The following is a 63,765-nucleotide window of genomic DNA, read 5'->3' as shown; positions in this document are numbered from 1 at the left end:
TTCAAGAACAAGTTAGGCAGACACTTGACTGGGATGGTTTGGTCAGGGATGGCCCTGCCGTGAGCAGGAGGCTGGATTAGATGACCTCGTAAGGTCCCTTCCAGTCCTGCTTTACTAGGATCCTGTGTGGCATTGATGCAATGTTTCGAGAAAAGCAGGCAGAGCTCTTCCTAGATGTGAATGTTACTGAGTCCACAGAAGTATTCAATTAAATGAGCCATGTTTTGTAGATGGGGAAACTGAGACGCAGCCAGCTGTCAAGTTAATGCAGTGTATTATTAAAGGCGGCATGGTAATAAAATCCACAGATGCAATCTTTGTCCCACTGAAGACAATGGGCAAACTAAGTGGCCTTGTAACCCACTCCAGTTCTAGGCCTTTTCATACTTTCCCCTGCCAGACTTCCTGTGGCTCAGAACAAATAAGTAACTCAGTCATTTGGGCAAAACATCAAGCAGCGCCAGTCAAATGTTTAATCTAAACTCGGCTGGAAACAACCTATGTGAGATGCTTGAATATTTCTTGGCAGGTTGGGGAGGCTGCGTGAGGTTGTTCCTGCTGCGCTGTTTTGTAGCTGCATGCTCAGATCCTCTCAACAGCTAGAATTATTTGCACATAAAGGTGGCTGCTGCATAAGGGGAGGTGACATGGGCCCAGTTAAGTCAGTCACATTGCAGAAGAAAAATCTCAGCGTTCACTCCTGCCTCTCCCCCTGGCAAGCTGTTAATCACTTCCATGCACTTAGGTCCTGCTTTAGGGGAAGAAGGAATTAGCTCCAAGACTAGTGTGTGCGGGGCACCAGCATGGTCCCAAGCTAAACTGAGCCAAACAGGGTTCAGATGGACATGACTGGAGATCTGCTAAGCATGGGTTTGGCCTGCTGTGGCATGAAAGGCAGGTGTTCCTTGAGGCATGATGGACTTTGCAGTCAGAGCTACACTCAGGGGCCTTTGCAGCCTAGCTTGGGAACAAGGCTGAGTGAGGAAGGCGAGTCTCAGGGGGTGAAGGAGAGAAAACTGCCTTGGGATTCTGTATGGCAGGGGCTGGGGAGAAGGCCAGGAGTCCACGCGGATTACTCCAGTTAGGGTTGACGTGGAAGGGGACACAAGCATTGAATAGCCCAGTTGCCCCATCCCAGGAAGCTGAGTCCAGCAGCATGAGAGGACATAAAGCTAAGCTGCTGCTGAGGGGGGAGACAACTGAAGGTGGCCTGCTTCCCCCTCCCTACCCCCTGATACCAGATGGGGGGAAACTCCAGCCCTCAAGAGACCCGTACCCATCTCAAGAAACTCAGAGAAACACTGCTGCTTACCTCAGCATACCTCCACCCATCCCCTGGGCATTCACCATGGGCTAAGTGCCTTGTACTGGTGCTGTGCAGAGGCCCATCCTCACTGAGATACTGGGAAAGGGGGAGCATTAGCAATTCAAGGGTACAGGTGGTCCTCGGACTTCCAACTAGGGCTGTACGGCGCTCTGGGTGGTGATTTGATTTGGAGGAGATTTGGCCCGATTCGCTGGCCAAATCTCTGAATCTGAATCGAATCAGGGGACCAATTAAAAGGTCCGAATTGATTCAAAGCTCTCCGAAGCTTCGGAAAAGCTTTGGAGCTCTTCGATGACTCAGGCAGTCAGTCCCCGGTGGCTGCAGCAGGAATTACTGGCCTTGGAGCTGATAAGTAGGGGTGGGAGAGAGGGGGCTGGCGGGGGAGGGGACCATGGAGGGACCCTTGCCAGCCCCCACCCCTGCCTGCTCCCCCATCCCTCCCATACTTGCCCTAGCTCCCCGTGCTTTAAAAAAAGCCCCAAGTCACTGGGTACTGCCAGGCAGGGGAGCAATACCTGCTGCTCCCCACTGTCCCACGCTGCATAGGTGAGCCCCCCCTTGCTACCCAACACCGCCCCCCACGCCTGCCCCACACACCCCAGCTTCAGCCCTTTAAGAAACCCCTCCCCGCCCAGGACTTTCTGCTCCTGCAGCAGCCTTGGGGCTTTGGGAAGCTTGTGCAGAGCCCCCCCATGTGGCAGGGGGCAGTGGGGATCGCCCCCTGCTGGCAGGATTGGTGAGTACGGGTTTTTTCTTCAGGGTTTTTTTCCTCAAAGGGCTCGAGCTGGGCCGGGTAGGGCAGCCATGGGGGGAGGGGGCTGGGACAGCAGTGGGGAGTTGGGGGGGGCTCATGCAGAGCCCCCCATGCAGTGGGGGGGTGGTAGGGATTGCCCCCCACCAGGCAGCACCCGCTGAGTTAGGGCTTTTTTTTTTTTTCCAAGTGCTGGGAGCTGGGGCGGGCAGGGCAGCCATTGCCAGGCTGGGAGAACGGGCGGGGGATGGGCCTGGGCGATTTGGAGATTCAGCCGAATCGATTTGGGGCAGTGACGTGAATCACCGAACTGAATCATTGTCCCCCGAATTGGCTGAGTCTGCATCTGAAGCAAATACTAGCTGCTTTGCACAGGCCTACTTATGACACAATTGGTTCCTGAAAAACCACATCTTGAGTTGAAATGTTGTAACTCGGAACTGATTTTCCCATAGGAAACAATGTTATAATGAGCGATTTGTTCTTGAACCAAGGCCCGATACCCTATTTTCACGAAAAATGCCCCAGAAGTTTGTACTTGATCAATTATAGATGAGTAATATAGCTACATTAATCTATTTATATTGTAATTAGTAATCATTGATTTGGAAGGACTTATTTGAGGTGACTTTGCTGGACCTTTTTGAGTCTTCTCAGGAGTCTTGGCTGCTTTCTTAAAGGAAGTGTCCAAGGAAGTTTGGACAGCCGTTCTCCATGGAGATGGGCGATGCAGTGAACTCGTTCACTAGCGTGGTGTGACATTGGATCAAGCGTTGTACAGTCAAAACTGATGTCAGAAAGTTGAAACAAGGTGCCAATTTTATAAACATTATAAGTGCAAAACATTGTAACTCAAAACATTGTAAGCTGAGGACCGCCCGGGTTTGCGGGGTGGGGTGGAGGGATGCTGGGTTTTGCCTGAGGAAAAGAATTGGATGGATTTTGAGTGATAGAGTTGAAGGATGGCCTACTAGAAAGTTAGTGGCTGGACTTGGGGGTGGGGGGGCAAGGAGGAGGAATGTCAGAGCTATGGCTGATGGAAGGGGTATGTTGTTAAAAGTTTCTGGCTGTATCGCTTGCAGATGGTGGTTACACAAGCATCATCAAACCCCACAGGTATTAGTCACATTTCCAGGGCTGTTTTGTTCCTATTAGAAATGCAGCCCACAGATCATGAGGATCAGAGCTGAAATCCACTTAGCTCTTTACAGGGCAGACTGCATGGTTCACAGCCTGTCCCTCTGTATTGGCCTCAGGGTAGGACCTAAGATATGTTTCTTCCTTCTCACCTTTATCAGGGATCCACAAAGGGTGGGGGGGGAAACAACTTTGTTCTCTGTTATCTGCTTTCTAATGGCCAGTAGCCTGAAAGGGTCATAGTATATATTTTTATATGTTTTACTATTAGGCATTCTTCTCTACGGTGGAAAACTCTCTCTCTCTTTTTACAGGAAGAGGACTTTTAAACATATTTTCCAGTGATGGGACCTTCCAGCCAGCTACCTGTACCAGGGTTAGCAGCACTGAGAGTACTAAACTAGACCAGGCTTTTGTCCTCATCAGTGTCAGAGAACTAGTAAAATCATGACAGGCTGAATGGCGGTCCAGCCACTGACAGCGGATGCGTGTTACCTTAGAGAGTTTAATATTTTGTTTCTTTTGTATAACTTTACTGTATAACTCCACTGGTTGGTGATGAATGCTAGAGGGAAGGGAATCTGTATTAAGCATTCAGCATCTCATCTCCAACCTGCTCTCCCCGCCGCCTCAATTAAGGTGCAAGCGCTCATACCAGATGTCTTCAAGCCCCTTCCAGCAAAACTGGAAACCAGGAGGCTCAATGTTTCTGTCCCTTAGAAGGTACAAACTCACTTTCTCAGTGATTATTCCAGGCTTTTTAACACGGACAAGCTATTGCAAGAACGTGAGCATTAGTTCTGGCTGCTCGAGGACAGCCTGTCCGGCTGTTAGCAAAGCACCTGCTGTGCAAAGACAGATAATGAGAGAGGCAATTTGACCAGCCTGCAAAATGGCCTTTTTTAATACTTATCGCCACAGGAAACCAGAGTCCCTCCCAGCAGTGAGGTTGCTCAAGAGCTGGTTGGAAAGATGAGAATGACGATACAGAAAAATACAGCTTTAAGGCGTTGGGGAGAAACTAACATCTGGATTAAAATAAAACCCAGCAAAGCATCTGACAGCACCACCTCAGTCAGCATGGGGTAGTCTCAGCATACTTGTTTCCTCTGCATGGCTGGTTCCTCCTTGCTTTCAGCAATAAAGCCCAAGTATCTCATGCCTTACTTAATCGCTCTTCCCTCTTTGATTCTGCTCTTATTGCTAACAGTCTGCCTTTGTAATTGTCAGACACATTGTCCCTCCCAGTTAGGGAACAAACAGTGTACCCTAACTTTCACAGCTGAGAAGACCAATGCACAGTGGCCCAATTGAATGTGGCTCACTTTTTTTCAGGAGCACTGAGCACCTGCAGCTCTTAGAGAACTGGGGCTACTCAGCACCACTGAAAAATCAGAATAGTACAAATTGCCTCAGAGCAAAGCAGTGCCTGAGCTGGGATTAGAGCTGAGACATTCTCAGCTGCTCACCTTGAGCCAGATCAACCAGGTTCCCTCTCCTCAAGCCTGCTCCAGGTGGGGCTGGCTGAATCTGAGCTTGCATTTTTTTTCCCTGTGTGATAACATCCTGAGCTTCTCCTTCTGGGATGCAGAACAGCCAGTCTGGAAGGGCAGTAGAGCAGCTGGTTGCATATTGTGGGTAAAGTTTGACCCAGGGTGCACATCACTCAGTGGTGGTTTGAAGAGAGGAGGAGCTCCAGTGCAGCTGGATGCTACTGGGACAAATTCTGGCTGGAGCCATGTCTACAATGCTCAGAACTCAAGTGACAACAGACACCTGGGTGAGCCTGTACAGCCCTCTCAAATTTGCTGTTTTCTCATTGTGTGTGCATGCACAGAAAGAGAACATATCCCATGAGTCTTGGTGCTGACATGCTCTAGGATTTTTTTCCCCAGTTGGTTGGTTGGCTGGCTTTCAGAGGGAACTGCAGGAAACAAAAACCATCAGGAAGCAGGTGGTTTGCCCTGTGGCCTCAGTGCAAAGTTCAACCAACACAGATTACAGTGGAACCTGTGCTCTAACCTATGTCTCTGTGAAGGTATGCTAGTTCAGATTTAAGGCACCAGGATAGAGGTTTTGCAGCATGTATGGTAAGGGGATAAAGCTAAAACCCAGGTAAGAGACCAAGGTAAGCATGCGATACAACACTCATTGCCCAGAATTGCTTCTAAGAATCCCTTTGAGAAAAGATGCCTGTATTTCCTGCTTTGTCCACACAGCTTCTGTCCTGGCCCAGGACTTGGAAGCCATCAGGGGCCAGGTGGGACATGGCCAGAACATCTTAATTCAGAAGGTGAGCACCATTGTTTACAAGTCCCTCACTCAGGCTCATCCCACTGGCATGTTAACAGGTAAACCATCTTCTTTAAAAATGATTAACTCATGCCAATGAGGTCCCCTAATTATGCTATCTTTAAAACTCCACCGAAGTGGTCCACGCTAGTCTCTGGCAGGGCTGGTGAGGTACTTCAAAGGCCTGGCTTGTAAAGTCACAGTTTCCGATTCCCATATGTAGTGGGTCGCTTAACCACCAGTTTGCTAAATGTCATTTTGGGCTAAGTGGGTACCATTCACTTCTAAACGTCAGGTCACAACAGCATTGCTGGCTCAGCGCTCAGGAAAGCAGGACAAAATTATATCTCCTGCCATGCCACCACCTCCCAACAGGTCCTCCCAGAATGGTTCAGGAAGGGAGGGCGGATGTTGTGTGACAACCTTATACCCTTTCCTGATGCATTTCACTGTGGTTGTTGAGAGACATGAGAGAATGGACTAGCTTGGCATGGCAGTGTCTCTGCATTCCTCTTTCCAGTTCTCCACACTGCAATCTCCCCAGGTGCCCAGTCTGAATTCCCACTATGGTTTATAGCACTGGGCAACTCAACTGTATAACAAGTGGCACAACAAGTGGCAGAGAAGGATGTTGTCCTGGATTGCACTGGGGGTCCTTCCCCATGTGGAAAGAAACTGGAAAAACGAAGGAACATAACAAGAAATAAAACTTTAATGAACTATACAAAACCCCCCAACATAACCAGTCCTCGCCCAAGGCTGGATCTCCTCTCCATGCTGCCATGTTGGCTCCTGGCACTGGCAGCATTAACAAAAGAAGTGCAACACTTTGCGGAAGAAGTTCCTGAACTCAGCATTGAAGATAGTGTAGATGATGGGGTTCAGAGCACTGTTGACGTAGCCCAGCCACGTGACAATGCTGGTGACTTTAGTGGGGATGGTGCAGGTTGTACATATTGCTCCTGTGATGTGGACCACAAAGAAGGGTGTCCAGCAGAAGAGGAAAACACCTGTGAAAGAGAAAGGGCAGAATTGGCAAATGCACCAGGTACAAGTGGCAACTCAGGGAGGAAGTGAGACTGAGGTGTTGAGCCTGCATGCGCAACTGTGAAGGCAGCACAGGTAACATCCTTTAGAGGCAATGAGCTAAGGCAGATGGTACGCTTCTCTTCCCAGGTCTGTCACTGATCTACTGTAACTTCTCCCTGCTCCTCCTTTCTTCACCTGTTGCTCAGTTCACTTGTCTCTTTAGCCCAGCACTGTGTCTATATTAAAAGCATCATCAGACAAAAATCCACCCTCTGTTGGGACTAGAACCCAGTCTCTACATCCTGTACAGCAATGCTCTCACCACAGGGCTAAACGGCCCAAATCAAGCTGCACGTAGCTTGCATTCCAAGCTACCTCAGGCTTGTCTCAAACTTGAATATCACACAGCCTACACATCTGCTCAAACCACTGTGCTACAGAAGCTATAGTCTCTCCCTGTTACTTAATGCATATTTATACAAAGCTGAACAATTAAGACAAAAGAATCTTCTGTATTTTCATGCATATAAGGAAGACCAGCTGCTGAAAAACATGGTATGCATTTTAAGCATGAAAATACAGTAACAGCAGCTTCTACAGCTTGAGCCTGTGTGGGGAGGAGGGTGAAGGAGACAAAGTAATACTGCATGTCCTGCACAGGGGTGGGAACATAAGTGAACCTACCAGTTGCAGCCACTTCCCCTTTCCCCCAGCAGAGACTCCTGCTGCAGGAGCTGTGTTTTTAGAGCAAAATAGAGCCCTGGGTGCTGGGGCAGCGGTTCCTACTGAATTAGCTGGTAAGCTGATTTCACAGATACCGCTGGCTAGGTTAGGGCCCTCAGCTGACCTGGCAAGTGCTGCTGGCTACCCACCCAACTCAGCTAGAGAAGAGAAGAGAGGCTAAGCAGTTTGGTTCAGCCAGCTGACCAGGAGCAAATGTGCTCCCAGTCAACTGGGCAGCAGGGGGTGGGAGACTGCTGCCTACAGCTGGGGCAGGCTCTGCCATGGGAGCTCAGGCCAGGACAATGCCCCCCTGCCCAGGCAGCAGGGAGCTCCCAGCCCACACTGAGCAATAGCAGGGCCAGGGCTGGAAGCTCCTAGCTGCCAGGGCAGGGGGACATTTTCCCTGCCCAGGCTCTGATGTCAGAGCCCGCCTCAGCAGCAAGAGCCTAGAGCTCCTCCTGGCTGCTGCAGGGGCCAGTTGCAGGGCCACAGGGAGTGGGAGCAATCTGCTGTTGAAGCAGAAAATCTTCTCCTGTGTCCCTGCACATGTAGAGCCATGCTTTGGAGACTTTAGTCGCAGAGTAATTTACTCGCGAGTAAACTGCTCCCGGATTACTTGCATGTGTACACCCACTCAAATCTAGGATTGCTGCACCCCATGCAGATGAACTGCACCCTAAAGGAAGGGCAGGTAGCACCACTCAGTTCCCCTCTGGTCTGTGCAAGAAAGCAATGACATAGCTCAGGACACTGAGCTCCAGGAAAGAGTTCATGGCTATGAATCCTAACTCCCCATGCAAGATAGAAAATAATGAAAGGTGGGGCCTGAGCCTATTGGCTACATGAGGCAGCTGCCTGCTCAGTGGTCTGGCTTTCATGGAGCCCTTTCTGAGGCATGTGTGAAAGGCAGGTGTTGCAATGCAGCACTTAAGGCCCCGTCATAGATATGGCTCTGTCTCCATCTGTGCCTCCACACCTCTGCTGTAAAATGGAGACAGAGCTACCATACCTTCCGGTGAGCTGTGTCTCCATTACTGTCTAGGATGCTCGCATACAGCTACGACAGGATCCCCACATGTATATTTCTAATTGAAGATCTCACTTGGAGCCAGTCCCAAGGCCTCCTCTAAAAAAAATGGAATCCTGCAATATGGATAACCCGTACTGGACTGGTCTGGACTTTCAGAGCTCTGACCTTCCACGTACAGTCTAAAGGCAGTGATTTTCAACCACAGTGCCACAGCATCCTGGGGTGCTGAGAGTGTCTTTTAAAGGGATCCGTGGTGTGCTGCGCACACTTATTAGCACTGCTAGGTGTGCTCACACCTACATATGATTCACAAGGTAAACACAGAGATTTCAACCAGGAATCTGCAGCGTCAAAAATGTTCTGATTTGCTGTGGTCTTGCTGCACTCTTTGCAATAGAAGATTTGCTGTTATTTTCCACGGTCGAAAAAATGAGTGAATGCTAAGAGTTGGCATATTCCAAGTGGGGTCTTGGGTCTAAAGGTCCAAGGGCAAAACGGACTACCAACTTCTTCAGTCTGACCTACTACACTGTAGAAAGTTGTCCTACTGGATTAGAGGTCTTAGCAGCTCCCTGCTGTTAGCTAGAGGGCATATCAGCAGGACAGTACCTTTGCTCCTCAGTGCTGGGCTCCAGGGGTAGCATTTGGTCCCTTTTCAGTAATGCCCCCAAAACCTGTGCATTTGGCCTCACAAATTAGTAAGCAGCCCTCCAATGAGTCCCACTACAAGCTATGTGAGGCCATTAGCTCTATTAGGATTCACAGATTCCAGGGACCAGAAGGCTGCAGGCTGCACCCGTGTCAAACCCACCAGCTCAGGGTTTTGCTATGGCTAGGCTTTTCCATGGCCAGGCAGCCACAATTTAAGCACCTGCCCTGATGAAAGACTGTCGCACCTTCCTCCTTAAGCTGTTCCAAGGATTAGTTATCTTTGCTGGTAAAGGTTGTATTTAGTTCCCATTTGAATTAGACTAACTCCCAGTCACTGTGTCTCATTACACCTTTAGCTACTAAACTAAAGGCTTTGAAGAGTCTCACAGCTAGCTATAGCAGGACAATGGAACTGACTGAGGCATGAACCAAACATAGGACTGAGACGCGAGTAATTCTGGACAGGAAAGCTCCTCACTAGAAGGCCATGTGGCCAGAGCAGTTTGGCTCAGTCATGGCTTCTCACTGGCAATGAGCCATAGCAGTTCAACCAGGGCAGCTAGTGACCCTATTTCTCTTTTTAGGTGCAAGAAACATTGAATTGCCCACCCCCATGGCCAAATCTCCAACCCTGCAAGGGAAAGTCCCAACTTTTGGCGAGAGCCCAGAGCTGCTGCTGACATGGGCAACACTGCGAGTTTGGCCAGGCACAGCAGATTTAGCTGCTCTGCTTCCGCAGCTTAGAGGTAGCAGGTCTGGGGAGACCCACTTCCCCACTCTCTGGCAGCTGTTTGGTGCCATGTTATAGCTAGTGCAGAAACTGCAGAGAGGACAGGACTCTGTCATAATCAGTTGCCTGGGATGGATGTTTATCTACCACATACTGAGGTCAATGTGAACTCTGTCTGATAAAATAAGTGTCTTAAATATTTCCACCCTCACTGCTTTGGCAAGCCTGGCTGTCTGGAGACAAAAGCAGAGAACTGGTGCCATATGGGTTCCTCCCTCCATCCTCAGTAGATCTGCTGTCCTGGGAATGCTATGCTTTGGATGTACAGGAAGCCTCTATCCCCTCCTTGGGTGCAAGGCTAGCAAGAAAACAGTTGCCAAGCTGGAATGGAAGAGTCTGGCAAGGTCCCAATTTGTATGAATCACATCAGACCATTCCCAGAATGGTGGTATCGGAAGCAGATACAAGAGACCTACATTTTACCTGTTCCTAAATCAAGTTGTCTTTGATGCAGTCCAATATTAATCCTGGCTAAGGGACTGGGTGGGAAGAAGCATTGTAACTAGGAGGAAGAGAGCAGCGAGTCCTGCTGGGCCCAGATTTCCAAACTGCATGCCAGCTCCTATTACAAGTGCCTAAACATGCCTACACTCAAGTCCAGATTTGCAAGATCACCTAGATCCTGCTTAAGCACCAAAAATTAGAGACACCTTTCTACCTACACCCAGAACCCAGCAGGAACCCAGCAATACCCACATCCCAAGCCCTTCTGGAAAATCTGGCCCCCAGTGTGACACCACCACCACCCTCCCCCTCCAGCACCTATATAAACAGGACCACCCACTCACCAACTACAACTGGTAGCACCTTCATAGCCTTTCTCTCACGGCCATTGATCTTGGCCTGTTTCTGTTTGTGTCCTGGGTGGGTGTATTTGAGGTGAGGGTAAGAGACAGTTTGAATGCCATTGTTCATCATGTACCCCTTGGGCAAAGAGCACTCAGAGTGGTTGTACAGGTTGCGCTCCTCCAGCCTGATGTCCATGTGATTCCTCTCAAAGAGGGGTGATGGGCAGTACAACGTCCTGTTGCCTGCACACATGCTGCTCCGCAGCTTGGCCTTCCTAGCCTCCTCCCAGCGCTTGAGTCCCTGGAACATGGCACAGTAGAGAACCAGCATGACTGGGCAGGGGATGAAGAAGGAGCAGATAGAGGAGTAAATGATGTAATTGTTGTCCTCCAGGCGACATGAGGTGGGGTCTCGGTTGGGGACATTGTTGAGGCCAAAGATGACCGGCGAAGCCACGGCAAAAGCAAAGATCCACGTGGTGGAGATGAGAATGATCTGGCGCAGGTCGATTTGCCGCCGGTTATAGTTCAATGGGACGGAGACAGCAATGAACCTGTGACAGGTAAAACAGGGATCAGATCCAGTGGCCTGCCCCTGTACCCACAGGGGAGCTGGTTGAACAGTTTTGTAGGGCCAGACCCCCTTTCACCCAGGCTGTGGGCAGCGTTACACTATCCATCCCCCAAGTATTTTAGAGACCATTACACCCAGCTTCCATGAGAGATATTCACTGCTGTCACCCTAACATGCCTCTGCCCAGTGGAACAGTCTCAAGTTGGCCATACCAGCATTAGCCCTGCAGGGTACCTACGTGGTGTGCCTGTGTTAGGAGTCTGCACCATGGTCACTGCATCAACACTGTTACCGGTCATGAATCATCTTAATTTGTAGGAGACAAATCCAGGTCCTCTCCTCTGCCCATGACTGGGAGTAAACCCTTTGGAGTAAGATCTGTTAATCGATTGTCTTGTTGGGTGTTGGGGATAGGGAAGGGAAACTGTCAGATACTTATCTGGGTGATGGTCACTCCACTTTCTAAAGCAACTAACCCTTCAGGTTTTCCCTGACTCACTCTCTGCCCCAGTCTCCTTCTAGAAATGCATCATCTCTTCCAAGGCTACCCTTCCCTCAAACTGGCTGGCTATTTTAGATATATCTGTGCCAACAAAATGCCCTAAGAATAGATCACATACTGCCCCAATGTACTGGTTCCAGATTTGCCTCCCTGCTGAAAAACCTAACAAGGGAAGAGAGATGTTGCCCTTCCTTCACCCTAAAAATTGTGTAGGACCCCAACAAATTGCCTTTAATTTGCCTAGAGTACTATATTTACTCACATACTGCATGCCCCCAGATAAGACATGGACCTTGTTTTGGGAAGGCAGAATGAAGACAAAAAGATTTTTCCCTTTTAACCAAATTGTTCAGAATTCTCTTTCTTGTTTAAGACGTGCACCCCAATTTTTAATCACTAATTTTACTGAAAAAGGCCAGAGTGGTACATGAATAAATAAGGTAAGAGATCTTCCATTTTACTCCCAATCTGAGTTCCCACCACAGTAGTGCAATGCGCTCCCATGGTCGACTTTGTACAAACACATGGCCCATGTGTTTCTTCCCTTCTTGGAATTGTGGTGTTCCTGGAGCTGCAGACTGGAGCATGAGGTGCTTCCTAATGAGGGACACTGCACACATGCGAGATGGATGCAGATTAGTCTTTATCATAAACCAGTCTCATATGAGCCCATTAAGCTCCTTTTTTCCTTGCTTAATGTTCCAGAAAACTGCTGGCTCCTAACCCAGTTGATTCCCTGAGGCAGATGATGTATGTTACATTTAAGGGATTACTGAAGACCTTGGCCATGGAATAGTTCCCAGTGTAGCTAATAAATGCATGGACAGACATATTAATCCTCAAGTCTGTAGCCCTCTTACACTCTGGACATGCCATGGCTGGCTGACTGACTGAAATGCAAATCAAATGAGTGCTTGGGGCTTTAATTACATTCTTTAGTGAGAGACTCATGTACTCCTGTTCCAAGGCAGTGGTGGAGCTCGCATCCTGGAACACTTGGAACTGCAAAGCAAAAAAGCCAATAGAGGTCTACAGAGCATCCTCTACTGATCTAGTGACAGCTACCCACCTGCTTCCTGTGCCTGGGTAATGAATTCCTCCTCCAAAATCTAACTCAGCCTCCTGGAAAGGGAAATGGGCCTTGAGAACAAGTAGCTTTTATGGGGCAGAAACAATGCTGCGTTCCTAATCACCACCTCAGCCTGCAAGAGTGGGTTCTGCTCAGCTTATTTGAAAGCAACAGGAGCCACAGAGGAAAACAGCAAGGAAAACTCTGAAACTGAAACACTAGGCGGGAGTAGGCTAGGAAAGCAGCTATGCTCACAGACCCTACACACAAATCATGCATCTGGCAGCTGCTTGATGGTCTAGGTAAAAATGTGGTTGATGGTCTCTGTCCATTTCATACTGGGCAGGTGTACAGAGCACACCTGTAAGCAATCCTAGCACAGAGATCAAGACTGAGTGGGCTCAGACAGAGGCTTAATGCTCCTCTTGCCCTTCTTCCTCTGAGCCAGGAATTAGAAGCCACAATTCTGGAGCTTAAGTGACCAAAGGGGTAATTCTAGACATTTCATTTACTGAGATCCACCGAGGCCCAGATCTCATCAACCAAAGGGCTGGCTCCGCCTTCAGTGTCATAACATATGGCTATTACTCCTGTCCATTTCAATAAAAATGGTAGCTCAGAGAGAAGTGCGGCACACTGAGTTTTAGGGCTTCAGGGGCAGGAAGGGCTCAGTTCCCACAGAAATGGAGGTCGGAGCAAGGGGAAAACCAGAGCTAATGGAGGAGGGATTTCCCTCAGGGGGGAATGGGTGCATAGCAGTGAGGAACATAACTGCCCTGAGGTGGAGCTCATGGATGCAGACCTGGGAATGTCCCATCATCCGGGTGCTGAATTCCCATAGGAGGGTGGAGGCCGTGAACCTGGGCATCAAGCCTAGAGGACGGGGGGGGGCAGGCAGAGGAGCAGTGGGGTGTGCTTACCGATCCACACTGATTGCACAGAGGTTGAAGATGGAGGCTGTGCACAGCATCACATCCATGGTCATGAGGGCGTCACACAGCACAGTGCTCAAGGACCACACTCCTCCCTGGAACTGAAGGCAGAAAAAGTCAATACATGCTACTATCTCACCCTGTACAGGCCCTGGAAGGGGCGCACATGTTATCTGGAGGGGATGGCGGGGGGTATCCCAGAACTTTAAGTGTAACTTCTTTGCATTTCAATAACTGACTCCCAGAGACATTCACAAAATCTAGGATTGTCCTAGAATAAAAAAAGCCCTGAAGTAGAGTAATCCCGCTCAGTCATCATTATAATCCCCTATGGAGATGACGTCCACACAGGTGGATTATTCACACCTTGTAGCTCATAGCTTTGTTATCCCTTAAGTTTCAAGCCCAACCGAAGGGTGAGGCCAGGGTAAGGTTGTATGACCCAGGGAACATATAACTCCATGGTTCTCAAACTTTTTAGATGCCAGCTCTTCCTTTTCACTCAGTTTTTGACTACAGAAAGATAATAGAGCAAATCTTATGTTGCAAAGAAGATGGAAAACCCACAACAGGTTGGCATGTTTTTAATACTGTGGATTCCTATGTGAAATCTCTGGGTTTAATCTTGCGAATCATGTTTGCATACCTAACATGGTGTAATACCCCACAACATCCTCAAAAGGATCTCAAGCCATCCCAGGGTACTATGGCACCATGGCCATGAATCGCTGAAAGCTCAGCACATATAAACCCCAGCAGAAGTGAGATATAGCACAACACATCCAGTGCTGATAAGGCGGAAGCAGTAGGAGAATCATTTTTTCCATCTGCAACCTTAAACACTTAGAACTCATGCATGAGTGCAGCCAACCAGAAACCCTGCAGAGGTATTGGTTTAATTGATGGAACTGATTAAATCAGAGAAGTGTTCCTGGGTAACTTGCAGGTCCTGATCTCTTGCACATGTTTTCACTTGCTTCCAGTAAAAACATCCCATTTGTAAGTAATTGCGTAGGTAATTTCTTATTCATTATTAAGCAACTATTTCACTGTCATAGAGCATGAAAAGCAAAACTCTGGGGAGTATATCAAAATAATTCTAGTTTAGGGAATATTATACCTCTTGGTGTAAATCACAGCCACCAGACCTGGCACAAGCAAAGCAAAGAGGCCATTAGCAATTTTTTTATTCCAGACTGTCCCCACATTTGGTTATAACTGATTAGATGGAGCTCCTTTTGCAGTGTCTATAACCCCACATAACGTAGCCACAACGGTTGGACTGTGAATAGCAGAAAATGTTTATAGGAAATGGGTATCTTTCAAAGGCTACCATGTTACAAAGTGTAGGTAGGAATATTGTGTTTTCACGGTCTTGAACAAGGTGGCATAAGATCACACTTAGGTGCTCAAATCCATTTGGGTGCATAGCAGGTGGAATAGGATTTGTCCCTGAGTGTGATCCTGTTTCACCCACATCCACAAAACAACTGAGGTACCTACATTTATTTGCCTCCATTCGGGCCTGACAAGATCCCTCACTGACCAGAGCTGGGCTACTGTATATGCTCAGAAGCAAGCTGGACTTAGTAACCTAAATGGACAGCTCCCACCTCAGCTCTCTTATGAGCCATTTCCACCTGGGAAGCACATACAAAGCTGAAAGGAAATGCAGAAGAAACTGAGAGCAAGCATGTTACAGCCAAGTCCTGTCTCCACCATAACTAGGAATCAAGCCATTTGAGCTCAATCCTTTCTAATGCACTGGCATAGCCATATGGGCTGCAGCAGCTGAGAACGTAGCCACGATCCCAGGGTCTTGTCTGCACAGACAAGTCACCACTGTCTCTACACCAGTCTGATATGGCGTTTATGCACATACACAGGAATTTGGGGGTGGGAGGGGAGGCTCTAATTAGTGTGGCCCCAAGAGCTGCTCTAATTGAAGCACTCAGAGCATCTCATATCCGTGTCCCTGAGCTTAAAAATGGTAGTGGGGTTACTTTAACTAAAGCTCATTCGACAAGCTTTAAAGTCCCCCCACTGCTATTTTTAAGTGCTGTGATGCTGATAAATGAGACGCTAGAGTCTGCTGGAGTGCAGTAATTACCACGCTCTAGCAGGCTCAACTTGGGGCTGGGCCGGATGATCTTGCGAGGTCCCTTCCAGCCCTAATGTCTATGCAATCTAAGACAGCCTACTCCCACACGCTATCATTACAGCCTTGCTGCTCACGTATGGGGCCCCAGAGGTGCTGCAGTTCACACCTCCCATTGCTGCAGTCTCTGAAGCACAGGATGGTGATGAGGCTTTTGGGCTCCCCTGAGCATGCTCCATAAGAGCAGAAAAAAGTTCCTCTGTGCAGGACAACCTAGCGTTTGGCACCAGAGGAAGGGTGAGCAGGCTGCAGAGTCCCCTCCCCATAGGTGTCACAGTGAAGAACGCATGTTTGAGGAAGAATTCCTCTTTGGACACAGAGGGGTGAAGGGGAAGCACAGGCCAAGCTGCTCCAGCTAAAAGGTCCAGGTGCAAAGATTCAAAGGGATGCCCACACTGCAAAACTAGCAAGGAGCTGTCTGCCCGCTTCTGCAGAAAGCAACTCTCAATGGCTTCCCAGAGCTACCAGCTGCCCTAATATCCCTCTCTCAGCCAAACACTTGGAAAAAGAGACTCCATGGTGCTTTGGTCCGATGAGGAGAAGAGCTGGAACTCAGCATTGTCAGTGCGCCGATGACACCACAGCCCCCAAAAACCTACTCCCTCCCTCCAGTCACACACATACACACAGAACAGCACCCCACTGGCAGAGAAATCACTCCCCCAAACTACCACAATCATCATGGTGAAGGTGACAGGCACCGGCTGAGACGAGAGCCCTGGTGTGGTAGGAACTATACAGATACGCTCCTGTCCCAGAAGCGCATGGTTTGACTAGAAGAGACCGACCGAGGCAATAATCATTGTCTCTGCTTTTCAATTAGGGAAGAAGTGAAGCAGAAAGGAATTCAATCCAGGGTCAGACAGGAAGCCTGCAGCAGAGGTGGATGTTCAACCACGTCTAGCAGTTTCCTCACAAGGCATCCTTGTCTGGATGCTCTTGTGTGGAATGGCGCCTCTTTGGCATAACCCCATCTTCTACCAGCCAGGAGTCACAGATGAAGCAATAGTACCTCAAAGTCCAGACTACAACCAAAGCTGCTCACTGACCTAAAAGAGCTGGTGTAGCCCCATCAGGCCTTTGGGCATTGCTTGGGAGGAAACAAATAGGGAAAACCAGTGCAGCTTTAGTGTCAAGCAAGGGCAGCCAGAGGACTCTGGGTGAACCATGGCTGGTAGTCAGCCACAGCCTTCCCGATTCACAGCTGGGGGTGGCTTCAGACAGGCCTGTGTGTGGGAACACTGTTAGGAATAAGAGCTGTCCTGTGAGCCTGTCAGACCACTTCTCATGAGTGCAACACCACCATCTCATCTCCCACACAAGTACAACACAAACCGTGGGGCTGGAGAAGACTCAACACAGTCTTTCACACCACTAGGTAGACTGAAAAACGGAGTATCATGAAGCTTCCTGCATCTGGTGGAACGAGAGACCTCTGTAGCTCCAGTTTAGCACTGCTAAATTTTACACTGGCTTTGTACACCAAGGTAAAAGTGACACCCGTGTTCAGAGCACACAGGTGATTGGTAGGGCTATGCGAAATGACTGTGTTTTGTTCAGTTTTGGATACATCCGTTTTGGAGGATAGTAATTTGTTTCGAATTACTGTCTGGTTTTGTTTCTGCCAAATCTCCAAATCTGTTTCCACTGGGCTGCAAAGGAAGCTTTGCACAGCCCTACCCAGCCAGGCAGGACGGGGCCATAGGTGGCTCATCCGGGGGAGCAGGAGGGCCGCTGCCTTCCACGCGGGTGAGGAGATCCCTGCACGAATCTCTGATCCCCGTCACGCTGGGTCGCGGGGCAGGGAAACAGCACAGAGTGGCGAGCAAGCCTGCTGGTTCCTGGTTGCATGACTCAGCTCTGTAGGCAGCAAAGATCTGCACCGGGGTCACCTCACCACTGCTGTCCACCCCGCACTGCCCCAGCGACGTGGGGCTGCGTGAGCCGGGCAGTGGTAGCGAGGAGACCCTGGCACGGATCTCTGCTCCCTGCAGAGTCAGGTTGCGCAGCAGGGCAGTGCTGGTCCTCCTGTGCGACCTTGCTCTGCAGGGAGCAGAGATCTAGGGCTGCATAGAGCAGGCAGCGGTGGCAAGGAGACCCTGGTATAGATCTCTGCTCCCTGTGGAACTAGGTTGTGCAGCAGGGATTACCCAGCCCCTGGTTCAATTCCCCAGCTCTCTGATCATCCCCCTGCAGCTTTTCCCAGAGGGTGCAGGCCCCCAGGTCTGCATGCTGGGTTTCAGCAGGCTGCTGCTGCAGGCTGGGGCCAGTGGCAGCACCACAGTCTTCCTGGCACTTCGCGTGGGCTACACCAACCAAGTGACTGCCACTGGCCTCAGCCTGCAGCAGCAGCCTGCTGAAACCCTGTGCAAGAGGGAAGAACTGGGGAAATGACCAGAGAGCTGGGGAGCTAGATGTCAATATCAGAGCAGTCCTTCCCCCACTCTTTCCCCTCCCTCTTAGTTTGTTTCCTTGTAAGCCCGGCTCTGAAACTCTGAAATGTTTCGGAGCCTTCTGTTTCGATTTGGATTTGGTGTTTCGGGCACCAAAACACCTCCAAAACAAAACGGCTTCCGAAATGTCACACAGCCCTAGTGACCATCTCTTTTGACATAGCTCAGGAAGGAGGTGCTATTCCTGTGTCTCACCAATAGGTGGCAGAGAAGCTAACTATAAACTTAACACTGAGCAAGGGGCAAGCCCAGGGATGAAAATGAATAGAGCTGTAGACACACAACCCATACATTGCTGTAGGTTACACTGGTGTGTGGTTACTCCTGCCTTTCCAAGGGGCGACTCTGCTCTGAAATAGAGCAACCTATACTAGCAGAGGGCTGCATATTCATAGATGTTAGGGTCAGAAAGGACCTCAGTAGGTCATGGAGTCCGACCCCCTGCAAAGGCTGAAGAGAAGGGCCATGTAGGCCCTTGCCTCTGACCATCTGAGTGGCCCTCCTCTGAACCCTCTCAAGAGTCTCCGCATCCCTCTTGACATGTGGTGCCCAAAACTGGATGCAGTACTCCAACTGCCGCCTGACCATAGAGGGAAAGTATCACCTCCCTGGACCTGTTCGTCATACATCTTTAATGCATGGTAAAGTGTGGTTAGCCTTGTTGATCACTTCGTCACACTGATGACTCATGTTCACCTTGGAGTCAACTATGACTCCAAGATCCCTTTCTGCTGCTGTGCTGCTGAGAAGGTCACCCCCCAGCCTGTAAGTGTGTTGGTGGTTCTTTTTTGCCTGGGTGCAGCACTTTGCACTTGTCTTTGTTGAACTGCATCCTATTTCATTCTGCCCATTTTTCCAACTTGTCCAGATCCACCTGGATCTGTTCCCTACCCTCTGGTGTGTTAACTTTGCCCCATAATTTGGTATCATCTGTGAACTTGGACAGGGAGCTTTCCACACCTTCATCCAAATCTTTGATGAAGACAGTGAATAGCACTGGTCCAAGGACAAAGCCTTGTGGGACTCCACTGCCCACATCTTTCCAGGCTGATATCGACCCATCCACCAGCACTCCCTGTGTGTGACCCCTAAGCCCATTTGCCACCCACCTGACTGTGTAATCATCTACATCACCGCCTGTCAGTTTATTTAGGAGAACAGAATGAGATCTCATGTGTCTATTCCACATTTCCTCCAGGTGTCAATGTGTTGCATGTGTGTGTCCCATCGCAAAGTTCACTGTGCTGGGCAGGGGGAGAGAGGTCTTTTGGACAAGACTTTAGAAGCTGAAGTCTTGGGAGGCCAGTTACATGTCCTACAACAGTTGATTTACTGGAGCAGGCAGGGAATGTCTAGCACTTTTGGGCAAAATTTCCTCCTCTCCTGCATGGCAGTTTGCTGCAAGGGCAGGTAATTGCATCAGTGGCTACACACATAAAGGCTGAATAGTTATTTGGGATCTGGTCTACATCAATGTATACTCTGCGCAAGTGGAAATTAATCTCTTAATCTCTTTACATGTGTAAATATATCACTCACACTCCTGGCGAGTGTGATCACAGGGTCTCTGAGCTGTCCCCAGTGGTTGCTATGGAACTATCCTGATTTGCAGCAGATGAGGATCTGGCCTGCTAACTAATTCCTAACCTTGGTGTGAATGCATGTTTCAAACAAACCATTATAAAAATCAACTCAAGTAGACTCCTGCGTCTCAGTGAGACTTGTATGACACCGCAAGAGAAGGCTGAGAGGCTATCTTGTGGCTGCCTACAATACAAACTCATTGTCGGGGGGCAGCAGGGAATAGGAGACAGTCTGTTTACCAGGGCTCTCCTCAGGGTTACCAGAAATAATGGCCACAGACTGAAGGAGAATAGATTTAGACTGGACATAAGGAAGAAATTCTTTATGGTAAGGGTTGACAAAATATGGAACAGGCTTCCAAGGGAGGTGGTGCTTTCCCCTACCCCAGAGGTGTTCAAGAGAAGATCAGACAGGTATCTGGCTGGGGTTACTTAACCCCAGAGCTCTGTCCTGCCTGGTGCAGGGGGTCAGACCTGATGATCTACCAGGTCCCTTCCGACTCTAGAAATCTATGAAATCTGTGACGCTGGTTATTACACAACAATGACATTCAGTGCCACAGAACAGGCACGTTCTGTCCGTTCACATCCACAAACACTCTCTTGTATTGGGGAAAAAAAATAAAAATAAAAAAAGATCAGGGGAGGACCACCCAAGACACACTGGTGCATCTTGGTTAAATTAAGTGTGTTCTTCCTGATCAGGTTTCCATGTGACCTCTCTCAGTTTCTTTTAAAAGACACAGCAGAGTCTCAATAACTAAGATACCACCAAGTTCTTTGGGTGTCATTGCCATTCCTAAATCTCAAAACACTTTAAAACCAGGAAACTATCATTAACCCACATGAAGAAACTGAAGTAGGCACAGATTGGCAAAAGTGACCTGAGCTAGCTCTCCCTAGCCCTGGACTTGCCCAACTTAGTATATTAAAGATGTTTTAGCCCTGGTGCATCTACTCGAACATTGTTTTCAAGTATCAGCAGCCCTTGAAAACAGAACTTCATCTGAATAGTCAAATACGCACATTCAGCTATGACTAGACCATGCTTATCTTACTATTCATTCAATAGATGAGAAGATTGCAGACTTGCCCATACCATCCTGAGCTCCTACTACCCTCTGAAACTCAGGGGACAGTGGCTAGAGGGGGTCTTTGTCACCACTACTGTGCTTCCTATGCATTTTACCAAGCAATAAAAGGGGACTGTTCTGGTAAGGGGCACCGGCCACTTTTATAGATATCAACATAGGACTGGAGGAGACCTCCTGGATCAGTGTGTGTGGTCCCCTGCATTTGCAGGTCCTCATTAACTAAAAGAACCTCTAAAGTCATGCCTTCAACCACTCCCCTACAACTACAAAGTAGAGTTACCCAAGAAAACCAAGGACACCCAGGACCTGCACAAAGATTTTTTGCTGCCTAGGCAAATAAAATTTTGCCACCCTCCCCTGTAACATACCTGGGACCTGGTGAGGGCAGGTGCCAAAGAGAGCCCTGCAGCGGTGGCTAGGTAGCACTGGAGGTGCCTGATCACTTCTGCACATGCCCAGACTCCTGACATGGTCTCCAATGAGCATGTGCAGGGTGCCCACCATTTTTGCCACCCCCTTTTATTTGCCAGCCTAGGCAGCCACCCATGTTGCCTGGCTGGTTAAACCTGAGAGCACCCTATAACCAGAGGTGTAACAGCCAAAGTCTTCTCCCTGGGCAGCACGGGCCAGGCCAGTAGGAGTGGATGAAGCGACTGGGTTTCAGAGGCAGTGGCAGCTGCTGCCATTCATGTGGCCCCTCAAAGGCTAGTGCCCTGGTCACCCACTGCAGGTTATGCTACTGTCTATAAGCTGCCACAGGTGAAAGTAGAGATGAGGGTAGAGCCAGTGCCCTAATTAGGGAAGAAAATGGGAGCTCTTGGTTGGGCTGGGGGTGGGGGATTTGCTAGGGGTATATAGCTCTGCTGAATTCATTGAGGCCAGCGAGTTGCCCCTGCTGTCTCCCACCATCCTTTCAACTGCACTGTGCAAGCTGGGTAAAGGAGAAATTAGAGTCCTGTTCAGTTGTCATAATAGTGCTTAGGAGTCCTGGTAGTAGAGCAGGACCCCACTGGGCAAACTCAGGACAGAGAGATGGCTCCTGCCCCAAGCAGCTTAACTAGAAGAGTCTGCTCCCTCTCACAGTGGAATAGAAGCAGCACTTCTATGCCCCTTGCCCCTCCACATGGCATCTGCCTTAGGGCAAGCTTGTGCACTTGCCTCACATCAACAAGTTCAACTTACCCCTTTGCGCAGCAGTGCTTGAGTTTCAGCCTCAACAGGTTTATCTCAACTTGAGTGAAGTTAAGCTGCCAACCAATTCTGGTAGCCATTTACCGCATGTCCCAGAACTGCATCCCTACTCTGTTATCTTTCTTGCAACAGAATGTGTGAGTATGCATGCAGGTGGTGTAGGTGGCCAAATCATGGGTGTGGATGCAGGTTGCCAAACAGCAACAGATCACCAAGTACAGTCTGAGAGTGTCCCATGCCTTTGGTGTCATTTCAGTGGAAAAGAAAATCGCATACAACCTCCCACCAGCTCTTCTGGGATTAAGAACCCATTACCCCTGGAGATCCAACAGAAAACAGAGGTTTAAAGGCCAGGTGTGATAATTTTGATCTAATCTGACCTTCTGTGTGACATATTTCACCCAGAATATCTTGCATAAAGCCTATAACCTCTGGTTGGCACTGGGTATTTCTCCTCCTTAGAGATATGTCCTATATTACTGTAAAGATTTCTAAGGAATCCACCATGTTCCTAGCAAAGCTGCTACAGTGGCTAATTCCCCTCACTTAAGGAGCAAATCTTTAAATTTCATTTGAACTTGTCAAGATTCAGCTTCCAGCAACAGGCTATTGCTATTGTTATGCCTTTGCCTATAGATGGAAGAATCACCTACTAGCAAAATACTTCCCATGCAGGTACTTCTAGGCTGTGATCCACTTTCTCTTGGATAAACAGACTGATTTATCTAGGGCCTTACCCTATAGACAGGGTAAAGTCAGTCCTCCGGCTCTTTTCTACACTTACTGCAATTTATTAACATCCTTTTCAAAAGAAGGATGCCGCCAGAAGCAGGCATCATATTCCAACATTAGTCCTGCTCCTGCCACATGCTGCAGTATGTATGTTTGACTGGCTAGCGCACTGCTTTTAATATTTTTATCTTTAAATATAAGGTTGCTTTTCACAAACCAAATTCCTCATTGCAATGAATTGTGATGTTAGCGGTGTTTAAATATGATATAGACCAGGGGCAGGCAATTATTTTGGGCGGAGGGCTGCTTACTGAGTTTTGGCAAGCCGTCGAGGGCCACATGACAGGCAGCCAGGGGCAGATAAATATTACATTTTCTAAATTTTTCAGGGACCCCACAAGCTGAATAGAATGGCTTAGCAGGCCACATCTTGCCCATGGGCCGCATTTTGCCCACCCCGATATAGATCAAAATCTCAAGCAGTTATCCCAATACTCTGTACATCAAAGATTTCTGTAACATGCAGCCCAGATCCAGTGGATACTTGGGTTCAATTTGGACTGCTCTAAGTTAGGGACTTCATGGCATGTGTCGATTAAATATATTTAAGTAATTAAACAATTCCCATTAAATAACAAAAATGAAGCACAACATTCTATGTTGGATCAAATGAAGTGTATCAACTTAACCCAAACCCACATCTGTCCTCCTGTTCCCCTCCTTCAGTTTTCACTGAAAAAACCTGAACCTATTTTTCCACCGTTGGTTCTTTCGGGCCACTCTACCAGACAACAGGAAGCCACAAAAGGTAGGCAATCATATGAAAGAGATCTTATATATTAGCAACAAACATGGCTGGTAGGCAACAGCTCTTCCAAGCATTATTTTTCGTTTTAATACTCCATTCTAGTACTCCATCTGTAAGCATGTGATAGAAGGTTTGGTATGACAGCCTATGAAGTGTTTTCTTACAGCTGCAGGGCCAGATCAAGGAGCATATATATTATTTGCATGCTTGTCAGTGGAAATTGTGGTTCCAAATGTTTCCAGGAAGAAGCAAACATTGTATCCCTGTCATTTTGTGAAAAAAGTATGTCTCACTTGGTAGACAGTGGGCACACCTACACAGTCTATTAAAGCAAAGCAAACTGGTGCTTATTGCACCAGAGTTTATTGCTCCTCAGTATCACGTTTGCACGTGCACCTGGGAGCACAGCATGCTGAGCTAGGTTGGAGCAGCTCCGGCTGGCAGAGGGCCAGGGGGAGGTATCAGTCTGTCAGCCTAGGACTGCTCCAACCCAGCTCAATGTGCTGCAGAGAGGCTGGCTGGGGCACAAAGGTGCTCCAGTGCAGGACTAGCAGGCAGGCAGCCCCCACACTGAAGCAGCCTCATGCCTCAGCCAGCCAGGTCAGCATCTACACGTATTGCTGCACACAAAGAAACTCCGCACCAGGGTAGTACTTGTATTTACAGGTACTAACCTGCTGCAAAGTTTATTAGTTTCCTGCAGCCTAATAGGAGATTTAGAAATGCCAACATGAGACTTTTACTGCAGAGCTAAATGATTTACTTCACAGCAAACATCTTGTGTAGATGTGCCCAGTCACTTCTAAATAACTACAGGACTTCTAAATAACTATCCAATTAGATAGTTGGAGTTAATTTTTAAAAAAATAAAATTGAAATACCCATGAACATCACACCCATACTTTCCTCAGATGGGAAGTTTTTACTCAAGCAGTTGTTTTTAATAAACTTTGGGGGAGTTGCCCTCTTTTACCTTTACTATGAGATTGCTACTTTGCAGAGACAGGTTGTGATGTTACTTTTTTCTATCTCCTCTTACCTGGACAATATTTGTTGTGGATGATTAACTCTTGCTGTTCCTACTAGTCTAGCTATGGTGCTAAGGATTCTTGCCAGTCTTGCTAATTTACCTATTTACCAGTTGTCTAGGGAAACGCCCAGACCCTATTCTTCATTATGGTGGCTCCAAATCTTCAGTATTTAGAGATGCCTTGGCTTTGAAAGCTTTATGCTTTCTCTTCATTCTGGGATCTACCTAGCATTTGAAAAAACAAATAAACAAAACCCCTCAACACATATTGTGGTTAAAGGAGAGAGCTAGGAGTCTGGCATTCACTTAATTCTATCTCTACCTGTGCTACTTCATCTCTGTGATCTGGGGCAGTTCAATCTGTGCCTCAGTTTACATACATAAAATGGGAACAACCTTTCAGAGCTTTATAGTTTTAACTAAAGCACCGTGGAGTGTAATATACTTTTAAATCTCCAGTGACAAATGGTGCTAGCTTTCAAACCCTGGTAGGGCACTGACAGGTTCTGTCCCGTGTCAAATGCACTATCAGTGTTGAACAGATAAGTGATCATGATAATTCATGAGTCTGAATGACAGTCACAAAGAAGAAGGGTTTTGATGAGCTTTTCCTATTTTAGCATCTTAGAAGAGCCTTCCTAGGAATTTGTTTTGCAATGCAAATTCTCTCCTTTTAGTTTGTTCGAGTGAGAAACAACTAACAAAAGAAATGTGTCAGCAGATGCAAAACCCTAAGAAGGTTAGCAACCACATCCTGGTTGGGCCAAATAACGTCGTAAAAGTAAGAAGTGCTCTACAGGCACTTTGGCCAATGTTCCCTCCCTTCCAGTAAATGCCAGCTCCACCAAGGTCCGCAAGACAATGTTGGCGTGAGGTCAGAATTGGGATTACAGTGTTTTGAAGGCACCTGCTCTCTTTATTATTGCTATTTGCTTCCAATAGTGCACGTAAGTAGCTGGGCTGCCGTAGGAACTGGAACTGGGTGGTTATTGGCTTTTCTGTCCCATGAAACCTTGATGTTTCTGAATTTGTTTTGTACTGGATGAGACCAAGATTTTTCAAAAGTTTGTTTTGCTAAAAAACCAGCCTGCTCACAGAATAAATCAGGTCAGGACATTTCCTTGGCAGGTGGGAGATTCAGGTTCAAGCCCTCTCTCTATCTCAGTCAGACCAACATCTTGACTCCGGGTCACCTGTGTCCCAAGGACATTAATTATTCTGCAGTGGTGTGTTGCCTTCTCTTACTCATTTCCACCAGAAATTCCATCCTGGACCTAGGAAACCCTTTCTGCCAAAAGAGAGATTCATCTAACCTGGTACAGTCAGCTAAAAAGTTTGGATCTCAGCAAATCATCTTTCTAATACAGTGGTGCTTGGCCTTTTGGCCCCACAGTCCCAACCCAATTTGTGGGCCAGATTGGGTGCTGGGGTCTAGCACCACCATTTCTGTCCTGTGCACCAGGACTGGATCCTAGGGGGCCAGTGCCATCCCCTCCCAGCCACCCACACCAAGATTGGGCCCTGGGCCCTGGCACTGCTTGGCCCTGCATGCTGGGATTGGGGACCAGATCCAGTGCATAGGGCCTGGGGCTCCCTATAGGTCCAGAGGTTTGGCAGCAGGGGAGCAGTGCCACTGTTTTCCCGCCACCAATTTTCTGGACCCATGAGAAACCCCAAGGGCTAGATGATATAGTGCCATGGACTGGATCTGCCCCTCAGGCTGAAGGCTGGGCACCCTGTTCTAATGTGTAAAGTTTGTTTGGAAGATTGCCAGTCAGCTCCAGTGCAAAGCCAAAGCAATACATCCTTTCCCTGGTCTTCCTCCTGATCGGGAAGCATCCGTGTTTTCAGATGTTCTCAGAACCTGCTGGCTTGTCCACAAAGGTAATAAGCCATATTCAGACTCAAGTTTGGAAAGTGTTATTAACTGTTTGGCTAATGTCAACAAAGGAGGGTTTGTGTGAGTAATGAGAGTCATTTACCTCATTCAGTGTCACCCAAGTACCACTTGGTAACCTCTGAATGCTTCCTATTTCAGGTAAACCAACAGCATTTTAAAACCCAGAGCAATTGGGAGAAGAAAGATAGTCCAGGCTTATATAACAGATTTCCTGAAAGTGTTGATAACAGGCATTGTGACTATCTATGTGTCGCCTTATAATGCAGGAGCGACCCATCACAAGGCTGAGGAATATAAGACTCCCTCTTAATGCTAGAATTACCCCTGGAATATTTCAGTTTAGGGCACCATTACTAGGAAGAAGTTGACAGACCAGAGGAAGTTGACCCAAGCAATGACAGGAGAGTTGAAGAGATCAACTCAGTGTCTGAAGGAAGACAGAGCTAAATATTTATGAGGAAAGAGAAAAGGAGCTAAATTTGCAGAGTCTGGCTATGAGACAAAAGAGAAGTGTGTGTGACATGCTAAGAATATATAAATGTTTGGAAGAGAGAGAGAGGCATTATTTAGGGTGATTAGCAAAGAGATGGGATGAAGCTAAGAAAGAAAATAATTCAGGCTAGATACCTGAAAAAGTTTCTTGACATTGAGAGACAAGGTTTTTTAGATAAATCCAATATATTATTAGATCAACTAAAATGGCTGGAAAAATTCTTCTTTGCAAGTTTTTGGGTGCAAACACCCTTTGCCAGCCTGAGAAAGCATCTGCAGTTGGTCCGTGCTCTTCCTGGATGGAATAGAAGCCAGAGGCCAATATGCATGCAAGAAAGCCAGGCAGTGAAAATGTAAATTCAGACAGTTAATGATGCATTCGTGCATATAACAGTCCCTCAAGAGAACAGGTGGAAGCTCCATTTCATGGGATACTTAAGCCAATATGGACTGAACAAAATGCTCAGTGTAAGAAAGTAAGGCATTGCACCCTCTTAGGGACAGGGCAGGTATCTGGAAGAAGGATAGAGGAGGGGTGGGCTATCCAGCCCACAGGGCCCCTAAAAAAAAAAAATGTAGAAAATTAAAATTTCTCTGCCCTTGGTTCCTGTCAAAAATGATGGGAACCAGGGGCAGTAGGACCAAGGGGAAGCCTGCCAGGCTTGAACAACAGCGGGGCCTGCCCTGTCCCCCAGCCAGAAGCCCCAGCTGCGGTTTCTGGGATGGGAGCACGTGGCTGCCCTGCGCTGGAACAGCAGATAAGTGTGTGTGTTGGGGGGGGACCCCGGGCAGGGAAGGAGCACAGGGGCAGAGGGGAAGCAGCCCTTCCCCTGCCCATGCCTGGTGCCCCACACCGCAGCAGCTTGCAGCCTGCACAGGGCTGCCTGTGCCCACTCCAGTGCTGGGCACCGGGCATGGGGTGGGGAAGGGGTTGCTTACCCACCGTGCTCAGCTTTTCCCCGAGCTCCTTCCCTGCACAGAGAAAAGCGGCCCCTCACCTGCCGGATGGCCAGCGCCCTGCGCTGCAGGGGTACGCAGCCCATGCGAGGCTATCTGGAGCAGGTGGCAGTGTGGTGGGCTGCAAGCAGCTGCTGTGCAGGGAGAAGTGGCCCCTCACCCGCCCCATGGCTGGCACCCCGTGCTGTAGCCACTGCAGCCCACAAGGCTGCCGGTGCCTGCTCCAGACAGCCCCACGCAGGCTGTGAGCAGCTGCAGCAGGGCGTGCCGGCCACAGGGTGGGTTTTATAGTTAGTAGGGTCAGAAGGAACCTGAGCAGATCAAGTCTGACCCCCTGCCATGGCAGGAAAGAGTACTGGGGTAAAACGACCCCAGCAAGGTGACTGTCTAGCCTTGTCTTAAAGACCCCCACGGTAGGAGCCAGCACCACTTCTCTTGGAAGTTGGTTTCAGATCCTAGCTGTCCTGACTGTGAAGTAGCGCCTCCTGATGTCTTACCCTCTGCCAGCTTGTGACTGTTATTTCTTGTCACTCCTGGCAGTGCTTGGGGGAACAGGGACTCCCCCAATGCCTGCTGGTCCCCTCTAACTGGTTTGTAACAGGCCACTAGATCCCCGCTCAGCCTTCTCTTGTGGAGGCTGAACAGGTTCAGGTCCCGTAGCCTCTCCTCGTAGGGCCTGCCCTGCTGCCCCTGATCATGCAAGTGGCCCCCCTCTGGACCCTCTCCATGTTGTCCACATCCCTCGTGAAGTGCGGTGCCCAGAACTGGACTCAGTACTCCAGCTGCAGCCTGACCAGTGCCGCATAGAGGGGGAGGATCACCTCTTTGGACCTGCTCGAGATGCATCTGTGGATGCATGCCAAGGTGCAGTTGGCCTTCCTGACTGCATCCCCACACTGCCGGCCCATGTTCATCTTGGCATCAATGAGGACTCCAAGATCATTTTCTGCCACTTTCCAAGCTTGAGTCTGAATATGGCTTATTACCTTTGTGGACAAGCCAACAGGTCCTGAGAGCACTGATGAGAAGGGAGTTCCCCAGCCTGTAGGTATGGTGCTGGTTCTTCCTCCCCAGGTGCAGCACCTTGCACTTGTCAGTGTTGAAACCCATCCTGTTCTCATCCGCCCACCCCTGTAACCTGTCTAGGACCAATTGCAGCCTATTCCTCCCTTCTAGTGTGCCCACATCCCCCCACATCTTAGTGTCGTCAGCAAATTTGAACTGGGTGCTTTTTACCCCCTCGTCCAAGTCATTGATGAAGCTGTTGAACAGTGCGGGCCCGAGGACCAAGCCCTGTGGGACCCCAACTGCCCACATCCCTCCAGGTTGAAAATGACCCATCCACCACCACTCTCTGGGTGCGGCCCTCCAGCCAGTTGGCAACCCATTTGGCTGTGTAGGTGTTGAGGCCACAGTCCCCCAGTTTTTTAATGAGAATGGGGTGAGAGGCAGTGTCAAAGGCCTTCTGAAAGTCCAGGAAGACTGCTACCCCTGCGTCTACGGATTTGGTGATCTGGTCATAGAAGGCCACCAGGTTGGTCTGACAGGACCTGCCCCTAATGAACTCGTGTTGGTTGCTCCTAAGCATAATCTCCCCTGCTGGTCCCTTGGGGACATGTGCCAGGAAAATTCTCTCAAAAAGCTTAACCAGGATTGAGGTAAGGCTAACTGGCCTATAATTTCCCGGGTTCTCCTTCTTCCCTTTTCTCAAGATGGGAACCATGCTGGCCCTCTTCCAGTCCTCTGGCACCACACCAGAGCACTACGAGTGCTTGTAAAGCCATGCCAGGGGTCCCACAATGACCTCAGCTAATTCCCTCAGCACTTGAGGGTGGAGATTGGGTGGAGGGGTCACTTTTCCCCATGCTCAACACCAGCTTCTTCTCTGCTGGCGAGCAGGGGGTCGGGGCTGAGCACTGCCCCCCGCCTGTACCACAGGGCTGGGGGGCACTGGGTATGAGTGGATGGGGAGCCAGCAGGAGCACAGGGCCCACATTGGTGGCCTGGGGCCAGTGCCGCCAGGGCCCAGAGCAGGGCAGCAGGAGCGTGGGGTCCCAGCTGCAGGAACTCTATGGATCCAAGCCAGCTCCTGCCTCCCTGCTGGTGCAGCTCAGCCTGGCTCCACAGACCCCTGCTGGCCTGTGCCCCACTTTGGGCCCCACCAGTGCTGGCCCTGGGACATTGGTCCCAAGACATTGAGGCGTTGGTCCCAAGATTGGGACCAGGGGGCGGGGCACCTGTCAAGGGACAGGGCTATCCATGCAGCCCTCGACAGCCTGCCAAAACTCGGTAAGCGGCCCTCTGCCCAAAATAATTGCCTGCACCTAGGCTAGAGTGACCTGGAGCTAGGTAGGACCTAGACATAGGTCCTGGCTTCCTCCATTAGGTTGAGGAGATGTTAAAGAAAAGCTTCTCTGGAGCAAGAGCACTCCAACCCTCTCAAAGGGACACTTTCTGCTTTTTCAGAAATACAACCAAAACAAAATTTGGCAGGCAAAGGGACACAGTAGCCCAACAGGCCTCTTACAGCTGAAGCTTCATTGGCTGTGTCTGAACCTCAAAGGCTGTGGGAGAGCAGGCTCCTCTTGCCATAGGATCAAGCCAGGCTTGCCTGGATTATGTGTCCAGGTGGAGACAAGGGAGGAGGTGCTTCATGCCCAACACATACCTCCTGTGAGCAAGTGAGTGCCAGGCATTGAACAAGCTGGGTCAGAGAGCTGCCCAATGCCATATAAGCTCTGCTTCACTGGGCAGGGCAGCTGATCTAGAAAAATGACAAATACATAACAAAAACCTTGCTCCAGTTCCCAGGTCCTTTCTTCCCTGTGCCAGGTTTTGCTCCGGTTACCTAAGCTCTCTCAAAGTCCAAAAGCTGGTTTGCCACAGCCTATATACAAGTGTCACTACATAACTGTGCTGCCACAGAAGCAAAGCAGGAACAGAATTATGATCCAAGATGGTCTTCATCTTGCTCCAGACAAAGCTGCTTAATGGAAAAGAGAACAATTTTCTGTCAGAAAAATGGTAGTGCAAGAGCGATGTCATAGCCAGAAGCAAGGATCATGCAAGAAGCAAGGATTTCTTAAGGGGATGTCTTTCATCGGACCAACTGTATGTGCGGGATATAGACAATTTTTCAAATGCAAGATGTTCTTCATCAGGTCAGAAATGCAGTTTACTTATGGAAATAGGCCAGTTTTCACTAAATGAGGAGTATCTTTGAAATGTTTTAATAATAGAATATTAATTGTACTACTATGGCAGAGGTATGAAGCTCACCTGACTCCCTCAGGCTGGAGACAGCGGACCAAGTGCAGAGGTGGGAAGAAAAGGGAGGCGGGGAGGCTGGCAGTGGTTACTGCACCTGTCACTCAGCCCTGTCACCAACATATCACAAATGGGGCTCTGTGCCCCAGATTTTGGCAGCAGGCTCTGCCTTCACTTGCCCCAGCCCCAGATTCCCATCCCTTCTAGCAACCCTGTGGGCCACATGATATGGCTTCATGGGCTGGATCCAACCCAGGAGCCACATGTTTGATATCCCTGCACTAGTGTCCCAGGAGCACAGAGGTGGAGCATTAAGGCATCTGGTTACAGAGTTGGAGTTTATGCCCAGCCCCAGACTTCTGCCAGAAGCTTTCTCACTTGGTCTTGCTGTAAGTGGGCACCTGGGAAGCCACAGATAGATGGATGTAAAACTAGCCACACCACACTGTTACCTGTCTGCTCCATGTTTTTGGGGAACCCTGACACAGGACACAGACTGTCTGACTCACAAAGAATCGCGCCCCCCCCCCTCACCTAAACAGAAACTGATTACGATGCAGTGAGAGACGCACCTAAAACCCTCCAGATAAGGGTGACAAAAGTGACACAACTGCCCTAGGTCTCATTTGCATCTGAGATGGGAACAGATGACCGTTCATTTACATGAGAGATGGAGAACAGAAAACCTGAAACAGAGACTGCAGTGAATTCTGGGATCAGCAAAGCAGGGGAACACTGCACGATGGGGAAGCTGTGCTCCAAATGCTAATCAACCCCCACATCCAGCTCAGCATTTATCAGACCAGTTCTAATCTGGATTTACAAAGGACTTTTCCTTCCCCACCCCTCCCCCCCCACCTCTAAGCAAAAGCAAGTTTATTAGGCATCTTGGGCTGTACGTTCCCCAGTCCCACTACGGGAGGCCTACGTAAACTTAATTGGCTACAACTCGGTTGCCGGGTTAGGGAATGCTGAGGCAACAGACCGAGTCAGAGGGGGTATGGGCAACATTTGAACAATGGTACAGGGTTCATCACAGCGTCCAACCCGTTGGAGCCCTGTCCACAAGTGGTGTCATACTTTTCCCGAGACGACTGGTGGAAGTCCTCTCCACAACAGGTTATGAACACTCCAAGAATTGCCTTAAGTCTGTTAAAAGACTATAATAAGATCTGGAAAAGTCATGCTAAGCTGAGGCTTGTTCACAGCAAGTAAAAATCCAAAAACCCTGATGCTGCAATCTATTGTTTCTGAAGACACCAAGAGATATCCCATCAAGTATATCTATCCATAAGAATGTCAAGTTGGCTCCCAAGTAGGTGTTTCCTGAGTATCAATCAAGTTCCTGAGATGTTCCACCCAGATAACCCCTTGTCAATAGAAAAGACAATTTGATTTACAATATTGAGAATGCTTGAAAGAAACTGAACTGGGGGTATAAAAATCTGTAAAAGAAGCAGCAGTGTGTGTGCTGACACCACTCGCTTTCTTCTGGAGAGGCTGCAGGAGGAAGATCATCTCCCTTCAAGGATCATGCTGAGAACTTTGACCTGTCAGTTTTGCAACCCGAGTGCCTTGGACTGGTGAGATCCCAGCTCTCTCTCTCTTTTCTCTTCTCTCTCTCTAAGCATAGATTTCTAAACTTGAACTGTATTAGTTAAGCTTGAGCTAAGTTTCCCCAAATACTTAGTGAAACCAGGGTATACTGTGACTGTGTTTGTTTTTCCTTTGCATGTCTATCACTACTAGTGTCAATATATATTTCATCTACTTAGCAATAAATAACTTTTATAGTCAAACTGGTGGTAACTGGGTATATTTTGCCTTCTTTACTTCTTTCCCCACTTGCTCTGCAGTAACGCCCCTCTTACCTAAGCTAAAGATCCCTGTGTAGCTCAGAAATACGGTGGGGTCTGCTCATCAAGAGGTTAAAAGATTGGGAAGTGCTGAGTTTGAAACACATAAGGGGATCAGCTTGTACAGGCTGATTGACCCAGTTTGACTCAGACGTGCCCTAATGAACTGAATGATGGCCCATGAGGATGTCATCTGGACACCCAGCCAGATTCAGAGGTATTCTGTTTAACTGTGTGCTTGTGTCTGACTGTAGTTTATTATTGCTCTGATGAACTGATTCTTGGCATATGAGGGTGTCAGCCTGTCCATGCTGATCAACCCGGCCAGGTCAGGCATGTCCCGTTAATCTGTGTGTGTTTGTGTGTATGACTGATTTGGGGACTGGAGGAACCCAGCCCCACTGAACTGAGTCCTGCAAGATAGCTCCACTGGGGGTGAGGGCTTGCAGAAGGGAAAGATACAGCTCCATAATAGAAACACAAGTAACACAAGCAGCACATTGATAGAATTACCAAGACCCTAGCCCTAATAAATGAGCATACCCCAAAGTAGCGGGCAAATCTGGTAACAATACCATTCCACAGATGCACCTTAATCATGTTAGGCCAAAGGTAGACCTTTGACTTGGACCTTTTGACTATTCAGCAGGGCCATGGTTTCTAGTCCCTTGCACACAGAAGGGAGGAAAAGCCCTGAAAAGTCTGCTGTCACCAAATGGCACCATGCACATTCCAAGAAGCAAGGGATTTCCTCACCCTGCCTTGACTGCTTTCTGCAGGAACATAGGGTCCATTAGTCTGTTGCAATGATCAAGGAGCAAGAATGTGCAGAACAAGTGCCTATTCTACAAGCTCAAGACAGAATCTGGCCTCAGATAGATTCCCAGTCTTGGTGTTTATGGAAGCTAGTGGAGTGACTGGCTAACTAGCTCCAGATGCCTTGGACACCAGCAACACAATTAGTTTCACTGTTCCAGTAAGGGCAGAAGACATAGAAACACAGAAGTCTCCATCCCATCTTCCCCCTGCTTAATGCAGATTGCAAGACAGCTGATAGTCTCAGTGGGGGCATCCAAAATTTAAATTCTGGAGAGGGGCAGACTGGAAGCCTCAAACTTGTCATTATTAATAAGCTGTTACTCGTTCTGAATCTAAGCTCATTTCTTCAGCATAAAACTTCACAAGATCAGTCCCAAATACAGCATTCAGGGAAGGATATTGGTCCCTTCTCTCTACATAAATCCCAGAGCAGAGTTTTCTGATGTTTCGCTTTGTAGCACATCCAATCAACTGATATATAGTCATTCATGCTCAGGAGAACTGAGCGGGTACTAACAGCTGCACTGTGATGTATGGGAGATACGGAAGAGGGGAGAGACTCTTCCTTGCTTGCTTAGCAAAAAGCAGCTCTGTAGTGCTCCAATAATGCAGGGAGCAATGGTTCCCGCGCTGTAATCTAATTGCCTTCCAGTGCCTTGTGAGGTGGTGTCATTCTGAACCTGGCTCTTATCTAAAAGAGACCAGACAAACCTAGGCTGAAGGAAAACTAAGATCTGAAAAGCAGGGACTGGCTCCAGGCATAGGTAAGTACTGCAGCAAGCCCACAGCAGCTTCTGTGCCAATACAAATCAACAATAAGAACTAAACTTTAAAGGCCTCATCTGTGTTTAGATGGAGTTTGATGTGTGAATGTTTTAACCCTTATAGCCTGGACCATCCTTTTTTAAACAGGAGTGATGATGACCATACTGACTTAATGCCATAGCTCATCCAGTTCGCCCAGAATGACAGAGAAAGTGTCAAGAAGATTTCTGAACTGGAACCACTTCTCATTAGGTACATCTCACTGGGACAACTGGGATTAAAATAGTACAATTAGGCCATACTATGCCTCAGACCAGATACCTACTGTGGCTGGACCATAATGCCTGGCATGTCACAGACTCCCCTGTGAGAAGTCAAAGAGATGCCAATAACTCACTGAAGTCACCACCGAAAACACTGCTGCACGTTTTTTCCTCACCTCCAAGTATAGGCAGTTGTGTATTCCCAAATGCCTCAATTACGGGTTCAGACAGTTGCCATCCACTGTTCTATCTGGAAGGATGGCCCAGGAGGTTAGGTCTTTCCCCCTCCCTCCAAATCAGTAGATTGCTTCTTTAGTGAAATAGGTCCCAAAGGCCAGGTCTCTAGTGCCTTTCTACAGACCTCAGAACCACTATGGAGGATTGAGCTCCCACTCCATGCGCACGAACACCTAGCAATTAGACACCGAAAATATCTTAGAGGTGTTGATGTGCATGCCAGTGCAGCACACAGGCTTTCCCAGGACAGAAAGCCTCTAAGGCAGTACTCACTCAAGGCCCTTTTAAGCACCTACTTCTGCCTAATTATTGGGCTTGGGTGTGTACAGAGTAGGAGCATCCATCTCTAGGGGTCCAATGCTCAGCAGGGAGGCAGTACAGATGGGGATAAATTTAAATGCCCATCAGTGCTTTGTATTTAGTGAATATTTTTTGGTTTCCACCAAACCCTTTGCAAACTTGAGCTTGTTCTCCACCTAGGATCATTCCCATATGCATCCTACTCAGTGGAGGGAGGGGAGCCATGCAAGGAATAATATCTGCTAGTTATGAGGTCACATGCAAAATTAGGATTTCAGCAGAGGAGCAGGAGGCGGCAGAGTCCTGGAAAACTGTTCTGCTATTTCACACAGAACACCCTTAATAGAAATGTGATCAAACTGGATCTAGACCCAGACCAGCATTCACCATTTGAAATCCTCTCTAGAATGGGCTCAATCTTTGAGAACTGGGAGCTGAATTTAGAGGCAATTTCGAGTGCTTTCAGCTCCTGGAGGGTGTGGTTCTATTATAGAGACAGTAAGTCAAGATCTGGAGCCACGATTTTCAGAACTTCGTGTTTCATTTTGTTTTTTTATGGGCACAGTCTTCATTTTGTTGCTCCAATGTAAAGGGCCCTCATTCTCAGAGGGCAGAGGTTCAGCATTTTCTGAAAAATCAGGCTGTTTTAATGCAGGCACCCATTTAAACAAACAAACAAACAAACAAACAAACAAACAAACAAACAAACAGAATCACTTTTTTTTTAAATATCAGTGTGGAGAGGGGTTAGGTCATGTTCCACTCTATTCTCCAACAAAAGATGAAGAGGAAAAGAAGAAAGCAGAGTCACTCCTAAGTAGTCATTCCCTTAGTTTTCTAAGTGGAAATGGCAACATTTAAGGAGGACATGTTGCCATACAGTGTCACCCCGTCTGAATTAGCTAATGACGCTGATGCTTGATTGACTTTGGATTAACACAGGGCCAACTGGCTTCACTGGGTCATGTGATTAGCTGCTAGCTGATTATGCTAGGTTGGAAGAGATTAGTCAGCCCATCAAGGTGCACACAGTAAAAAGCTTTAGAAATCTTAACTGGCTCAGGCTTCCTTTAAATAGTTCTTGAAAGCAACTTAGTTCCATCAACCTTTCTTTATTTTTTCTAATTGAAAACGAGAAAATATCAATACCCGTTTTTTCCCCCCCAAACCACACTAGTCTCACCTTTAGGTAACTAAAACCCAAAGGCTCTCTATTTAAACAAGCAGATCAGCTGAAAATCTGGTTCTTTCTTTCTTAATCAATTCCAAACAGGTAAATGACAAAGATGTTTATGTAACCAAGCCACATCAATATTTTCCCAACCTAAATTCTTGGTTCAGCTCTGTTTCAAAGCAGGGTCATTTGCTGTAGATTAAGAAAGGTGCTAATAAGAACTGCATCCTGGCTATTGCAGACAAGGGTGCACAGGATGCTACATGACACTGAAGTTTCATATAGTCAACTCTGCCCATAATCTAGTCAACAGGCAAGACTCCTATTTACTGCAACTCATTCATTAAGCAGGGGTGAGGTCCTAAATTTTGTGTCCTCTGATCCTCAGAAAGCCACTGCAGCCCCTCCACTTGAGCCTTCAAATACCATGGGTATTTTAGCGTCCAGGCTGGGATGGACAAGGAGCTGAAGAGCAAGAGTCTCTTCATGGCTTCATCCATCTCCAGCTGCAGATTTGATCAAATAAGGCAATGCTGAGCCTACTGATATGATAGAGAGCCTCCATTATGTTCACAATGCTCCAAGTCCTTAGCTATTTCCCTTGCCTGCTGTCAGTGCTGCTGGCCCTGACTAGGTGCCATGACACTTCTCTGCCTCCCTTCACATAGCGGCTGTAGCATTGCTTCCTCTACTGTTGAGCACCATGTGAATAGTCCTCCCCCTGTTCATGTGGCTTTGCTCCCAGCTGGCTGCATGGGGTGGAGAATCCTACATGCCCAACAGTGAAAGCAGGATACCACTGAAGCTCTGGGGTTCTTCCTCCTGACAGTCTTTAGCCCTTAGAGGCCCAAGTCCTGTCAGAGTCAGTGGGAGCTGGATCTGTGCAAGGACTGCAGATATTAGGCACTGAGCATATTACAAGTAGTAACACCTTCAAACATAGTCTGCCCATGTGGTTAACCACAACTAGCTTCTTATCGCCCCTTTCATTGTGATAAAGCAATGTTTAAAAATGGATTCACTGAAACATGCCAGCAAACATTCCAATGCACAAATCATGTTTCTATTCTAGATAAGTGCTAGACAAGTGCTGACAGGCATATGTACACACACAACACCTGTGGGTGTACTCGTAGTGTACCTCCCCCTTCTTGTCAGCAGTAATATATACAGTAAAAACTTCTCTCCTACACACCTCTGCCCACTTCCCCTGCACTCCAGCTGCTCATCCACTCCTAGGCACAACCATAGCTAGCGCTCCTAAAGGATTAAACGTAAACATGTCTAAAAAGTGATTCTCCCTTGCATTAACTTCCTGGCCTTAAAGTACGGGATATTATTAATATTAAGTAATATTAAGCTTACATTTCACTCTCAGTGAGGACTGGAACCTCAGCAAGTTCACAGATGACACCAACCTGTGGGGAGTAGTAGGTATGCTGGAGGGTAGTGCTAAGTTTCAGTGACCTAGACAAATTGGAGGACTGGGCCAAAAGAAATTTCATGAAGTTCAAGAAGGACAAGTACAAAGTCCTGCACTTGAGATGGAACAATCCCATGCACCGACAGGCTTGAGACCAACTGGCTAAGCAGCAGCTCTGCAGAAAAGGACCTGGGGGTTACAGTGGACAATAAACTAGATAGGAGTCAACAAGTGTGTCCTTGTTGCCAAGAAGGCTAGCAGCATACTGGGTTGCACGGGTAAGAGTGTTGCCAGAAGATTGAGGGAAGTGATTATTCCTCTCTATTCAGCACTGGTGAGGCTACACCTGAAGTATTGTGCCCATTTTTGCAACAAAGCCCTGGTGGGAATGGTTTAGTTGGGCATTGTCCTGCTTTGAGCAGGGGGTTGCACTAGACCTCCTGAGGGCTCTTCCAAACCTAATTTTCTACGATTATATGATTCTATGAATGTGTGATCCATTACAGCAAGAAATGGATGCGTGCATCTCATTGGGGAATGGGTATGCCCCAGATTTCTTTCAGTGTATGGCTTTTAGCTCTGGTAGACTGCAAGACAGAGCTTAAATCACAACATTATGATTTACATAAGATTTACGTTAGCAACCTCACAGGTCAATTAACTGCAGAGTGCTCTTCATTAAAGTCTCAAGAGTTGACTCCTGCTGCTTAAGCAAGTAAGCTTGAAAAGTAATGAGGAAAGAGAACAGTTTTAGCAGCATGTGACACGCAATGCAAACAGAATGGAAGAGGTGTTTATAGGCCAAACTATGGGACAATTTGTACTGGGCCCACAGGCTGGTCCATGGCAAAAACGGATTGAGCCTCTGAGCCTCAGGGGAGTTGGGTTCAGTGTTTAGCACTGCCATAAAGGCAGACAGTGTTCTTTGTGTAAATGTGATATATTTTATTAGACCAACTCAATAGTTGGAAAAATTGTTCTTCAGAAGCTTTCAGGCACAAACAACCTTCTCCAGGCATAGACAAAGTCTGCCACAAAGGCCCTCACTCTTCAGTGCAACATATCTACCGAACAGGGAATGCTTCCTTTCTCCAAAGCTTTGTCTCTTGTCTATTTAGGTTAGGTTACCTGATACAAGGTTAGGTTACCTGATACTGTCTGTGACAAGACTCTAGGGACAGGCAGGAGTGACAATTTTTGCCCAGTATGGCTCCTGAAAGCACTTTACAGCCATGAGTGAACACAAATGCATGGCTACAGATTAAAAGGGCCCAACCCCACAACAATCTGAACCCTCATTATATGACACTTCAGATGAAGGCGCTGCACTTTGACTTGTGTCAGGTGTGTACAGGGACCAGGGCTGGGCTGACAGCTTAGCTCTGCTCCCCGTGATGCTTTCAGAATGGGAGAGGGAAAAGGAGCAGAAGGAGCTTGTTCTGGGGGTTGTCCAGGCAGCATTGAAGCGTGGGGCAGATGAATTGGAGTCCCCCTCCCACAAGGTGGGGGGGGCCTCCAATTTACCTACCCCACCCTTCAGCATCACCTGGGCAATGCCCAGAACAACCTCCCTCTAGTCCCTTCCCCCACCTCCCATTCTAAAGATAGCACCAGGGCTAGGAGGGGAGAGCAGCTGCAGACTTGCAGCTGCTCTAAACTCCAGCTGGATCCTCCAACCTCCTGGACCCAACAGCAAATGTCTGTTGGGTTGGGGGCAGAAGGGAATTGGCAGGCGGGAGGGGAATTGCTGTAAGTCAGGGCGCTTCCTGCAAAGTGCCATGAGTTACAGCGGGGAACTCCACTTGTCTGTGCTAGTTGGGCCTAACTTCCAAACTTTGGATGTGCCTGCACTGACATTGCTGCTGTGTGACTGCAGGTCCTGGAGACATGTTCAAGCCACACTGGGTACTGCTATTGTGGCACTGAGACAGCACTCACTGGACAACCTGCCTGAGAAGATGGGCGAATACCTAGGCGGCAAACCCTTGCTGGGCTCTGTTCTGCTGTGGCTACAATTAGCTGCAGCTGAGCAGAGATAGCTCCCATGTGGGCTTGGAAGGGACCTCAAAGATCATTTGGTTCAATTTCCTGCTTAGATGCAGGCTGTGTCAGACCTCCAAGGAGGAGGCTGGATTACTTCCTATGAAGGAGATTCCACAGCCCATATTGCCAGGGATCTGCCCAGTTTTTTTTTTTAATTTAGTTTCAGTTAAACAGGTTAGCCACTCCTCAGAACAAGGTAATTTGTCCTCATCTCATCCCAAGAAACAGCTCAATGGCCATAACCAAAACAACTAAAATCAGCCTGAGGCAGAAGGTGAGCATCTCATGGCTAATGCAGCTTGAGCCCTGTGTGCTTGCAAATTGGGCATATAAAAGCTTTTCAGGTTTTCCATAAAAAAGCCGCAATGAAATTCTCTGCAAAGACTATAGCCTGCCAGCAGTTTTGCAGTATGCTGCTGCTATGACTAAATATGATCTAGTCATCGAAGGCAATTGTATTTCATCTAATTGGGCAATAGGGCTGTGCGAAATTTCTCTGGCTGTTTCGTTTTGACACTGTTTCAACTCACTTTGAGGTTGAAACACCAAAACTGAAGTGAAATAAAGGCCGTCGAAATAGCCTCAAAACAAAAATGAGGCTAGTCGAAACGTTTCGACCATAGTGCTGAGGATGGGAAGTCAGTCCAGCTGGGCTGACTTCCCATCCCTGGCGCAAGATCCGGCAGGGGACTCCTCATCCCTGGTGAAACACCATTGAAATAGCCTCTGTTTCGACGGAACGGAACGGCTGTTTCAAATTGAAATGAAATTTGAAAAGGAACCGTCGAAACTCAAGGCAAAACGGAATGGTATCATTTCACACAGCCCTATATGGGCAATGCTTCTGGCCAGCTTGCTGACCAGATCATAGTCATAGCTTACAGCAGACACAGTTTCGATACTGCCAGCAGTCATATCACCCTGCTCATTCTCACACAATTGCCTTCCATGCACACAAATTTCCAACTGAGTGTTTTTCTTGTCATGGAGCCTTTGTAGAGATCACAAAGTTATGCCTGAATTTTATGTTTTGCTCCCTGGATCTAATCAAGAATACCCATATGAGTATGCCATGGTGATGGAAATAGTTGGCCCTGTTTTAAACTAAGATTTTGTAGTAGAAGCATTTTATGTTCTTTTTATACATATCCTTCCTCCTGCCAGGCAGAGAATTTCTTTCTTTCCCTCCCTACTCCAGGATACTGCTCTCCCATCCATATTAGAAGAGGGGCACAGGTGGCTGCTACTCACTTCATTCAACCAAACCAGCATTAGTCTGCTCAGCTGCTCCTATGAATCTGGCTCAGACTCTTGGGCTAGGGACAGACATTACACGTGAACCAGTATAAATGACCAGAAACCACTTCAAATCTGTAACACAACAGAAGCTCAGTGCACATAAACTGCTTTCAATATAGCTGAAACCAGTTTAAGATAAACCTGGGTGTAGTATCAGATTGAACTGATTTAGGTTCATAGATTCATAGATGCTAGGGTAGGAAGGGACCAACAAGATCAGAGTCTGAACCCCTGCCTGGGCAGGAAAGAGTGCCAGGGTAAGATGACCCCAGCCTGATGCCTATCCAGCCTTCTTTTAAAGACCCCCAGGGCAGGGGAGAGCACCACCTCCTTTGGAAGCCCATTCCAAATTTTGGCCACCCTCACTGTGAAGAAGTTTTTCCTGATGTCTAGCCTAAACCTGCTCTCTGTCAGCTTGTGACCATTTTTCCTTGTTACCCCAAAAGAAGCCCTGGTGAACAGGGCATCTCTAATACCTTGCTGCGCCCCCCTAATGAATTTGTAGGCAGCCGCAAGATCACCTCTCAGCCTTCTCCTGCAGAGGTTATATCGTGTTGTTGAACTTCTTTCCAGATTAAAGTTAATTCACAGTCCCCTAGCATCCCAGGATGCTTTGCACCTCCAACCTTGCAGGATGGGTGGGCTGACCTTGGCCTAAGCTGTCTGCTCTAGCCAAGCAGGGAGGCATGCTCTAGCTCTTGCACCCCGCCCCACCCCCACCCCAGCTTCTGGCCTAAGCTACTCCAGGCATGTGGCTGCATTTCTGGAATCAAAAGTGAATCTCTGTTCACTTATCGATTCCATCTTTGCAGGTTAGCCTAAGCTGCATAGATTGAATCGATTCAGCCTCAGGTGTTTTGACTGTCTGTACTTAGCCTTACTGACAGAATGGTCTCCTCCAGCTCCTCCAGTAGTGCTGCTCCCTCTAAAACACTGAGCCAACTGGGACAGTCCCCAGACATGTGACTACCTAACCTCATCTCTCACCACTGTGACATCACTTTGAAATGCTCTGTAATGCATGATCTCACAGCCATTGCCCATGGGAGCCCCAACAACTGAAGCAGCCCAGTCTGTCTCCATCCTCAGTGCAGTCCTGTAAAGGAAAGATTGTAAATGTTTCCCCTGCCCCACTTCAGTTTTCACCAAAATCATTAAGACATTAAGAGTCCTGACCACTGGTCCCTCATATGCTACAGATATCTTGAAATGGATCTTACACACTTTCCTTTCCTGAGGGTGTGGTTTTGAAGTTTGCTCCATTTCAGATAGTGAGAGAAATGCCATTCCATGATTCTTTATGGCTAGTGAAACTTTTATTTGTTATAAAGAAAGTTACCTCTGAGAGAGAGAACCGCAGACCACCTCAGTTGGTCTAGTTAAGTTTCCTTCTATTGTGCTCAAGCTAAGGTACAAATTAGAGCAAAGCCCCATTGCTCTCAGCACTGTATACACACATAGCAGAAGAGAATCACTGCCCTGAATATCTTAGAGCGAAAAGGCAAAAGAAAAAAGTTATACAAGCAGTGGGTGAGGTCCTGGCCCAATTAACATCTACGGAAATTGAGTGCTGCAACTAACTTCAAATGCCTCTGAATTTCCTTCTGGGGGAAAAAAAAAAAAAAAAAAGAAAATCAACTATGCTATGCAGGAACTCACTTAGTAAGGAGACCTTTTAAAACATGAAGTAACAGGTTTCTGTCTTGCAAGACAAGACTACAGACTGATCAGGGAATCTGCAAACTCCTGCCAAAAGGTATAAAGCCTCTAAGCACAGCTGTCTCTCAGCCAGCCCACTGGTATGTTTACTCTTACTTCTTAGGTATTTATGGGTGGTATAAAATATAAAGGCCATATTAAAAATAACTTAAGTGATTAACTTGGGTGTCATTATTTGGGCTGCAGGCAGCACCTCGATTCAAATGATTGTGTGCTAGTGTTATCACACATTAAATAATAATAGGATTCAGCCTGGAGATGAGAGGCAGCTACTGTATTTTTTTCAAAACAGACAGTGATCATCACAGAGTTCTCACTCTGGCATCCTCAGTGAAAGAGAGATGGACCAGCAAGGTATTTTCTGTAGCAAGTGAAGTGTCCCAGCTGAGAATTCAGATCCAAAATGTGGCTCTCCAAAGTTTGGGATGCTTAGATTTGACAATCCCACTTGGCAGAGGGGCTACACCATAGTTGACAATGCTAGTCTAAATCCAGAGTTACAAATTTAACTTTAGCTGTACTCCAGTGGAACTGAGAGCAGAACTGGATCCAGTTCTTTACTGAGACCATTTGAGTTGATGAGGACTGACATAGGGAAGATATAAAATCAGGCAGTAAAGAAGAGGCAACAGCCCAAGCACCATTCACACATTCTCTTCTCTCCCCTTACTCCATCCCACAGATTGAATCTCAGCAGAATACCACCCACAACTACACACAAGCTGCGTTGACTTGTGGATGTTAGAATAATCAGGCTAATCCATATTGCATGTTGCACCCATTTCATAGTTCAATGCAAGCCTATTCTTAAATCAATGAATTAAACAGCAGAAAGTCTGTATGTGGACAAGGTCATGCTCTGCATGTGAGGCACCATAAAGTATGCAACCATCAATCCCCTAGATCATGGTGTACATGTAAGAGGTCTATAGTCAGATGCCTGATGAATCTGTTTGTGGTTGACAAGCCTGATTCAAGAGCAACACAGTTTGTTACAAGTTTCACAGATGTATATGTTGTCCAAGTTGGAATCCAAATGTACAGCATGCTGCTTTAGACTTCTTTGGTTTGCTTCCACCCTCTGGAAAGCTGCTTTGTGTTGAGCTGCACCCAGTGCCAGATGCTTCCTTCAGACTGGATGGGATTTTGCGCACTCCCCCAGCTTTCTACACTGATCACAGAATCATAGAAAATTAGGGTTGGAAGGGACCTCAGAAGGTCTAGTCCAGCCCTCTGTTCAAAGCAGGACCATCCCCAAATCAATTATCCCAGCCAAGGCTTTGTTTAGCCAGATCTTAAAAACTGCCAAGGATGGAGACTCCACAACCTCTCTAGGTAGCCTGTACCAGTGCTTTACTACCCTCCTCATGAGAAAGTTTTTCCTAATATACAACTTAAAGCATTCTTGCTGCAACTTGAGACTATTGCTCCTTGTCCTATCATCTGCCATCACTGAGAACAGTCTAGCTCAGGGGTGGGCAAAATGCGGCGCGCCAAGCCATTCTATGTGGCCTGTGTGGCCCCTAAAAAATTTAGAAAATTTATATTTATCTGCCCCTGGCTACCTGTCATGTGGCCCTCAATAGCTTGCCAAAACTCAATAAGTGGCCCTCTGCCTGAAATAATTGCCTGCCCCTGCTCTAGCTCCATCCTCTTTGGAACCACCTTTCAAGTAGTTGAAGGCTGCTAGTAAATCCCCTCTCAATCTTCTCTTCTCCAGACTAAATAAGCCCAGTTCCCTGAGCTGCTCCTCACAAGTCATGTGCCTCAGCCCTCTGAGCAAAGGGGCAAGACCTTCTAGCCAGGAACCTCCAGATTTAAGTCCCAGCAGGGGCATTGGTACACCCCAGTCACAATCCCCAGCCTTGGCTGCAGCTAACACCTTGGTTCTGAGGAAGGCTTAACCCACCCCCATCCCAAAAAAAACAACAGGAGAGGGAAAAATTCCCTCCCAGCTCTATGTAGCAACCAGTAAAGCCTCGGAAAACTTGGGAAATACTGCCAGTAGAACATAGTCATAGATACACCTAATTCATCCTGGACCAATGCCTGTCCCACCTCTTCTTGAACATCTCCTGCAACAAAGATTGCACCAAAAAGCTATCTTGGGAACAGAAATTAACAAGCTGGTTGGACGCCAAGAACCAGCGACTGAACAATGATATTGATTTTATGGCATGCTACAATCTACTTGATTCCTGAAACACTTTCTTCACCCTACAGGTGAGAATGACCCTCTTCCCTTTTGATAGGCAATGACTTCCCAGTAGTTAGGTTCTTCTCTTCTGTTAATTCTCTGTCTGCTACTCCTGGGAATCTCTCTCTCTTTCTAATTTCACAGCCCTCAACGCTATTTTTAATCACTTCTGTGCCTGCATCTTCCTTCAGACCTGATGAAGAATGTTTCACATTCAAAAGCTTGTCTAAGTCGATTCCAACCGTGAAGTTGGCCCAATAAAAGATATCCCTCACAAAAATCCTTGCCTCTCAAATAATTCCTGTATTATCATGGTTATAGCATCACTCTGAAGGAGGAAAAGGAATCCCAGCTACGAAGCCCCAGAAAAAGACTACATCACTGCTGAAGTGACAGCTCACTCATAAGAATGAATGGATGAGTGATCCCTCATGAACTCTTCTTGCCAGCCTGAAGCAGCAGCCAACAATTCTGGCTGCAAACCAAATGAATTCAGTGGGTAACAGTAACAAATTACAGAACCAAAGGCACAAGCTGTGAGCACCATCTTTATGCCCCAGGCAGCCATGCTACTTATGGAATAGGGATATTTCCTAGGCAAAACGGTACTTGGCACAGCTTCCTGAAAGGCAGGGTTTCTGGTTCAGTTCAGCTCTCTGAATTGTTTCAATGCAAACTGAACCCCAAACTTATCTTTTTTTCCTTTAATTTCCAGCAAACTGGAAACTCCCCAGCCCCTGCAGCTTCTACCAAAATTGAAGGTCTTTTTAACTTCACTGTTAATAGCAGCTGAGGAACTGACAAAAAGGGTCAATTTTGCCCAGCAGCTGCAGGGGACTCCCAGGGTGGATCTACCTACCTCCTGCCAGCAAGAGAAAGCAGGTCTAAGGTAACAGTGAACATGATGCACTGGTCCAAGAGTGGCTGCATGACATTTTTTGGACTGCAGAAAAGACTGACTGCATTGTCTCTGTAGTGCTGCCAACATAGCCAGAACACAGCAGGAATAATCATTGAGGACCTTTAGCTCTGAGGGAGAACCACACAGGTACAAGGTTCAAATCCAGGAAACACACAGCTTCCAACACCTGGTGCATCTGTCCCAGGGACACAGCCCCTGCAGCTTCCAGTGCCTTACCCTGAGGCAGGTGGAGAATCCCTTGCTTAACACATAGCAAAATTACACCAGGCCATAGAGGCTTGGTTTGAAACTTTGCAGGCTCAGCGAACCAGCATTTTCCAACTAAACATTTTATCGGAAGGTTTCTGACCAGCCTGATGCTTATGCTTCCTCCATCCCCATTCAGCATCCTTTGCTAGAGGAGCTCCAGTGCCCAAGCACTGCATCCCAGACTGTCACTGTGGCCCTGCATTTTAGGTAGCAGCCTGGTCATCCTTGCAAAAGCGGTGGCCACAGACAATGCTCATAAACTAAAAACACTTCAAACCTGTGATGCAACATAGCTCCTGAAGCATGTTCAGCCCAAATCAGGGCTTCGTTTGTTTGACTCTTATATGACTACCTTTGAGCTACTTGGGCACAGGTGCCACAGTGCAAGTTGCTGTGGGCTTAAGGTCAAGCTTTACGTCTCTGTGGGTCTGCAGTTTGAGGCACACACATACACACGCACACGCAAGGATCCACCTATCCAGCAAGGGGTGGGATATAGCAGGTCAACTTTGCCATAATGTAACCATCCATATATACCATCTTACCTCACAGCTTTTGCTTAGGGACAGGCTACATCACCGTCATCCCGGGGGGGGGGGGTATAGAGAGGAGGCCTAAATACTGGCAGTTACCACAGAGTAGCTGACACCACATTCACAGCCTAGGTTGCCTTGTAGTAACTTTTCCCTGTGCCCAGAACTTAAGCCTCATTTTCTAAAGTGACTTTGGTGCTTCCCAACCAAAGTCCCTCTGACTTTCAATGAAGCTTAGCAGCTTAAGGCCCAGACCCTCAGTAATATTTAGGCACCTGGAAAAAAATGGGGAGGTTGTCACTTACCTAACTCTGAACATTTGGGCTTTGAGTGACTTCTGATGATGAATCTTGGATGCTGTTCCACTCTGTTACAAGGTCTCAATCAACACTTGTAAAAACAAGCAAGGCCATGAAGAGGCTGGCTGGGAAGCAGTGCACAAGGCGTCATCAAGTAGATCTCTCTACTGCCCCCCCCTTGTGCTCAACACAAAACTTTAGGACACTTTTACCATTGATCCTGCCCTCCTGAAGGAACATGCGCATCAGATGGTCACAGCAGGTTCCCAGGGGTCCATGGATCTAGCCAGGCAAGTAAAAGAACCCCAAATACTGCATCTTGGCCTCTGGGGTCTTCTACCGACTTCCCCAAATTTACTCAATCACATACAGATCCAACTTGCTCAGGTTCTGGGCTGTAGCCTCTCTCCACTGGTGCTGTCCTAGCTTACTATAGCCTGATACACCAGTATATGAACCCCAAACCTGCCCACATCTTTTAGCCCCACCTCTGTCCCAATAGACCCTTACTCTCTTAAATTAGCCTACACACTCCTGTCCTTACTCTGTGCACTGTATCCATCAGCTGAACTTCCACCAATTGAATGAGGGAGATAAAAAGAAAGGGGATAGATCCTTGAGCAACACATCCCATGCTTTCTGGCTTTGCCTCCAAGCTGGGGGCTGCCAAGCTACTTACTGGCTCTCAAACAACTTTGGCTCAACTGAATTTGATATTTGGAAGCACTGTTTTGTTCCTACTTGAGCCCCCTAGATGGAGACTCACAGGGCTATTTGAACCTGACAGACCTTTTGGTCTTAATCCCCGTTCTACAGGTAATCTGTCTGCAAGAGGGGAATTGTATGTCCTCCCACACCCCAGGTTTAATTACAGTGCTGAAAGCTTCTTGATCCTCAGAGGACAGGTGCTGTATACAGCAGAAAGAAATAATGATACTCCTGTCCTGTTTCAGTAGTTCTCTGCAGTGGTCTTCATCATAGGATCTCCAAGGCAAAGTCAGTGCTCCTGAAACCCATCTATTGGGTTTCAGCAAGATAAAATACATTATAGCCATTATATGCCTGGGGAAATGGAGGCTAGAACAACATGACCAAGGTAGCTCTGCGAGTCAGAGCTCCAAACCGGACCTACATTCTGAAACCTGGTCCCTTGTTCCAGCCATTAGACTCGCTGCTTTTCCATTGGACCTTGAGCATTTTAAAAGGTAACATAGGACCTAATCCCAAACCCACTGAAGTCATGGACTCTTTCCATTGACTTCCACATGCTTTGGACAGGGCTTATAAGCAACAGAGAGAGAGAGAGAACACACAGGGAGCCACCACTTATCAAGGAATTTATGCCAGCACGGTTTCCCTATTCAGAAGAAATCATGGAGAGTAAACAGACCCGGACACCGCTTTTACAGCAGTGAGTTTAAGGGAAAGGTAAAGAAAAAAAATCCATGTGCCTCCATCCCAAAACAGGATTTTCATTGCCATGGAATGACCTTATTTCTTTCATAAACTGCTTTTCTTATCCCCGAGATACTGATCAGCTTATGGTGGACTGCAAGATATAGTGCAGAAGAATGCCTCTCCCTCCCCCCAGCAGGAATGCATCCAGAGAGCTGTTCGCTGAGTTTGCTTTCTGAGCCCACTGAAGCCAGTGCTATAGTCTTTCCACCAGCCTGGAGGTCCTCTGGATCCCTGAGCTGACAGTATCATACCACTTTCTATTCATTCCTCCAAAGCTGACAAAAATCCCCTCTGTTCCCAACCAGTCCTTCTTGTTTATGTTAGTTAACTTTGTAACTATGGGGCTCTTTTACTCCTTATCACGCTGCTGAGACAGGACCATACTTGGAGGATGCCTGTCTCGTATCCAAGAGGTCTGACGCATACAGTTCTGCCTTTCGGTCTATTCCACACTAACTCCTCTCTGGCTCTGGTCACACAGGGGATGCGGTCTAGCCACTGTCAGACAGCGCTTTTGGCTGGGTTGCCAGCAGGACCTCCCTGCTCCAGAGGTCTCCAGTATCTGGGTGTTATACACCAGATGGACAATTCTCAACTCTGGGGCGCTGCGAGATTCTTTTAAGGGTGTTGCATAGTAGCACTGTTAAATCCACAAGCACCTCCATATGATTCACAAACAAAACCCAGAGATTTTGAACGGGAATTCACAGGGTCACGAATGCTCTTGCCTGCTGTGGGCTATCTGGAGCCTCTGCCACAGGAGAATCACTCTCTCATTCCCACCCCCAGCAAGGAAGCGAGTGAAAGCTCAGAGCTGGCATTTTCCACAGAGTGCCTCGAGTCGACCAAAAAGTACATGGGGTCTCAACAGGCTGAGAGCCACAACACTAGCCCCAAGAGCCCCTGGCTCTTGCACCAACACCCACGAGCCGGCTCCGGGCTCTTGCCAGGAAGCCGGCTGGCATCTCAGAGGGAACCCAGCTGCACGAGATGAAGACCACAAGCCTCATGCCCAACCAGCCCTAGTGACCCCAGCTTACCTCCGAGTAGACATAGAGGGGCAGAACCAGGATGGCCAGCAGCAGGTCGGCCACGGCCAGGCTGACGATGAAGTAGTTGGTGGTGGTCTTCAGCGCCCGCTCCATGCAGACGCTGAGGCAAACCAGCAGGTTCCCGCAGATGATGAAGAGGATGAGGAGGATGCCCAGCACCAGGGCAGCCACGTTGTGCCCGGGCTGCCCGCCCGGCACCTGCACCGTGGCATTGGACAGGTCCTCCTCCGTGCCATTGCTCTGCATGGCTGGGGGCTCGGGGGGCACCTTGGCACCCCCAGCCCCTGGCTCCTTTAGGGGGCTCCCTGCAGCTCCTTCCAGGGGCCCCTCATGGAGGGGAAGGGTGTGGGGGGGGCTTCCCTCGCTTTAGGGCTCGGGCTCACACCCCGCCATGGTGCCTGCAGGGCCGGGCGGGATGCGGGCACCCGGCACCAGCCCCGCGGCCGCAGAGCAGCCTCCGCTCGCTGCCGGCGCCCCTTCCCGCCGAGCCGCTGAGGGGGCAGCTCCCGCCGGGACGGGGCGGGGCGGGGCGGGCGTCTCGCGAAGAGCCGCTCAAGCGGGGTGGGGCTTCAGGCCCTCAGCCACGTGGGCCCCGCGCTCCCCTCGGCCCGAGACTCTCCCCCTGAGTTACTCGCCCTGGCCGCAGGGCGGTTTTCGAGGCGGGAGCGGCGCGCGTCTCCGGGAGAAGTTGTCCCCAGAAGGAGGCGAGGCGCCTTTAAGAAACACAAACCTGGGGCAAACTTCTCCCGCTCCTGACATCACGAGCCCCGCGCTGTGATGTCATAATGCAGGCCCCGCGGGGAGGGGGGTCAAGAGCGGGAGGGATCTTCCTGGAGGCATCTAGTGCAGTTTTTCCCCTTAGCAACGCGTAGGGGGTGCCCGCGGGGGGCATGTGGACCCCCTGAGCTTGGCAGTATGCCCCCTGCAAAAAGCACAGTCGCCACTCGCCACCCCCTTCACCCCCGACTCCGCCAGTGTCTGCGGGCACTCCCTGATTGCTGCAGGCACGGCCAAGTGTTTGCAGGTGGTCGCCAACCGCTGCTTGGCGCTTACCCCCACCCTGCCACTGCCACCACCACAGCTGCCTGCAGGAGCTTCCTGCTCACCACTGCTACCACCACCTGCGGACCGTGGCTGTGCCCCACAGCCTCCGGGGACACATGGCGTTTATGACCCATGGGTTGTAACTAGGGTGGGTGTCATAGAGGACAGTCTGGTTGTCCTCTGTCCTCTATCGATACGAAACCTGATGCCTTTATGTCCTCTATTTTTCGGTTTCGTATCAATAGAGGACAGAGTAACAGAAAACCAGAATGTCCTCTATGATGGCCACCCTAGTTGTAACCCAAAAGTGGGTTGCAAGAATATATGAAAGGGTCACGAACAAACTTTAAGAATGCATTCTCCTTTTAAAGGAGAAAAACATAGGGAATTGTGGCTTTTCCCTTGCAGGCTGGCAGAGCTCCAGTCTGCCAGGGCCTGCTTGGGGCTACTTACCCCCCACCCCCCCACACACAGCCACCCCCCCCCCGCCCCGCACACTAGGGGCTGGGGGCAGGGGGCAGTGGGTTGGAAGTGAGGGGCACTGGGTCAGGACTGGCCACTGATGTTTACCAAAGGGTCCTGATACAAAAAAGGTTGAGAATAATTCCTAGAAGCCCATTTCTAGCTCAACATTAGGAAAAACTTCTTTACAGCTAGGGTGTCCAGACTGTGGAATAGGCTCCCTCTAGACATGGTATAATCGCAATTGCCTGTCCTGGGGATCTTCAAGAGGAGACTGGACAGTCACCTCACTGCACTGCGGTTACCTGACCCCAGCTGTCTTTCCTGCCTGGTGCAGGGGGGCTGGACTTGATGATCTTCCAAGGTCCCTTCCAGCCTTACAGTCTATGAAAAAACCACAAATCTAATGCAACCCTGTTCCTGAGGCAGGATCATTTCTCTCCAAAGCATCCCCTACAACATAATCGAAACTCTGCATAAGACTGCCCTCAGCCCTGACAAGGTGGAGCCCAAACCCTTCTCGCTCACACAACAAGACTGGCAGGTAGTGATCAGTGTCACACTGGCTAAAGGGTTCTTGGTTGTAGCCATCTTGGACTAGGGACATCGCTAGATAAGGTTGTTTGGGTAGATGTGATTTTTTTTTTATTAGGCCAACTAAATAGTTGGAAAAATTGTTCTTTGGAAGCTTTTGGACACAAACACCCTTCTTCAGGCTCAAGTCACTCTGGGCTGTTCCTGTGCTAACAGACCTGACACTGAAAAATGACTAGAAAAATAATAATTCTGGTGTAAATGATACCTCTGCTCCCTTCCCAAGCTTTCCATGTATCTCCAGGTGACTATAGTGCTCCAGTTCCCAGACTGTTAGGACTCATTAGGTTTTTTAATCCGAAGGACAATGTGCCAGCATTTTTTGCTCTGCTACTGCTGCTGTTTCGCTCTTTGATTAGCCAGGCTTGGAGTCTAGCAATAATTGATTGGAATATCTGCATTAATTAGCCGGGACTTTCTAGGGTCAAGGAAGCCTGACATTGGAATGCATCCCTGTCTCTTCTGTGAACTGCTGAGGAATGAAAAGAGACAATGTTTGCATTGAAATCTGAAACTCCTAATTAAAAAAAACCCCCAAACCCAAACCAACGAACAGCAACAGCGTAAAGAGCCACTGGAAGAATGTGACTGATTGGCATCATGAGTGAAAAGTTAGCATGATTCCCCTCCACAATCAACACAAGGAAGTGGTTTGGAGCCAAAACTTCAGTTGGACATAAGATGGGTTTATCTGTTGAAACGAATGGAGTTGTGTCTAATTGTGGCTGCTGAGAATCAAGCCTTGGGTATACTGTGGGTTGTTTGTTGTGGTGTGGTCCTAAGGCTTTCTCAGCAGCCCTTTACTTGGGAAATGAGCCCTTGACTTGAGAATGGCTGATGTATAAGGTAAGCCACCCCAAACAAGTCACCCTTTGTATCCTGTTGTTTTCATGCAGAGTCTCTATATAGAGACAGGGCGAGGTGATTTAGGGTTCTGTAGCTATAGCTCCACTCCTGCCCCCAGTTTTGATGTGGCCAAGGGCCCAGTACCCACCCCAGGAGCTGTGAGCATCTGCTTAGGTGTGTGGTACTGTTCCTTGCATTCTTCTCCAAGTTTTCTGCTAGTATAGGGTGATCCAGAATGGTGCAATAAGGCCCATCGCTGAGATTCATGAGGCCAGTAAAACTGCTCAGAGCTCAGGCTGTTTGCAGATGCAAACACACTTCATTGCACTGGTTACACCTGAGGTACTTTTCAAGGTTTTCTTCACTGGTACAAGGGCTAGAAAGGTTCATTTGACTGGGGCCACAAAGCTTCTGTCTTAGCCTGGCAGTGTGCATGTACCACACGTCTTCCAAATTATAGCACAGATTAATATAACTTTGCCGAATCCTTCCATCTGTGCAGCCAGGCACCATAGGACCCTGCCTGCTATGATAACTAAAACCATGGTTCAAAGTTGATACCATTTCCTTGAAAGTCCTAATGATAACGTACAGTACCTCACAGTACAACAGGGAAAGATGCTCAAGCTGTGGACCACTGGAAAGCAGTGGCTCCCAGCCCCCCTTTCTAGCCATAATGGTACAGCAGAAAGTGGATTTGAAGGGCCCAATCCAAAATCAGTTGAACAGATTTTGGATGAGATTCTTAATCTGTCACTGTCCATCCTGCAGTTCAGGTCTGAAATTTGGGGGGATGCTGGTGCCTCATACTTTTGCAGGGGGAGGAGGAAGGCTGCCAGTAACTCATTTGGTTACAGCTACTCACAGATTTCAGTTATTAAAGAATCATTTCTTTGATAATGATATGTGTGGAACAAAAATCTCTCTTTGGGAGAAGCAAAGCAAAGGTTTACAGTACTGAGCATGGAAAAGCTGAATAATCCAATTTGCAGCCATGGCCTGCTGCATTCATGTGCAAGATTTATCCTCCTTGAAAAGTACATCAGTGTTTTAAGGTGGTACACATGAAATTCTCTTTCACTATAATTGTCTAGACTTTGGATGATGTGTAACTCATAAATTCAAGTTATTTCTGTTGAAGCATTGGGCTTTTCAGATTTCCTGGTAATGAAGCCTGATTTGTGATGTCTAAATCTTGTATGAAGGTCAGCATCAAGGTTTCTTTGCTTATTATTGTCTGTTTAGGAGCAATGGAATGAAAGTGCTCGACAAAAGGGATTCTTGCTTGATCTTGATTCATATTTGATGAACGTACAATGGACAGGGAATGTAAAACAGATGCATGTACGTGAGTGCCTGCACTACACCTACCCATCAGTCTTATCCTTTTCCACCTTTATAAACATCTTCAGTAGCCACAAATAGATTTTTAACTAAGCAAATAAAAAGGACTGATATATACTGCACAGGGCATGCACTTCTCCTGTCCACTTACTACCAGCAAGAAGAGCCGTGTTCTTTCATAGTTGTGCCTCTAGCATCCCAGCTGGAAAAAAGGCTTCATATGCCATAACATTTAGCCATGTCTTGATATCCACAAAACACCAGAATTGAAGCACATAATGGCTGCTGTGGATTATGCTTCTCTCCTAGCCCAGGAGGGAGAGGTAGAGTGCATCCTTCAGGGACACAGTTCGTTTTATTCCTGTTAGGGCCACTAAGCTGTAGATCCGCAATTCTGTAGTTGCAGCTAGAGACTAATACTGAGTGGGCCGTGCCTCCACCTGCCATGTTGAGCCCATGCTGTAGCAGTTAAGATTCTGGAAACACCCTTTTCCTTCACTCTTCCTTCCTAAAACAATTCAGAATATAGCCCAGCAGCTGATGATTTGTGATTCTTGCTTGTCTACTCAGGAGCACTTGGGAAAATCAATCCAAATGAATGAAAGGTGAGAATGTAAAGTGAAATAGTTAAACTTTACATGTTTGTAGGCTATTGAATTGGTTTATTTTAGTTTGGCGTAACTCCGTTCTGGTCCTGAAAATCAGCTTCCCTGCTTAAGACATGCACCTCAATTTGGAAGTCTGATTTTTGGGGAAAGGTACATGCAGTATCTGGGTAAATACAGAAACTGGAAAAATAGCCACTCTGTTTTAAACTTGCACCATACCTTAATCTGAATTAACTTCTCTGTGAAGATGTCCCTCCCGTCTGCTTGCTATAGGGACTTGTTTGTACTAGATTTTGTACCCCTTGCTCATGTTGACAACAAATCTTATAAATCATCCCACTGTGCCAAGTTTTAAAGGTATGTGCTGCTCCCTTGACTCTGGTGACTACTGGGTTCAGATGCTGGGTCTTAGATTGTAGGCTATTTGGGAAGAAACCATCTTTTCTGTGTGCATATACAATGTCTAACATTATAGGTCCCTGACTGCATTACTACAGTGCAAGGATAAAACAGAAACAGCAATGAAATGCATAGTCTATTCCTACTTCTGTAGATTCTTTACAGAAAATGACAGAAAAGGACCCTTCCATCATGCAGTGCAGTTATATGTTAACAAGCTCTCTGGAGGAAACAGTACTACTTGTATTTGTGTCTTTAAAATATGAAAGAAGTGTCTTCTGTTCAAGAACAGGAGAGAGCATTCCTTTGACTTCTAAAGCGACTGCCCTAAAATCATAGCAAGCTTTTAGTATTTCAAAAATCCCCCAACCACCCACTTGACACAGTGACCTTTGTTCTTGGAACTGTCACCCCAAGCACTCAGGATGGTCCCTTTTGAATTGATGAGAGCTGTATCCCTGCTAGCCATTTGCTTGTTTGTTTTTTTCTTTAAGAAACCACAGAAATATGCTGGAATGGTTTGATTGATTCTGAAAGTCTGAACAATGGACAGTGAATGCTTATGAACTTCCACGGAGAACATGCTGGGGTGGCCACCAGGTTCAAACAAGCTGTTACTGCTTTGACATTTGTCTTTGCAAAGGATTCTGATTTCCTGTTATGCCACAATACATCAAGGAGGCTCAGGACATGTCTCATGGATGTTGTGAAAGACTTCTTGTAGCTGGGCAGTTTGTCCCTTTAAGGAGGAATAATCAGCCCTGTTCAGAAAGCCTAGCTGTAAGGCATCTGGGTAAGCAGGGAATATCCTACCCCACAGAAGAATAAGTGAAAGGAAGAAGGAAGCTAAGTGTGAAGGGAACTGCTTACTCCAAGGAGGGACTAAACTGTTGTGCCAGGGCCAGAGCAAAAGGGACTCCTTTCTTAGCATTTGAGACAGGACAGTGGGATTTTTTTGTTTGTTTATTTAGGCTGAGGACAAAAGTTAAACATAAGCCAGTTTAAGTGATCAGAAACTGGCTTAAACCTATAACAAAACAGAAGCTCAGTGCACATAAACCAGTTTAAAAATGGCTGAAACTGGTTTAAGATAAATCTGGTTGAATGTAGTATCAGACTTAACTGATTTGGGTCAAACTGGTTTCTGTCCTAGACCCCTTCTTAGTTCAAGTTAAATCACAGTCCCCCAGCATGCTTTCCAGCCCTAGCTTCCTACGTAGCTGGAGTAGTGAGGGCTGGCTTACAGGGAAGGGAAGGGGGAACTGCCCTCCCAGGCAAACTCTGCCTAGGGTCTAGGATCAGGGAGGGGGGTTAAACACCCTTTAACCTGCTCAGATTTACTGCTGGCTGCAACTGTGGACTACAAATCCCAGAGGCACCTGGAAGCAGGAAGAGGAAGCAATGAGCAACCCTGTAGAGTCCTGCTGTTGTAATTCTGGACTGCAAATCCCAGAGACCTCAGGGGCAGCAGGAAGAGGAAGTGAACATACAGCCAAAGAGCCCTGCTTTATCACCCCCCGACTTGTGGCCTGAGCTACTGCAAGCATGTGGCTGCTTTTCCTGAATCAAATGTCTCTTCACTTCTGTTTCAATTTAATTTGTGCAGTTTAGACTAACCTGCAAGACTGAATCTGTTTAGCCTCAGACATTTTGTCTGTCTTTACCTAGCCCATAAGACAGGGGGCTATCCACTACCAGTTCACTAGAAGGGATGTGGTGGTTGAAGTTATGGAACATCAATCAGCATATATTTTACCATCCTTCTACTTATACTTCACTTGTTTGCAATCATCAGACCAATAGAATAGTCCAGACATCAGTCAAGACTTTACAGCCCACTCTCATTTTTTTAATTTCATTTTGAGTACAGTATTTCAGAGGCTAGGCAAAGCTGAGAGACCTTTGTCCTAAGCAAAGCACAGCACAGAATAAACATTTGCTGAGTATCAGTAGGATCATCCATCCTGTCCTGTTTTTTGTTGGTACATTTCTGAACCAATCACCAGAAACATTATAATTTCAGTGCCAACTTACCATAAGCAAAAAGTCTGGTTCCCAGTTATATGACTTGGATCTATGCAGGGCCAGGCTCCAAACACCCACAGCAAGGAGATGGCATCCAGCCAGCCAGGAGGCAAGGGACTGCCATGGGGCTTAATGGCACCAGTTGGCAAGCTACTGAAGGATGGCCAGCATGGAGAAAGCAGCTCATAAATCACAGACACCTGGAGAAGCACCTTTGCATGGCGGAAAGGCTGTGCCTTGTTCCCACAAAGCACTTTCTAGCAGCAGGCAGCTCAGGGTCAGAGTGGTGAGGTGGTCTCTCTGACTTTGCTTCCTCAAGGAACCGCAAGCTCTTCAAAGACAATGGTGCTAAGAATGGCAGGCTGCAGATTAAAAGCAGGCTCCCTGGGGCAGGAACAGAGGACAAGGAGGAAATGAAGAACAGAGTATTACTGGCCAATTCCCCATTAAACAGGAAAATTCTCAGAAGTTTTGCCTTTTAAATGAACTCTACACTTAGACTGCTTACAGAAGTTTAAAAAAACAAAAACAAAACAGCGCTTTAAACACAGCACACCCCTGAGTTGAGCCCAGCACATGCTCAAAAGAAGCAGTGCATTAGTTGGACCCAGCTTGCTGAATGTTTATATAGATTGGGCGCTTTAGTGGGGCTTTTTGGGCACTTGAATAGCTGATTCAATCAGCTATTAGATAAAAGTGGCAAAAAGCCCTACTAAAGCACCTGATCTATACAGACACTGTGGAGCTGGGTCCAACTAATGCACTGCTTCTTCTGGTATAGCACTTTTTTGGGGGGAGGGATGGTGGGGGGGGGGCTTGTTTTTTTAATCTGCAAGCAGCCTTAGTGTCTATTTTAAATCAAACAAGTTCAGGGCCACAGTGACGACACTGTATTGTGACACCCATGGTGCCAAGGGACAGGGTGCAACAGTTGTCACCGTCTATTTGGACTTCTCAAAAGACTTTGACAAGTTCCACCATCAGAGACTCTTAACTAAATTAGGCAGGGGACTACAGAGAACGTCCATTCATGGATTAGAAATCAACTTAAAGATAGAAAAGAGTGAGTATCAAAGGTCAGTTTTCCAAATGGAAAGAAGTAAACAGCGGGATCCCCCAAGGATCAGTGTTGGGCCTAAAGCTGCTATAACGTATATAAATGTTTTGGAAAAGGGAGTGAGTAGTGAGGTGGCCAGATTTGCAGGTGACACAAAATTATTCAAAGTGGTAAAGACCAAAGTGGACTATGAAGAACTATGGACGAATCTGGCACCATTGAGTGAATGGGCAACTAAATTCAATGTAGATAAGCGTAAAGTGATGCACCTGGGCGGAAACAACCCAAACTATATCTACACTCTGATGGGCTCTAGATTAGCTGTTACCACATAGGAAAGAGAGCTGGGAGTCAGTGTGGAGAGTTCGCTAACAACATCAGCGCAGTGCTCAGCAGCCATCAAAAAGGCAAACAAAATGTTTGAGATTGGTAAGAAGCTAATTGTAAACAAAACAGGATGTATCATTATGTCCCTTTATAAATCCATGGTGTGTCCAGTTTCCACCCCTTGAATTCTGGTCCCCACACCTCAAAAAGGATCTAGAAGACCTGGAGAAGGTACAGAGAAGAGCAACAAGGATGATTAGTGGTATGGAGCAGCTTCCATATGAGGACAGCATAAAGAGGCTTCATTTTCCTTTAAGAATAGGATTATTTTATTCTTTCCAAGTAGAGATTAGTATATTGAAAGCCCAATATGCCATCTTATATCCATGTCCTCTACTTTTTTTTATAAATGGCTTATTAAGAACATTGGGTTATTTGATCTCAGCTGAGAATAGTCTGGGTCAGGAGTTGGCAACCTACAGCCATCTGTGCCTGGCTTGAGAAGCTAGGATGATGGAGTCAGCTGAAAGTGGAGGGAATCAGCAGTATATAGTGGCAGTAGTGTTCAAGAAGCTATATTGGGGTAACATATCTACATACAAGGCAGGGTAAGTTTTGATGGTTTAGTTTCCACTTAGAGTATGGTCATTGGTCATCGCAGATACACAACCTCCAAAAATGCAATGGCAGTGTCAGGTATGATGGGAACAGCTTGACAGCTCTGGGGACAGATATCAGCTATTACCATGCCTCAGGCATGGTACTGGGTATGTAGGTGTATTCACAGCTGATTGCAGGTCTAACACTCCCCATAGGATCGCCTGTCTTGCTTAAGACCTTAGATATGGCAGAGGGTGTTGAAGAGAAGCCCAGTGTCCTGACCCCAGAATAGCCAACTTCTGATAACATGCCAAAGTGTTGAAAGTAACTCCAACCAACTCCCTCATGACAACTTAATGGAGGATTTGATAGCCAGTTCAAAGGGCCAGAAACATTAAGAAAGGAGACAGCTGTCAGGGTTAAGAGGAATTGAGAGGTTTGGTGGGCAGGCAGTTGGCTTTTAATATAATGAATTTTTTTAAATGGAGAAAGAAAATGGGAGAAGGAAAACACTTTTGAATGAATCTAAGAAAAATCCTTCAAATACAACGGTGAAAAATGTTCTAATACTGGAGTAAAAGACTGTGCTATCTTCAGCCCAGAGAACAAAAGAAAGAGAATAGTGAGCCCTTGAAGACATTCCTGTTCCTTTTGCTTGACACGTTGAACTAGAACAAGCTAAGAGCATTTTTGTGAGAAACCATCAGCTGCAGAATTGGTCCAATTTTGCAGTCTAGCTGGAATTAATTTCCAAGGCAATCTATACAAAGCAGGACTGTGCTTCTCTGGTTAGCTTTTTTGAGGATTTCTCTCTTTTTTAAAAAGAATGCATGGCTTCTTTGTTGTTTCAAGAATACCTTAATCACTTCCACAGTAAGTATCAGGTTTTCAAGTACAGTCTGAATAGCTCTTTTATAATTTATACCTCGGTAAAACATGACATATTCAAATGAGAAGTAAGGCGTGAACTAGGCTTGTTTTTTATTTCATTAAACATTGGCATGAAAATGGTGGATACTTCCTGTGTTGAAGATCCAGACCGGAAGCTTTCTGAAAGATACGCATTAGGCAAATGATCAGGACCCATACATGAGTAAGCAAATAAAATAGAATGGCCTGTTTAATTCAGGGGATCGGACTGAATGACTGAATAGTCCCCTTGTGGCTCTAAAATATATGAACATCTTGGACCTATAACCTCTTGGTAGAGGCCACAGCACAGATAAAGTAAACTTCCATAGCAGGGAGAAAGGCCCTTTACTTGGGACCTCTTGAGCATATATTGACCACATTTTGTAGAAGCAGGACATTGACTGCCATGGTTCCCCTACTCTACCTATGGCAGGTTAGGGTGCTAGGTCTATATTGTGTCAGGGTTGATGGTAGTTTTATGTAGACTGTAGATTTTGGTTTGTATGGGAAGGTTTGGATAGGAATGATCCTACCTCAGGCAAGGGATTGGACTAGATGACTCTAGAGGTCTCTTCCAGCCCTACTTCTCTATGACTTTGACTTTACGACACCAGTCCCTTTGGAAAATTTGTCCATAAGTATTTTCATATTGATGTTCTGGAGAGTTACTTAGATTACAAACTCCTTGGGACAGGGACTGTCTTTTTGTTCTGGATTTGTATAGCCCCTAATAAAATGAAGTCTGAGTCCATCATATGGGTTCTCAGTTGTGACTGCTGGGCAAATAAGCAAGTTAAGTGGGTCTCTAAGGTGGCTTTAAAGAAATGGGAAATGAAATGCAGTAGCAACAAGTCGACACTGTGCTCCCGGTCCTATCTGGACCATGGAGGTGGCTCTTGCCCATGTCAGTCCTTCCAGGCTGCAGCCCCATGATCACTGTGGGTGCACACCCTCCTCCCACCCCACATGTCCATCCCCTGCCCCACATACTGGGGGTCTGGGGCCTGGGGGTGGGGGGCAGCAGGTCAGAAGTGAGGGGTACCAGCAGGGCTGAGGGGTGGGGGGCTGCAAGTCAGGAGCAAGACCAGGGGGCTGCAAATTGGGAATGAGGGGCACTGGCAGGGCTGGAGGGCTGCGAGTTGGGAGTGAAGGGCACCAGCAATTTGGATTGTGAAAACTGTACAATAATGTATGTCACTTGGGAGTAATGGAGGGCCACATGTTGACATTACTGTTAATATTTCCTGTCGATGTTGATTTCTGTCTTTAAAATTAAGACTGTTCAGCTGCTTTAACTCGTAGTGTGTCATAAGTATTTTGGGGCCAAAATACTTGTGTGTTTTCTATTTAAACTATTTACTGGGTCAGGAATGGCCATCAGTGTTTACAAATGGGTCCTGCTACAAAAAAAGGTTGAGAACCACAGACCTACAGCAAGCTCCCTCTGCTCCCTTTCCTTTCTCCTGTTTTGAAGAAGGGTAGGGAGAGAGCAGAGGCCATTGCCTGGGGAAACTGACTGCAGGCTCCCAGCCAGCAGCTAGATTTCCTCCTCCCCTGGAACCAACAGTGAACTTGGTTTGGCCTGGGGCATCATTGTAACTCATAACACTTCCTGCAAAGCATTCTTCATTACAGCTGCGCTTCTGTCTGCACCCTTGGTTTTGCCATGGATAAACCAGAAGAGTCATTGTAGATGTGCACGCACATGCATGTGGTTGGCATGCAGCCAGGCAGGGTGGTGGAAGCAGCCGCAGCAGCTGGATTCAGGTAAGTCTATGGGGGGGCAGGGGTTGGAGACCCAGGGCTTGGGGACTGTCTGGGGGGGCTGTATGTGGTGTATGTGTATGTGCATGTGTGTGTGGAGAGGGGATGGGTGTGTGAGGGGGGCGGGTGCCTGCTGGCGCTGGGGGCAGCTGTCTGGGTACCGGGGCTGCAGCAGAGTAGGGGAGGTGCCTGCCCTTCCAGCAGAGGTAAGGGGTGACCTTCAGGGGCATCAGGGAGCTGCATGGCTCAGCTGGTGGCACAGGGGCCAGTGCCCTTGCTTGCAAGGGTGGGACAGCTGAGAGATGCTGCAGGGCTGGGGGAAGCAGGGGGCTGTGGGTTGGGTGTGAGGGGTACCAGCAGGGCTGGAGGGGGTGGGGGGTAGGGGGCTATGGGTCAGGAGTGAAGAGCACCAGCAGGGCTGGGGGGGCTGTGGCTTGGGAGTGAGAGGTACAGGGGGGATGGGGGACTGTTGGTGCAGACAGCACTAAGGGGCTGCAGGTTAGGTGTGAGGGGTAACAACAGGGATGGGGGGCTGCAGATTGGGAGTGAGGGGTGCCAGCATGGTCATCCAGTTTCAGGCCACTCATTCAAGCCCCTCTTCCTCACTCTTCATCCTCCAGGGAGCCTGCATGGCATGAAGGACAGCCTTGAAAGGACAGATCAGTCAGCCTCCTCACTCAGTGCTTGTGGATGGGGGAGGCAATGACAGGAAAAAGCTAGCTGAGCCCCTGCAGCCCAGAACTGGAGCATTCCAGGAGCAGAAAGAATCTCAGTGACTTTGGTTGCCTTAGACACCTGGTTGATCCCCATGCTCAATTTCCAGTCCTAGACCCAAAGGATGAGGGCATGCATTTTTTTTTTTGGCTGCAACTTTCTGCAACAGTAGGCTTACCATATATCCAGGTTTTCCCTAACGTGTCATTTTTCTGGACCCTCCAATCTCTGGCTGGGTGTTTTTTTTTAAAGCTGAACCAATGTCTGGGATTTTGCTCCACGCCGCTGGTGGGAGTGGAGGAGAGCAATTGGAAGCTGGGGGCACCACTGCATCTGCTCCTGCACACACATGGCCAGCATGTAGCCAGGCAGGGTAGTGGAAGCAGCCTCTGCAGCTGGATGCATGTAAGTCTATGGGGATCAGGGGTTGGAGGGCCAGGGCTTGGTGACTGTCTGGGGGGCTGTGGCAGGGCACAAGGGGTGGGGGGCAGGCACCTGCCGCTCCAGCAGGGGAAAGAGGTGGGGGGTGGGCCTTTTGAGGCATGCCCTCTTCCCTCTCACCTATGCTGGAGCCAGACTCACTCTGCCACTCCCTACACAAATGGGGGTTGCCGCGCTGCAGCCTGGTTGGGACGGATGCAGCTGGGGACCCCCTCTGGCAGGGGGGAGCAGGGGGCTGCGGGTCAGGAGTGAGGGGCACCAGTAGGGCCTGGGTCAGGGGAGCAGGGGACTGTGGGTTGGGAGTCAGGGGCACTGGCAGGGCCAGGTGAGAGTGAGGTGTCTTCCTGACAACTGTCCTCTCTTTTGGAACTGGAAGTATGGTAACCCTAACAGATCAGTTTGAAGTAGTCACCAGCTATGGAATATTTCAACAATTAAAGGGTGGGAAAATGAGAAGCAATTGAAAACCAGGATGTTATCAAGAGAGGGGCTGGGCAGATTTAACCATAGATGATGACACTTGCCCTTGGTATTTAAAGCTTTTCATTGAAACGTTGCACCCTGTAGCTTCCTGGAGATTTCAGAGGGAATGGTTGTCCTTTCAAGACTCCATCCTTCTCCACCTTTATTGCAGCTAAATGGTATTTTCCCCCTGCTCATCCCCATTTAATTTTTTTGTTGTTATTGATTTAAAAATAAATTGATCTGAATCCCTTGACATAAAGGAGGCAAGACTGCACTGCATCAACATCAAAGCCCT

The 63,765-nt window shown here is 47.8% G+C and overlaps 1 protein-coding gene across 1 annotated transcript; it reads right to left on the bottom strand.

Moving 5' to 3' along the window:
* Positions 1 to 6,098: 6,098 nt before the first annotated feature.
* DRD4 (dopamine receptor D4) lies at positions 6,099 to 50,521 on the bottom strand. The gene is made up of 4 exons (XM_090034923.1): positions 49,857 to 50,521; positions 13,584 to 13,696; positions 10,519 to 11,072; positions 6,099 to 6,517 (listed from the first exon to the last, which is right to left on the bottom strand). Exons 1-4 carry the CDS (start codon positions 50,112 to 50,114, stop codon positions 6,315 to 6,317), a joined length of 1,128 nt encoding a protein of 375 aa, XP_089891049.1. The 5' UTR covers positions 50,115 to 50,521; the 3' UTR covers positions 6,099 to 6,314.
* Positions 50,522 to 63,765: the final 13,244 nt, after the last annotated feature.

The sequence above is a fragment of the Crocodylus siamensis genome, chromosome 2 (genome assembly GCF_052110815.1).
Source record: "Crocodylus siamensis isolate JL-2025a chromosome 2, ASM5211081v1, whole genome shotgun sequence".
Taxonomy (NCBI): domain Eukaryota; kingdom Metazoa; phylum Chordata; order Crocodylia; family Crocodylidae; genus Crocodylus; species Crocodylus siamensis.
The sequence above is the reverse complement of the archived record's forward strand: the minus strand, read 5'-3'. Positions and strand labels throughout refer to the sequence as shown.

Excerpts from the sequence above, each read along its gene's own strand:
- DRD4 (XM_090034923.1), bottom strand. The coding sequence starts at position 50,114 with ATGCAGAGCAATGGCACGGAGGAGGACCTGTCCAATGCCACGGTGCAG. Across the intron at positions 11,073-13,583 it reads TGTGCAATCAGTGTGGATCG|GTTCATTGCTGTCTCCGTCC; the intron begins GTAAGCACACCC and ends TACCTGTCACAG. Across the intron at positions 6,518-10,518 it reads GGTGCTACCAGTTGTAGTTG|GTGTTTTCCTCTTCTGCTGG; the intron begins GTGAGTGGGTGG and ends TCTCTTTCACAG.